Genomic DNA, 72,089 nt, shown 5'->3' on the forward strand with positions numbered 1-72,089 from the left:
CTGTTTTTTTGCATATGATGACCTTTTTGGTAATTTTCATGGACTGTAAGTGCCGATTGAAAAATATTAATTGTTTTATTTGCTCATCTCACAATATTTTACTTTTAAATACATTTCCAAAATTTTCATGAAAATTAGCATGAATCTTGAGGTGCGCTGCTTAAATAAAAAAAAACTTATTTAAACTCTCGGTGCAGGTTTAACTGTTACAACAACGTACTCAAAGTGATTATTGAAATCCTAAATTTGCTTCTTGTATAGTGGTTAACTTAAATATGTTATGTGTCACTATCAAAATATTTTTACCACGTCACTGCCCAGTATCAAATGCTTTGATCTGTGTGATTAAAATTTGTAAATTTTTTTTTTTTTTTTTTTTTTTTTTTTGATAATCGAGCGTCGTTTGATAAGCAGTGATATCTTATGATTTATATATAAAAATAAACAATTCATTTATTTCTTTCTATTATATCTTTTTTTCTTGTTGGTGTTCTATTATTTCTCATTGAATACATTAAAGTCATCCTTAGAAATATGTTTTCTGGGGGTTTTTTGTTGGTTTTTTTAATTTTTTACTTAAGTATTTCCTTTCAGAGTTCCATTGTATTTAGTTCCGCTCATTACTTCATCGATTAGGAAACACCTACTCGTATACTTTTTGACCATATGCTGCGAAAGATGAGCATCGCCAGATGAAAACGATCGTCCGACTGTTTTTAGATAAAAATCGCCATTTTAATATTAATAAAATTTGCTTAAAATGGTTTTACACTACCGTTCTTGAACAAACTGAACCAATCTGAGGCTGCAACATTTTAAATTTTTTGCGTTTCGGGTATTCCTTTGGAGTTACTTATTTGTTTATTCAAGCTTTGAAAAAAATGATTGCAACAAACAAATGAACACTCGGATATAATGGCTGCTTTATGTTCCATTATGATCGTTTCCCCTATCATTGTATCACTTCAAATGTGTTCTTGTTCTTTCAGTAAAGCTCTGAATTGTATATCGACAGTCAAAAAAAGCAGCACCCAAGGACCTTGAAAACTCCACAAAATACAACAAACTATATGGTATGCCTTGGACATTCATAAAGAGTCTTGTCTTGAGCGTTGAGTATTATAAATCTGCCGTTTTTCTAAAGTATGTGGAGAGCAAATTATGCTATCCTGGTAACAGTTTAAACAGTAGAATTATAACACTATAACGGTATGCCTCATGAATATATACATGTTAACTATAAGTACCAGGTCAACTTTCGGACAGTTGAACTGGTCAGGCAAATGCGCATATTTCATACATCTAAGTTATTTGTGACTTATTGTGGCCGGGAGGTTTGTTGTATTTCCGCCTCCTGCACAACTGTTGAACAAGAAGCAATCCAATCAGCATTATTCTGCACAAAAGTTCCGTCATTTCTAAATATGGGATACTTTATAGGTTTGGCCGGGGTTTGAGATCACGAGACGTGCGTAAATCTGTTAAACCGATCCGATTGGTCAAAATATGGATGCATGATCAATTAACTTGATGAACTGCATGATTAACTGAACTCCATAAAATAGGACCGCGCTTCTTCAAAGTGCGCTTCTAGGTGAAACGACTTAGTTCGCATTAAACCAAGATTGCCAATTTAGTGTCAGGGCGACTTTGATACTTTTTGACTAATTCATTTAAGCTACTACTTTTCTGTCCGCATTTTACTTTAAGAGACGGAGAGTTATTTTGTTTGTAAAACATTTATTTGTAATTGCGGTATAAGGGACTTATTTAACCGAAAATTAAAATACTGTTTAAAAGTTTATTTGAATTAGTGTTTTAACAAAACTTGTGCTGTTGTCAAACAATTGCACTAGACACAACGCAAAGTACACAGACAGCAGCTAACAAGCGACAGCAGCTAACAACAACAACAGCTCGATCAACGAAAACGTAAGTGGTTATTTTCTTTTTAAACCTTAGGTGCTTAAAAAGGCTCAAGCTAACCCGAATTTCCAAGGACTGGGAAACGAAAATGCTATTCTTAATTATAAATTGGTACGCAGGGGATTAATCAATCCATCCCACATTATGGGGGTGATCCGAAAAAGTTTAAAGAATGGCTTAAGGAAGTCGAGAAATACGCTGTCTTAGTTCAGGCAAATCAAGACAGGACTAAACTAATTGCTTATCAGAGTTGTAGGGGGCCTGTGCCCGATTTTATTCAAAGATATTTAACAGTACATCCGAATAATGCTTGGGCGCAGTTAAGAGTTGAATTTACTAACAGGTTAAGTGAGATAAGTGACCCTCAACATGCATTACGGTTATAAAGGGACATTAAACGGGGACGGCATGAGTCCGTCCACATTTATTCTGAACGTTTATTAACGTTAGCAGAGGACGCCTTTATCGGACAACAAGGGGGCTTAGCAGCTGTTGTTACGTACAGGTCGCAATCAAGGGACCGAGCGTTCTTCTGCACGTAATGAAACCTCTGAAAGTTGACCATCTGCGACCGGCACGAATTTGTCAGTTATGTAAGTTAAAGGGTCATACGACAGAATACTGTCGCGTAAATAGAGATAGGACAAAAAGCAAAAATGTCAATGCAATAGACCGCGGCAAATCTGAAGATTCGAACCGAATATGTTGGGCATGTGGTGAGCGAGGCCACATTCGCGTAATTTGCCGGGAAAAAACGCAGAAGCATTTATCACAACAAAACTGCATGTGTTCTTATGTTTGAGTGTGAATATTTTTTTGGGTACTAGTACTTTTAAATGTTGATTCACTGTTTTTAACAATTCATCTGATGAAACAAATTTAACCCTATAAATGAATTTTACACTGACTTTGTGCTAAAGAAGAGGATGACCCCCTCTTTGAAGATTTCAGAACATGCATGTGTTTTCCAAATTTGCTTTTTGTGTACAGTTTAAGACTTAATACCGTGTGTTTGACCTGTGACTGTCAATGACAACTTGGCAGTTCCTTCTCATACTCCCTATAGCTGTCATAGTTCTTCACTAGAATACAAAATAAGGTTGATAATCATCCATTCAGTTAAATAGTGATAGATTTAATCTATACCGAGTAGTTTATATCTTTTTAATGTAATTAAAGTTAATTATATGAACGCTGGGAGTATTTCAAACCAGAATATTATTCACATCTGACGATAAATGATAACACAGCACGCATTGTTTCTATTAAATATAATTATCTGTTTGATTTATCTTCATAACCTCAAAACGCTCCAATAAATTTTTTCCAACTTTAACCCTGTTTTTCCTCAGGCCGTTATGAGATTTTTGTAAAATGGTAGATCATTTTATTTCTCGTAGCAAAAGTAAATTTGAGTAAAATTTGTCATAAATTTACACGTTTTATTTAATGACAGTGAAAAGTAAAGTATTTACTTTAATTAAAACGTACCAATAACTATTTTAAGAGGTATATATATATATATGATTCAAGGGAGATAGATAAAATGACATCATAAATCTAATTAAAGTTTTGTATTTTGAATGCACACACAAACTAAGTGCAGCGATATTAACTTCATGTGAACATTTACAAAATGAATTAAAATATTAGAAATATGAAATATTTTCCCGTTACATATTTCTGTTTTGTTAACGTTAAACAGTAATATATTTCATAATGAAAATGAAAACTATCATCTATTGATTATTATTTTTCATTATGTACTTGAATGTAAAAATTTCATTGATGATAGAAAAAAGTTTGTTAAAGCATACTATTATAGACATCCAAATATACTGAAATACAATCAATTATTTAATAGTGAGAATAAAATTGAATTAATCAAATTTTGTCAGTTTCTAGAGATAATAATGAAAAATGTTAAAGTAAGCTATAATTAATAAATGCTTTTCTTTCTTTTTTTTCTTTTTTTTTTTTTTTTTTTTTGTTGTTGATAAAAATGTTTAAAACAATTATAAATGCATGAACATGTTTATATATTTATGTAAATATGGTGTATGCTTGTATATACATGTGTATGTGTGTAAGTATGTATTTATGTATATATTAAATACAAACATAGGTATATATATATATATGTATATATAAAATATGTATGCTAACTTGCAAGTTTATATGATATATATTTGTGTTAGGAATTTTTTGTGAGAATGAATCGTCAAGAACCTATTATATATACATACATATTTTACCTAACCTGTTAACTGTTTTTATGCTAAATGTACTGGCATGCATGCTATAAGTTTTCTTACATTTCGTTTCGGTAAGATTTCTTGCCAAAAGCATAAGCATGTCAATTATTAACAAACAAACAAAACACTCTTTCATTTTTGCCCTGGCTTTAAAATAAATAAACATCAGAAAATAGTCAGAAGAAACAATAATGAAGAAAAATATCAATAATAATAACATAAGTTCAATAGCAAATTACCTTTATATTTTGATCGGTTAATACTAAAACTCAAAATAAAAAGCATGTCTGCAAATACATTTGCTAACGCGTTAACCATCTATTGTACAAGACGACTAGTATCCTATTCATAATAATATCTACAAATGCATATATTTTTACTTACTTATTTTTTCTGTACAGTTGTGAATTAACGTTAAATTTAAATTAGAAATCAAATCGGTACCACAGAGATAAGAAAAAGCTCAAAAACTTCCAATTTAATGAAAACAAAACCAAGATTAACAATTAATTGTTAACACTTACGTTTCCCTTAATGACAACAGCACTGCAACACTAGCTTTCGGTATATCCAGCTACTGCATAATTTCCTAGTAAACTGTATCCAAAACTTTAGAACACTGCTTAATTCCAGTAGAAATAAATCCATAAACACTTTCTGTGAATAACTAAAACCCCACGTGAGACCGCGCAACTTAAGGCCCGTGAAATAAGGAAATAAATAAACCCCGCGAAAAATGTTTAAAATTCAGTCGACACAATTTCGATACATTAAACTTTACAATCAGTTTAAATCTCTTATAAAAACAAATACTGTCGTTTGCCCGATATTATGCACGACAGGTGTCAAAAGATGATTATGTGAAATAGACATCATTTTATGTTATTTTCAACACGTTGTCAAATCAGCTGTTTATACATATTAATTATGTTGCAGAATCATTACACTAAATACACTAAATAATTTACTTCCTCCTGAACGAAAGAAGAAAAAAATAAATAAACAATAGATGGTTCATCTTTTTTTATGTATTGTGATTGTTCTCTGTAAATGACTTGCCATGTATGTATTGCCGTTTTTACAAATGTTAATTGTTATATACCTTATCACGGGGGAGGAAGTGTTACACGAAGGATGGAGTTCTTATGATAACTTGTTTGGAGTTCTTATGATAACTGTCACGGAGTTCCTGGAAAACGTTACGGATTTCTGTGGAAAACTTTTCTATACACTTGGAGAACTCGCGTAAAAAATGGTTATTTTTAACTTTAAATGGGGAGTTTGAGCTGCTAAATTTAACTTTGATAATTAAGCTTGCACTACATATTGTATTTTGTTTCAGAAAAAATCTTTTAGTCCATATTTTGTCGCCTTTTAAAAAAAAAATCTGGTAGATTTGAGAAAAATTACCAAATTACTTGCTAATTCGTACATATTGACCTTTTCATTTGTGATCGTCTTCGTTGCTATACTTAATTACCTAATTATTATGGAGAGTTGCAAACATAAAGCCCGGGCTAATAAATTTATACCCGATTTTTCAAATGTTACGGAGTTCTTGCGATAACTCAAAATATGTCCTGGAGTTCTTATGATAACTTTTGTTACTGCCAGTGTGTTTTTGTGCTTAATCACGGCACGTTTAAGCGTATTTTATTAGTCAATAAGTGTGTAAATCATTATGAAGCATAGTACGCTTATCATTTGCACAAAAATTTGGTTATATAACGTTGGTTTTGATCGTGTTTTTCAGTTCAAGAGATATTTTTCTTACCTCCGTTTCTTGTGTTTGTTTTGGTCTTTTTGTGTGTTTGTTTTTTTTTATTATTTTATTGGAATGACTGTAAACATACTTGATGTAGAGCATTTACTTACAGGATAAAAATACGCTTTGAATTTAATACTCAAGCATGATTTCGTCATATATACATTATTCCTGGCAGTTTTAGAGAACATTAAGTAACTATGCTATCGGTATGCATGTAAATGGTTTTCAGCAAAATAGGAGGTAGTATGTACTACCTTTATCTAAATTTAATGAGGTGGGTGTCGTCTTTATGTATTCAACGGGTATTTCAATTTCTAAAAGGTACCAGTTTTTGTCATAGAAACGTATAAAGTTCTATGACAATGATATGACGATAGAAAGTAAGTCTTCAATAAGATATGTGAGTCACCGTAAGGTTCATGCCGTTTATCTACCTTGTTCCTTTCTCTATTAAATCCAATGTAGCATCATGTGACGTACAGCAATTTCCATATTTCGGAAAATTACTGCATACATTTTTCTTATCAAAGTTGGAGTCCTAGTGGAAATTTTGCAACAACTTTTGCTGTAATTGATTACAAAAATGTATTGTCGAACTTCTTTCGCTCGAACCCGTAGGGCACGTGCAAATCTGTCGAAGAGATCGGTAGTAATCGGTTGATTTTTTATGCATAAAAAGATCATACATTTCGGGTGCATGGGTGTGAAGGATATCCCGGTTGTATACGATACATGGTATATAATGATGCAATTTACTTAGCCGCTTCTTGAGGGAAGCCTAACTACTTATTGTCTGCTTTAGAAAGGCGGTTGCTTAAAACATGTAACTGAGAAAAAATGTGTAAGTTTTAAACAATTTTTCCTTGGCGGTTTAAGCCATGTTACTGCTGAATACAGGTGACCGCTAATTCAGGTTTTCCTGAAGATTTTTGTTTGTTTGTTTGTTTCATTTTACGCCTTTTCCCAACAGTATTTCAGTCATATGGGCGGGTAGTTTCCTAACCATCGTTCCTGGAGAGTTACACCAGTACTAGACTACCTTCCTCCGTGCTAAACTACCAAAGCATCTCCCGGGGATCGAACTCACGCCAGAGAGGTAACTAGATTAGAGGTCATCGACTCAAACCCCTCGACCACGGAGGCGGTCGTTCCTGAAGATAGCTTAGCACCTGTTTATCCTATGTAGACTGTACACCAAAGCAGTTTCATGATATTGAATGATCGTGTTTTAATTTTGCCACATGGCGTCAATGTTGCATTTGCGGAAACTTATGACATAAAACTTTTGTTGACGAACAGTATACGCAGAAACATTTAGTGTATTCGTTGGGTTTTATAATGTCAATATGATTTCGCACAAATTTAATTAGGAACAAAAACACGATCAAAACCAACGTTATATAACCAAATTTTTGTGCAAATGATAAGCGTACTATGCTTCTTAATGATTTACACACTTATTGACTAATAAAATACGCTTAAACGTGCCGTAATTAAGCACAAGAAACACACTGGCAGTAACAAAAGTTATCATAAGAACTCCAGGACATATTTTGAGTTATCACAAGAACTCCGTAACATTTGAACAATCGGGTATACATTTATTAGCCCGGGCTTTATGTTTGCAACTTTCCACTATAATTAGGTGATTATGTAGAGCAACGAAGACGATCACAAATGAAAAGGTCAATATGTACGAATTAGCTAGTAATTTGGTAATTTTTCTCAAAACTTCCAGATTTTTTTTAAACGGCGGCGAAATATGGACTTAAAGATTTATTCTGAAACATAATACAATATGTAGGGCAAGCTTAATTATCAAAGTTTAATTTAGCACCTCAAACTCCCCATTTAAAGTTAAAAATAACCATTTTTTATGCGAGTTCTCCAATTATATAGAAAAGTTTTCCACAGAAATCCGTAACGTTTTCCAGGAACTCCGTGCCAGTTATCATAAGAACTCCAAACAAGTTATCATAAGAACTCCATCCTTCGTGTAACACTTCCTCCCCCGTGCTTATGTTTGTATCATGTATGATGCACTGAAAGAAATAAAGAATTTGAATCTGAATTTGATTTTGAAATTCTTCTCAAAATTGTGTACAATAGTGGTAGATAGTTATATAAAAACAGCATAACATGATATTTTCAGTCCTTTGATACAACACTATTAAATCATCTTCTTCTTGTATTGTTGTGCTTTATGGCTGGCACAAAGACACTTTTCGGTTAAAAAAAACAAAACAGCTACTCATCTTTCATCAAAGTCTGTGTTCTCATGAAATTATTCTGATGTTTGTTCTTTATAATTATAAGAAATTGAGTTATTATCGTATTGTCTTTCTGTATGAACGTTTATCAAGAAAATCAGTCTATTATAAATTGATTAGTGAAGAAACAAATGCAGTTAGCTTGTCATTGTTCTAATAATTATCTTAATTATCGAAAATAGTTACTTTATATTAACGTTTTATTATTCTCATTGGTAAAAATATGCAAGTAACAAACATAATGTTTAATTTATTCGACTTTTTTGTGAGCTCAATTCTGGCATATTCTAGTGAAACATGGGGTCTGTCAAGTGCGGAGTGCATAGAACGGGTGCATAGAAAATTTATTAAATTGACACTATGTGTAAAAATGTCTACAAGTAATGTACGGGTTTATGGTGAGTTTGGTCGTTTCGATCCCTTTGATAATCGATCGGAAAGTAAAAACAGTTAAATATTTAAAAAAAAAACTGAACAGTAGAAAAAGTAATTGTATTTTAAAAACTTTGTTTGATAGATTGTTAAATTTGACTGAAAATGCTATTGACAATCGGTTATTAAATGTAAGAGATTTATTAAATGAAATTGGTTTTGGTGAAATATGGGTTTTCCCAACATTTGTATAGAAAGATTTACACCTGTTCTGAAATAACAGAGACTAAGAGACTTTTACATAGCAGAATGGTATATAAATATAAACACGTGTCCTTCATTATATTTACACAAGGAAATCAAACCAACTTTTGAAGTTCCCCTTATCTCATAGTATTGAATAACTTGAAGTACAGATGAGCAATTGAAAAGATACGTATGGGATCGCAGGATTTAATGATAGAAAAGGCAAGGCACTTTGAAAATGCAGTGCCGAGAGATCAACGAAAGTGTATGCTATGTGACATGAATGACATTAAAGACGAATTCCACTTCGTTTTAACATGTAAATTATATAGAGACACCAGAAAGAAGTATATAAGTGACTATTATTGTAAACATGCAAGTGTTTATAAGTTCATTGAACTTTTAAATTCGACCAATAAAAATATGCTTATCAAGCCAGCATTATATATTCCTAACGCTTTTAGAATCAGACAATCCTTTTTTAGAGAGTTTGATTAGTGTTCGAACAGTGAATGTGTACTTTTCAATATACAGTAATAATAATAGATGATGTATTTACCAAGCTTTCTGTTTTCGTAAAAGGTATATGAATTTTCGCTGTTTATTATTGTGTGTAGCTGTTGTCTTTTGTGTATAATATATGTGTTTTTCTGTATATACCTGTAAATATGATAATAATTATTATGCATACTACAAATACGTGTCATATTATATGTAAATGTCGATGAGCTGTTAATGTGCTTAAGACTAATAAAACAAGTACAAATGTTGCTGCAATGCAGCAATTGAGAAGCTCCGCGCAAAAAATTGCGCTCATTACAGATACCTTACCAAATTATTCCTACGAACAGGTTATGTTATATTCAGATTAAGTACTATTGTAGATTTTTTCCGAATGTTTTGTAAACCATTTTTTGCATAATTATACTTATCTTATGCACTGTCCATAATTAAAAAGAGGGGGAAAATATTTAATATAAAAAAATGCTTTCACTGATGCCTACCTGGTAAGGAAAGTAATTCCATTGAATACAAGCAAGACTTACTTATTTGGACTTTCTGTAGTGATTCTGTTTTTCTCTATTTTATTGTCACATCCGTGTTATTTGTGCCGTATGGCGGCTGTAAAAGTCTCCCCGTACATTTAATCAATGATGTTATATTTTCGATCCTTGAAGATCGTTCAGCACGACATTATTGTTGTGTATACATGATATGTGGTACTTTTAGTTTCTTCTATTCGACCATTTTCAACTTGGGTGGTTCCAGTATTCCTACTTGAATACTGTATAATCACCCTTAGGATATGTTGCTTGCTTTTTAAATTTGTCTTTTGACGTGTTATCTGTGATATACAGGCTTCATAACCTCAGATCCCCTTTCAAAATTCCATTTTATTTAGTTCCGCCCATTGTTTTCTCGTTTAGGGCAAAAGCATTCTTTTACTTGGGGACCATACGCCGCTTTTCATGGAATGGCACTACTGTGTCACATTGAAGGTTCCATGATAACCGTCGTATGAACACATCTGCGGATGTTTCTAAGTTCAAAATTTCGCCATTTTTGTGTTAAATGTTGAATTCTGTTTAAGCCGGTGCTAGGGGGCGTGGACGGTAACTTGTACTTTACAGTACCGTCCATGAACAGGCTCAATCAAACCGAGCCTGCAACATTTTCAATTTTGTTGTGTTGGACTTTCTGTAGGGATTCTGTTTTTCTCTATTTTATTGTCACATCCGTGTTATTTGTGCCGTGTGGCGGCTGTAAAAAGTCTCCCCGCACATTTAATCAATGATGTTATATTTTCGATCCTTGAAGATCGTTCAGCACGTCATTATTGTTGTGTATACATGATATGTGGTACTCTTAGTTTCTTCTATTCGGCCATTTTCAACTTGGGTGGTTCTAGTATTCCTACTTGAATATTGTATAATCACCCTTAGGATATGTTGCCTGCTTTTTAAATTTGTTATATTTTCGATCCTTGAAGATCGTTCAGCACGTCATTATTGTTGTGTATACATGATATGTGGTACTTGAGTTTCTTCTATTCGGCCATTTTCAACTTGAGTGGTTCATGTATTCCTACTTGAATACTGTATAATCACCCTTAGGATATGTTGCCTGCTTTTTAATTTTGTCTTTACGTGTCATCTGTGATGTACAGGCTTCATAACCTCAGATCCCCTTTCAAAGTTCCATTTTATTTAGTTCCGCCCATTGTTTTCTCGTTAAGGGCAAAAGCATTCTTTTACTTTGGGACCATATGCTCTTTTGAAATGAAATGAAATTTGTATTTCAAACAAACTGTTGAAATGGTATATTATGTAAAGGTTAGTTCATGTTTCCTTTACTGCGCGATTTAATCGCGATGATAACCAGTAAAACATGCGTTTTACATATAAAAATCAAATTTAAAAGCCGTGCTACTGTTTCTGCGGCATATATTGTTATTTTCACTATTAGTATGCTGCTGTTTCTACATGTCATTATTCATCCGTTTGTCGTTGGACAAAAGAGCTGACGTCGCATGCAGAAATAAGATTGGAACCGAGCCAAGTTCCATTAAATCATCTATCCGCCAAGGAGGCAGATCTTAATAACTGGTTTGGCAGATTTGTAATTTCTTATTGTCCTTTTTTCAGTATTTCAAGTATGTTTTGAATGTTCGGGTAACAAATAAAACTTTCAAAACAGCGAACTATAGTACTACAGTTATAAACTTTTCTTATAGTACCAGTTTATTTTTAGAACTGACGAACGTAATGAAATCTACATAACATAACCTTGAAGTGACATGTTTAGAAATTTTGTACAATAAATAAACAATCATCATAAATTTCGTCCAAGGCATTTAAAAATTATTCCTTTGATTGGATCCATAATTGAAATGACAAAAATGGACAGTTTTTCAACATTGATTTTCATAAAATGTAACTTCCACATCGGTTTCCCAAAAACCAAAGTCTAATAATAACTCTATCGATACAAATGTCCATTAATATTTGCACTGTCAATTACATTCAACCTAGTTGTGTTTTGCCCCTCTCGTGATTAACTGTTAGAAAAACAAAATATCCTGATATTGTCCAACAACATTGACCTGGCACTCTTGCATTTGACCCCATAGTCGGTAAATTCCGTAAACGTTATTATCTACTTGTAAATCGATATGAATGTATATAACAGTTGTAAAATGGTCTAAATTATAAATCCCTCTTAGCACAGTACAGTCGTTAAGGGCTTTCACATCAATTATATTGACGTACACTCGTAGGTTCGAATCCTGGTTCAGCTACTTTTATTTTTTTTTATTTTCTTATTTTTAAAATTGCTATTTCTCTCTTTGGAAACGTTGGATTTTTTTCTGTGTTCTATCTGTGTAGTGTAGTATTTTTAAGTTGTATTATGAACGCACTGTTCTTTTTATTAATTAAAGATAATGATGTAATGAAATAAAAAATAAAATTGTAAAAAAAATACTACTTAAAAGATATCTTAAAAACCAGATGTAGTAAAACGATTTCAAATTAATTCTTGCAAGTAAATCTCAAAATAAAATTTAAAAAAATGCATGTCCTCAAAACGTGGTGTTGGTAAGGTATCTAACCAGGGAACTTCAGATCAGTAGTCAGGCATCTATACCAATACACCACAACTCATTGACTTGTGAAGTTAACAAAATATCGATATATTTGTTAGATACCACTGTTTATCACCTGACCTTTACGGAAATTAATGAAGTGCCAGGTCAATATTGTTGGACAATACTGATAACAATGACAATAAACACAAATCACGCTTTTCATGGATTTTGCTACATCTTAAATAAATAAATTCATAACATTCTTGCACTGTATACAGACAATATAGTTTTAGCTTTTACTAAAAACCGTTTTCTGCCAATTATAAACTGATTTTCACTTTGTCATTTGTAGGTCGATGCTCATATGCAAATATCTTAGTTTCTAAGTAAAACATTGGAAAACAAACATTATTTCACTCTAAAAGAAACTAACCAATTAAATATATATCAGGTTAATATTTATAACATGGGGCTTTAACACAATTATTTTGTAACTATTCAAAATACCTATCGCATGTATTATCAATTTTAAACAAGTGGACTATTTAAATATGTTAAAAATATTTAAATAAGACGATAGCTTTTCCATTTTCTTTCGCTGTTAGTTTTCAATTCGATGCAATATTTTATTTGACATAAACATTTACAATTATCATCGCCAATACACAACCGTATGGCGGATATAATTTACAATTGAGAAAAGTAGGTTATTACAAAGTTACAGTTGGAGATAATAGTTACAAACATTTAATAATTGATTAGGACATTAATACGCATTAGTCATATATAATTCGTATATTATTTTACAGTATCAACACAATGAAGGAAGTAGTTAACAAGCTATTACAAAAAAATACAAACTCATCTAAAAACTGATAAAAATGCAATATGGTCATTACATATTTCTTTTATCATAAACAAAATATATAAATTTTGAAGTTTTGTTTAAAATGGTACTCTGAGTACACGATAATAATGTTTTAAATTTGTTCAAATTAGGCCAATGAAAAAAACATTTCGGCAAAAATGCTTTTCTTATTTCTCTATAAAAAGGGCAAAGTAGCAAAACAATGATATTCGTTTTTGATACTGCTAATATTATATTTAGTCATTTGTCGATATTTCAATGCCTTCACTCTTCTATAAGTAGATTATGAGCGGAACATCTTAACCTATATAATGCAATTCTGTGATTAACATTAGAGATACTTGATAAATATTTCTCTGTACAAAAATCTGTCTTTATCAAACAATATGTTTCCAGTTTTGGTGAGTTACGAAGCTCAGAATAAAAACGATGAAAATACTGATCATAATTTGATCTAGTAACAAATCGTATCTGTAAATGTGTTACAGATGAATTATTCCATAGGAAGGAAATCCTGTTACATCTGGAATGTTCTTGACATTTTTAAACAATTATTTACTGGATTACCATTAAAATCATGCTTCATATATAATACACAAGAGAATCTGTGTTTGACATTATTTTAAACCAATATTCAATCATTCTTATCTTACGCATAAAATAGTGGAAGTCTTCCAAATTCACCATATAATGTAACATTTGATGTTTGTGTTCGCACTTGTAAAGTTTGCTTTAAAAATTCATATGTACCTTTTCAATATCTGGTGCCTTATGAAAACCCAACACTTCACAACCATAATTCAAAATAGAGCAAACCATCGAATTAAAGAGTTTAATCTTTTCAGAAATATTAAAATATACAACATCGAATAATGAATTAAGAGAATACAATGCTCTTTGTGCTTGTTGTGATAATGAATGTAAAAGTATGTACAGTATTGAGCTTACAATCAAAACGATCTGGATAGGTTTCCTTTTTGAAAACCAAAGCAAGTGTTTTTTCAAACTGTTATACCCAAATTGTTACCATACACAAGTAAATTATCTTACATTCGTTGGAGCCCTTCAGAAGAATTTGACATAAACACAGTGTTGTCAGCAAAACGTAATAAGAAAACCTTCAGTTCCTCTAAACAAAACAAATCTATTGTGTCATCAAGAATACATTGATACATATCATTTATGAACAACATAAATAATAACGGCGATAAAAGCTCGCCTTGTTTAACACCTTTAAAGGATTTTGCAGTAAAACACCAATTAAAACTAAGATGTACAATCAAATCGTAAAGTGTGAATAACATTATTTCTTGAATTCATACAACTTAATACTAGATTTACAGGATATGACATGTTTTATATCTTAATACTTGTTGTACAGACCGCCCTTGATGACAAGTGACATATTTCCCAGGAAATCCTGTTTCATCTGGAATGTTCTTGACATTTTTATACAATTTATTTACTGGATTACCATTAAAATCATGCTTCATATATAATACACAAGAGAATCTGTGTTTGACATTATTTTAAACCAATATTCAATCATTCTTATCTTACGCATAAAATATAGTGGAAGTCTTCCAAATTCACCATATAATGTAACATTTGATGTTTGTGTTCGCACTTGTAAAGTTTGCTTTAAAAATTCATATGTACCTTTTCAATATCTGGTGCCTTATGAAAACCCAACACTTCACAACCATAATTCAAAATAGAGCAAACCATCGAATTAAAGAGTTTAATCTTTTCAGAAATATTAAAATATACAACATCGAATAATGAATTAAGAGAATACAATGCTCTTTGTGCTTGTTGTGATAATGAATGTAAAAGTATGAACAGTATTGAGCTTACAATCAAAACGGTCTGGATAGGTTTCCTTTTTGAAAACCAAAGCAAGTGTTTTTTCAAACTGTTATACCCAAATTGTTACCATACACAAGTAAATTATCTTACATTCGTTGGAGCCCTTCAGAAGAATTTGACATAAACACAGTGTTGTCAGCAAAAAGTAATAAGAAAACCTTCAGTTCCTCTAAACAAAACAAATCTATTGTGTCATCAAGAATACATTGATACATATCATTTATGAAAAACATAAATAATAACGGCGATAAAAGCTCGCCTTGTTTAACACCTTTAAAGGATTTTGCAGTAAAACACCAATTAAAACTAAGATGTACAAGCAAATCGTAAAGTGTGAAGGCCGTTATTTCTTGAATTCATACAACTTAATACTTGATTTACAGGATATGACATGTTTTATATCTTAATACTTGTTGTACAGACCTCCCTTGATGACAAGTGACATATTTCCATATCCCCTGATAATGTGCGTAATGAATGAAATTCCAGAACCATTTGGGCTAAAAGGTATACATAGTACTAAGATGAGGTAAAAAGGATGTTAAAAAACTCTTCAGGAGACACAAAGTTGTGGTATGTTCGAATCCAAAATTATTCAGAAAATGATTATATCACGGTATTGGACTATTCACTAATAAGGGAGGTATTTTGTAGGCGGCCGGATATCTCAGTCAGTAGATTCGCAGTACGGTATTCCGAGGGAGGTTCCCATGTTAGAGTCTCGTTCGGGCTGCACAATAATCTCGCCCTGTGAAAATTATAGACTTTTTTTAAATGAAGTTATTTCAATCATTACTCATGGAGAAAAAAAACAATATTTTAGTGAGTAAAGTATGTAAGGGATCAATTGGGAGGGAACTGTTGTTTTAGGGAAACCTGATGATTCCTACAATGCAAAATTACTGAACGCAAGTGTTGTATTTCTTTGAAAAGTGTACATCATATCTTTAATTAGTGTTGTACAACTTAATCCTTGGGGCCTTAAATCTATCAAAACATTCAGAACAAATATCATGAATACGTACACAAATTTTTACATTTTCATACATTTTTTGCAATATTTTAACAAATTTTGTCGAAGCACCTGATTGTAATAACATTAACCATAAATCATTGCTATATACAACATCGAAAGGGTTTTTTTTTATATTTAACGTTCCTTTTTGTGAACCTGTTTCTCATTGGTCTTTTAATTCTTCGTTTTATTCTGTGTGGCGTTAAGATTTTCGCGCTACTTCTTGATATTTTATTGTACGTGTTACAGTTCTGAGAAGATTATTGCCCGGTTTTGTGATTGGAGAATGTGTTCTTTGTTATATGCTCATTTGTAATTTTATTGACAGAATTGATAATTTATTCACATGAACCTGGAAATTTATGGTTGTACATTGAACTGTTTAATACGGGTATATTGTAGTATAAATTTGAATTGCCATTGATCCGCAGTTTATCCATTTGATTATGTGACACAGTCATTTCCATACATTTATGTTTATTACTACGTTTTTGTTTTGATTGATTTTTTTTAATCTTTAAAGATACAATTATAAATATACATGTACGTTTAAAATAAGATAAAACGTTTGATTGTTTCGATATTGAACAAATTTACTATTTTTGTTGACCATGTTTATCAATAAATTTTGCTGTTTTTTAATTCATCGTGAGTTGATATCGTTTTGCTATGTTAATAGCTTTTTATAGCTTTAATTTTTTTTTTTTTTTTTTTTTTTGGGGGGGGGGGGGGGGGGGGGGGGGGGGGGGTGAGATTGTATGCCAATTTGAACACATTTTGATCATATCTTGGCGGTCGATAAACAAAGCCGAATTCTCTTTGATAGCGTGAGACAAATTATCTTTAGCTTAGCTTTATTGTCTTTCAGATATTCATATTTTTGTCTGGACAATAACCTGAAGAGTACACGTATTAGCGTTGTCATCTTAAATAGATTCCGTTAAGTAGAAATACAATACATAAATATGATAATTCTACTTAATCTCGACTATTTTTGAGTTATTGCCATTTGCATATTTCAGTGGAGCGTAACTTGCTTTGTATTTGAGATCATCTTGATTATAACATTAAAGTTGAATAATGTAAAAGAGGGTGAGTGAGGTAGAACTTATTGCCACTCTTTTCTCGTATATTTTTGTCCGGATAGTAAGTAAAGGATTTTGTTTTCTTATTTAAACTAACAATTTTAAGAAGCATCAATTTGCAACTGCATTGAAGGATAGATCACAGTAATGATAAACTCTGTTAATTCGAAAGACAACTCTCAATTTCATAATTTTGAAGTCTTTTCGACTTTCCTAGTCTAATAACTAAATGAAACTGTTTTTATGTTTTTGTTGTATAAATCAACTAATCATTTTTACGATTCTTGTGATTTTACAACCCTGCACAAAGTTTCTTTTTGAATGATAATATTAGGTTTAACAATTTTGTGTTCATTGAGCGCCGCCTTTCCTTGGATCTAAATATCTACAACCAACATATCAGTAATGCCTGAACATATTTATCTTTTCCATTATAACATAAAACCCAACTTACTTTGCAAATATTCGTTTTCATGCGATATATATAATCTATAAAAGAGATGTTAGAAAATTTAGGTTTTAGTTATGAATGGTTGTTTCAAGGAGTAGGAAATGAAACTTTATTTTTGGAGTAGATTTCTATTTTAAAAGCAGACTTACTGATGGTTTTATGAAAAATTGGATAGTCAACTAGAGCAAGAACATAAAATTGATATGCAAAATTTGAATTTAACCCGTATTTGGATATTATCAAAAACACCAGATTAAGAATTACATTATCAAGACTTAGGGTTAAGGCGCATAAATTAGAAATAGAAACGGGCAGGTGGCACTAAAAATCCCATATTCAGACCGTAAATGTTTAATATGTAAAACATTAAAGGATTAATTTCACTTTTTACTAGAGTGTCCTCTGTATACTGTTTTACGCAAACGATATATAAAAGAATATTTTTGGAGAAATGCTAATGTATTAAAATTTACTGAGCTTTTAAACAATGATAACAATGTCGTTATTAAGAAGTTACCATTGTATGTCTTAAAAAAGTTTTGAACTGAGAACACAATATTTGAACTAAATTATCCCATTACTTCATATACACGCCTTTTAACGCCTTTTTCACCCCCCCCCTTTCTGTTGTCTCAAATGATGAAAAATGCCTTATTTAGGCCGCAAACACTTGTTTTTGTTTGAGAAATGTTGTTAAAAAGGGACCTATTTTTCGGCGCGGCCCCCCAACCAAAAGATACATCAGGGGGTTGCCAGAAGGGGGATGTGCCCCCTTCTGTTTGGGGGGGGGGTTGAAGGGGGGCCGGAGTCCCCCTCATCGCCAAGAAAATTTTGGACTTGTGAGAGGCTATAAATGACCCCAGATTGATCATACGGTAACATGTAACCAACGCTGAAAAGCATTTGACTCTATCTCAATCCATTGAGAAGTTGCAGCACTTTGAAATCAATTTTGATGGAAAAAATCAACGCAAAATAGTGATTTTTGGCAATTTTGAGATGTCCCCTCGTTACCATGGGAACATAAAATTTAAGCCTGAGCATGTTGTTACAAAGGCAATGGTCCAGTCAACATTTGTGCCAAGTTTGATTTGTGTTGAAGCAGTTTTTATAGTATTATAGCAATTTGAACTTGTAACGGGAGACTTTTCAATGAAAACAGCCATTTTTCACAAAATGCTCATGAAGTAATGGGTTATGTAAAATATATACAATGTATAGATATATACATGTGCATGTACAAGAATTGGTATATCTGGCATATACCGTATTATGTAATTTTTGAAATTGTTTTTCTTGATATTCTCGCCCTGTTAAAGTTAATATTAAGATCATTTAGTTATATATTTTTTAAGGTGAGTGCAGATTACATCAAATTAATGATTACAATTGTTATTTACTGTTTATAAACTGTTAAACTGTCATTGTGATGATATTTTATTATAAATTTAGATATTATTGCAATCTTTTGTGTATTGATATATTTAGCTATGTCAGATGATGGACATATCATGTCTTAGTTCTGAATAAAGTATATATATATATATATATATATATATATATATATATATATATATATATATATATATATAGGTTTGTGAAAAATATTTGCATCTACAAATACCTTTCAAAAACACTGGATCAAAGAAGGATACAAGAACGTGGAAAAAAAAACCAATAAATTTGGAGAAAATAAACGTTCATACAGTGCTAAAGTATAAATACCCAAGTACTTTCGGCGTATTATTTATTTATTTTCTCCAAATTTTATATATATATATATATATATATATATATATATATATAATATATATATATATATATATATATATATATATATATATATATATATATATATATATATATATATATATATATAGCTATAAATCACGTCTTTTAGTTTTTACAAACGTTAAGATTGCTTGAACCAAGTGTAATGCTAGTAATTCTGTAATTTGATTATATATCCTCATTGCGGAGATATATTTTGAAGATATTGAAAAGTTATAAATGTTATAAACATTCTTACCTATAATTATTTCTGATCAATTTTTCTAGACACCGTGAGCAAAAACTATGTTGACATGGAAGCTTTCTTGGTCTCTTGAGCCGTCCCAAGCAAATAGAACAGTCGAGAGATTGTTGTCGTCGCATAATTTACCCTGTTTTAGCTAAATCTTTATATTATCACAAATGAATATCAGCATGTATAGTTCCGAGGTTACTATTTTATTTAAAAACAAAAAGATTTGTCTTCTTAAATTCAACATTTAATCTATCTCATAAAAATTTATGTCTGATTAACTGTATCGGTAAGCTGATCAAATGTGACCTTTGCACTAAATATCGAATACTACAGTATTACTGATCAAATATAACTTCCTTGTATTCGTCAAAAAGGTAAAATATTTAGCAGATTGACAACAATCAAATTCAATGAATTAAAACTCCGTGTGATTTAAGGAGAATAGTATACTTACATATAGATCTATTTTAAAGATAATGAGCTATTTTTATGTGGTAAAAGTAGAAATGTTTAAAATATCATAAACAACATACATCTTATCGACAAGAGAATGTTAGTTATTATGTATCTATAAACCACTATGGATAAAAAGGGAGTTTCATTTAGCAATGTTATGTGGAGGTTACATATACGTTGCGATCGACATGAATTCTTGAAGCATGTACAGAAATCAATTATATCTTATTTTAATTTACTATATGGTACTCCAGGAATATCTTCGAATGTTATGTTTTCCACTAAGCCGCCTCAATTATTTGATAATATATTGGCAGTATTTCGCCATCATAATAAAACATGTATTAGTGATCATTTACGAAACTTCGATATGCCACAATTGCAAAAAAGTCATGCCACATATGACCATAAAACCTATGTATCAGAATTAAGAATATACAACGTATTTTTATTGAAGGTCATCACTACGTCGAATCTACAGACAATCATGTTAATTCAAACATAAATATTCTAGATGTTCAAATAAAATTATTATAATCAACGTTGAAACTTGTTCACTGGGAGATAGATCAATGGGACAAAAATAAAACGGAACATTGTGTTGAGATTAAATCCACCTTCAGAAGAACTATAATGTAGCGTATTATACTTGTTCACTGAGAGATAGATCTATGGGACAATAAAATATCACATGATCTATTGATTAAGTAAAACACACAATCAAAGTCTCTTTGTTATTATTACGAAGTCAAAATGTCACGCCAATATGTAACAAGAAAAGCTTTGATGCAAAGCATCAAAGGGCGACGCCGAAAGAATTTGATCCAGGTTTGCACCTAAATACTTAACAAAAGATGTGTACTTTATAGCAGTACCATTTCATGTGACCTTGAGGCTAGGCCCTGTTTAAGTTGAAACTTAAACCAAAAAGAATAGACTCTGTCTTGCCAAATTGAATAGACAATTTATAGTCAATTAACCAATCTTCAGATTTATTTTACCGGATACAAGGATACCTGAGTCATCATCATATAGTCACAGGCACGAGTATCGGACATGGGAAGAAAAAATATGACCAGATTGATAAAAAAGACAATGTTCATCTTAAAAGTGTCACCACCAAAAAAAATTGTAAATCATGACCCCTTTAAAAATATACTATTAACTTAAAGTATATTTTTAAAGGGGGTCATTATTTAAATTTTTTTTTGTTTATGACACTTATAAGATGAACACAGGTTTTATATCAATCAGGTCATATTTTTCTTCCCGGGTCTGATACTTTAATTAAAGTTTATTGCTTAGGGTTGCAGACATGTCATTGACATAATATATAAGAAATAAAAGAGGACCTAAAATGAACATCAGGCGGGCACCATAGGTACTCAGTATTACATATGGCAAATGCTTGAAGTTTCATGAAGAAGAAGAAAAACAAACTTCTTCATATGCAGTATAGTGTGATCAACTGTATCAAATGCTTTTTGTATCTCTAAAAGTATCATACAATACTGCCTTTGTCCATTTCAAATTAAATGAAATTTATTAAATGAATCAAGTATGTGTCAGTTGAAAAAAACCACTTCTAACCCTGACTGAAAATGCCTGACCATGACTCGAACCCATGACTTTCAGAAGACCAACTGAGCTATCGGCCGGCTACACATTTTCTCTTTAATAATGAAACGATTCTAAACCACAGCATATTTTCCCACTATATTGATTTATGTCCTTGAATTTCTGATGTTTATAGAGCATATAGTGAATTAAACTCAGGGTTATATGCAGTCACAGGATGAGAAAAAGTTTCAGCTTGACCAGAACTCAAACCTGTGACCCACAGAATAATGTACCTCGGCTGTAGCGATTGAGCTTTCTGGCCGCTTTCACATTTTCTCCCCTAAAAAGTGAACAGGTTTAAACCGTGACAGATACTTTTAGATTTTTAAATTAACAAATAATTAATTCATAATTAATAAATAAGAAAAAAACTGACATACTCATAGTCTTAATTAAAATAACAATTTATATATTATTGTATAATTATTTTTTACTAAAAAGGGCGTAGACAGTTATTGGTTGTGCCATTAATAATAACAGGTCAATTTGAAAGTGAACATAACTGTACTAATACATGTACAATATCTATTTTTTGTACAGATAAAAAACTAACCTTTTTTCTATGATAAGAAATTTTATGAAGGTTGATTTGTATTTTGCATCAAGGGCACCGGGCGAAAACATGAAAATGGAACAAACGAACCACTTTGTGGTAGATTGATTTTCATGTTTTCATCTGGCGCCCGGTTACTTTTTGTACTTTGTTGATTTTCATGTGGCACAAATCACCCACTATAAAATTCAGTGTACAAATTTATTCAAGGGCAAGTAACAATCTACTCTATGAAAAGTCTGTTGTCGGGTTGACTCAGGAGACCTGGAGATTGAGACCGGTGTCCCTCCATTACAAATTGATAAGGCAGAAGCTGTCCTTTTCAAACTATGCACATGTTAGAAAAAATTAGAATAGCTATTCAGAATATGATTTTTTGAGACTTTATTAATTATATTGCTTGATCCAAGTTTAAGGACATTTTCAATCAATACATGTATTATCAATGAAAGTCTCATCCCTTTAATGATAATGACATAACTGTCACTCTTTAAATTCAGAAATATCAGAAGTATCATCATATCAATATACTAAGATATACATGTATGCACATAACATAAATAATTCCCAGTTGCTATTAAATAAATATGAAATCCTAACATTAACATTAACATTGGTACTACTGGATGGAATTCAAAATCTAGTAGAAAGAAAACTATAATATATAAACTCTATTATAGATCATATTATTATTATTAACACTGGGTATAAACAGACTGATAAATACATGTATTACCATTTATAAATTTAAATGCAAGTCTCATCCATCATAACTGTAAGTCTTTAAATACAGAAATACACATTATATCCATATACTATGATAAACTTGTATGCACATAACATTAATAATTCCCAGTTTCCATTAGAAATAAATATAACATCCTATTAACATTGGTGTTTGGATGGAATTCATAATCTTGTAGAAAGAAAACTATATAATGTACATGATATTGTATAGAATAAAAGTAAAAATAAAATCTCAAATAGTCTATATCATATTATAAAGATTGAGTTGTGTGAGTTATTATATATTATTAATATAACATTAAATGCATATCTCTTACAGTAACAAATACGTACTGTCCCTGTTTTAACCTTCCATTAGACTTTACTATATAACTAACTGCATATTATATGTTACTTTGGTTTTGGAGTGATATATGTGGATATATTACCTGGTAAGATTTTATATCACCCGAGCCGTTTGTTTGGGGTCCTCCAGGACCCCTGGCCGCTGGTCCTTGTTGCTGCATAGGTTGTGTGGGGATGGCGTTTGTTGAAAATTGTTGATCTTGTTTACCATATTTCATACACATAATTCATCAAATATAAACCCCCTATAGATCTGTTATATTTAGTTCCGCCTTAATGGTACGTATCATCCCATTCTACCTTTGCAGCGACTCGAAGGTGTCACACCCAGCAAACACAAGACGTCATACTGACGTCAGATTTAAGTCAGGTTCTGACGTCGGATGACGGTCGGAAAAACGGTTGGATTTGAAAGTTTTTTTGACGTAATAATCTGACGTCAGGTAGACGTCAGAATCTAACCATTATTTAACCTTTTTATGACCAAAATCTGACCATTATCTAACCATTTTCCGACCTCAATCTGACCAATTTCCGACCTCAATCTGACCATTTTCCGACCTAAATCTAACCAGTTTCTAACCATTTTCCGACCTCAATCTGACCATTTTCCGACCTAAATATTAACCCTTTTCTGCCCTAAATCTGATCATTTTCTGACCTTCATCTTATCACTCCCCTAATCCTTTTTGTTTCACCACGTCATAAATATTTTCTGGCTAATCCTGATTTGATCTTATTTAATGTTACTCATTCTATTAAGTAACTTTCCCTCAAATGAAATGTATAACAGAAAACTAAAAGTAAAAATATGTTTCATGTTTTTTTAATTTAAGATAAAAGTTGCAATTTTAAGCTGATACATACAATTTTAGTAAATTCTGCAAGGTTAAATCATTTTCATAAATTAAACAAAATAAAACATAAAATAAGTTAATTACAAAACAAAAAGTATTACAAAAACAATGACATAAATGAAACTAAGAAAACATGTACACATATTTAAGAACAAAACAAGGTATGCACATTTCTATCAAAGTTTGCCTTATCAAATAAAACAATGAAAATATTATAATTTTAAGAAAAGTTAAAAGATTCTGATAATAATGTTTCAAGCAATTAATGACATATTTTCGGTACTTTAACTATATTTCTACAGCATTTCTAAAACATTTAGTGCCATTTCGCATATTTTGACCTCCTTTGATAATTGTCAGTAATGTATAAATTGCTGCCTTTTAGTTACTTCACAAAGTTATACTTTTAGATATCCATGAGAATTAGCACGAATTTTGAGGTGTGATGCTTTAAGATATGACCTTCTTTCAGCACCCCTCGTCTGTCCGGAGGATATGTAGCGCCCAATAGCGTGTGTGACATCATTTTCACTGAAAAAAAAAAGAAATTTATGAAACATGTAAAAATAACAAGCAAAAATGTTTTCATGGTTATATTAACTTAATGAACAATTTTGCCAACTTTTTATAAGAGAGCTTTAACAAAAATTAAAAGTAAACATAAATACTGAACATTTAAAAAGCCGCTTTTAAACTCCAGTTTAGTATGGATTAAAGTATGTAATAGAATTTACAAAAATCTTACTTTCATATGTTTCTTTTTACATATTCATGTGTTTCCGTCCCTCCGACCTTTGAGAGCATGTCCAACACTTTAACTACCTGAAAAGAAAATTATATTCTAACTTATGTATTTATTCTATGTTTGAAATAGAACAGTTACGCAAGTCTAAAATATTTCATAGTTTTAAATTAAAGATTTAATGCCGAAATGTCTGGAACCAAAACGTCTTGCGTTATTTGGGACCGGAACGTTTTGGGTTATTTTGGACCGAAACGTCTTGGTCCGAAATGCTCGAAATCGTACAAATTCATTCTCAGATCTCAGATTTTAACTGACAAAAACATCACAGTTTAAGAAAAATATGAAAACTAAGCATTCTCTTTGGTAGTACTGAAAGGCATATTATAAACTCTTCACAAGCAGAGTTAAAACATGTCAATTTTAAAAAGATTTATTATTAGACATTATCGCGAATTTGTGTGACATTTTACTTCAGCTGTTCAAATAATGATAATTAAATTTAAGAGTGCTTGCAATCATGCAATTATTTATCAAATACAAAGTAGAAATAAATCTAAATAAATTGAACTGACCTTTTAGTTCAAGAAAACCTATAATATCCACTTATCAATGCATCCCGATTCCTGACCGACAGCCAAAACGTAACGCCTACGAATTTGAATTTCTATCCACGTGACTTTAGATTCGAATTAAAGGTTAATTATGTTTTCTTTCCCTTTTCTGTCACTATGATTAAATGTTAAAGCACTATTAAAAACACGTCATTTTGATACATATAATGTACCACAAATGATAATATTACAACGTTAAATGATTGGAACTTGTAAACAGATCTGTAGCTATAAATAGATTCCATAACAATAACACATGTAACTTGCGTATATACAGCGCCACCTTTATGTTTTATTAGGTTGCAGCGCCGCGATCTTGGTCTGTATTTATATAAGAACACTTCATTTGTAATCCAAATAACATTTGAAAAAAAGTTTAAATGATTACAACAGCGAATAAGGATTATTTTTTGTATTTTTTTTACCTACCGTAAGGACACCGACCATAACCTGACGTTAGTACGACGTCAAAAAGAAACGTCTATTAGACATCGGTATTTTAACGTCAGATTTACGTCGTATTTTGGTCGCCGACGTCGTGACCAAAATCTAACATTAATCCGACGTTATTTTAACGTCATGTGTTTGCTGGGCATTGGAGGTTTCTCCATCACCGCCTAATGGACGGACAGATGGAACTAAAACATGCATTACAACGGTAACGGAAGCGCTGTGTAGATCTATAAAGTGTGGATTCTGTCTGTCTTCAATTTATTGAACGAGTATCGAGCGATATTTATGTAAGCAATATAACAAACTTCGTTGGAAAATAATATCTAGTTTCTTACTCAGGGATCACTTTATAATAGAACAGCTTCCGTAATAAATTTTAAATCCGGAATTCTCATAAAATCAGCTACCCTTTCTACAGTAATTAGAGAATAATTCACAAGATCAGTAAATAATGGATTTAGAGTTAAAAAAAACTGGCCTTCTTATTTCAAATATCTTTGAATGAGAGCTTGTGAGAATTCAAAGCTGTAGCTGTGTCTGTGTTTCTAAGTTTCACTATTTGTCTGTTTAGATGTGAAATTTTGCCTTAGGCTGTGCTAGAGGGGTGAGGTATCATACAATTTCCAGTACCATCCATGAACAGGCTCAAATCAAACCAAGCCTGCAACATTTTTCATTTTGCCGTTTTGGACGTGTTTAGGGATGCTGATTTTTTTTTTATTTTATCCTAACATCAGTGTTTACTTGTGTCGTGTTTCGACAGTAAAAGGTCGGACAAAGAATTAAAGATTTATCCTGAAAGATCGTTCAGAATGACATATTTTTTGTGAGTGCATGTTTAGTTGTAGTTTTCTCTATCTGATCATTTTTCATTTGGGTGTTTCCAGTAGTCTATACAGTTTATGCCAGTAATGCTACGGTAAATTATTTTCGGTACATGTTTCCACTTTACTTCTTATTGAAAGTTATGTATGGAGTTAAGTTATGTTAAGTTATGTACTGGCAGTTGTCTCCCCTTAAAACTGGTTTAATAAAATATATTTCAAGTCGTTATTTATTATATTCTACCGAATATTCTATACTTGCTATATCGAAGAACCCATACTATATATTTGTTACTATAGATTACAGTAAATATCATTAAATATTTAGCATTAAATAGCTGTCATAGTGTTCCACTAGACGACATACAAGAGGGTTAAAATCATCAATTTAGTTAAATAGTGATAGATTACCGAGTAATTTATATCTTTTTGAAGTTATTAAAGCTGATTACATGAACGCTTGGAGTATTTTATACTAGAATATTATTCACATCTGACGATTAATGATAACACAGCACGCATTGTTTCTATTAAACAGTAATTAGCTTACACCAATTTATCTAAATCACAATAATTATCTGTTTGATTCATGTTCATAAGCCCAAATACGCTCTCCAGAAACATTTAACAACTTTTAGCATGTTTTCCCCTGGCCGTTATGACATTTTGAGGAAAATTTGCCAATAATTTACACATTTTATTTAATTACACTGAAAAGTAAAGTATTTGTTTTTAGTTAAAACGTACTAATAACTATCTTTAAGAGGTAATATTAAGGCTTCAGCTGCTTTAATAATCCTCTTTGTGCTAGTCTATAGCACCTTAGATATATCATTAACTCTGGTACCAGCTATTTTTGTAAGCGCAATTACATCTTAAAACAGCTTTACAACAACTTGATTGACATATAATGCATTTGAGTACCTCGTCAATTACTTTAATTGGAACTAAATGCAGTTCTTCCTGTTTGATTCATGGGAGATAGATAAAATGTCATTATAAATCTAAAGTTTTGTATTTTGAATGCATACACAGCGATATTTACTTCATGTGAAAATTTAGGAGTTACAAAACAATTTGAAAGAAAAGAAATATAAAAGATTTTCCCGTTACATATTTCTGTTTTGGTAACATTAAACAGTAATAGATTTCATAAATAAAATGAATACTATCATTTATTGATTTTGAAATTTTATTAAAAAAAAAAGTGTGTACAATAGTGGTAGATAGTTATAGTAATACAGCATAACATGATACTTTTCAGTCCTTTGATACAACACTATAAAAGCACAAATCTAAGTTATTTAACAAAATATGATAATTTATCGTGGAGTAAAATTTACAGTAAAAGAAGCTTACTAGCATCTGTCACGGGCACCGTGTACTAAATCAAAACTTAATGGCATAGATTCAAAGGACAAAGACAATTTTTGGTCATAAAAAACAGCTACTCATCTGTCATCAAAGTCAGTGTTCTCATTAAAAGCAATTATTCTGATGTTTGTTCTTTGTAATTATAAGAAATAGAGTTATTATCGTATTGTCTTTCGTTTCGTATGAACATTTATCAAGAAAATCGGTCTATTATAAATTGATTTTTGAAGAAACAAGTGTAATTATCTTGTCATTGTTCTATTAATTATGTTAATTATCGAAAATAGCTACTTTATATGAACGTTATATCAACAGAGTCCTGGAGGCATCAGGTCAAAATTTTAAAGAAATAAAACATTACTGTAATTTTTCTTGGGTTTCACTGTTATTTACAGTCTCTAATTGCTTTTTTAAAGATATGTTTCCATTTTGGTTTTACATTTGCTATTCGATACAGTTTTTACCACAGTAAGTAAGTCAATCTTTTTATTTTGCTGACATTTGTTTTTACAATAACATAGATCACGTAATATATACATCCTTCCAAAAAGGTCTATTTATTACATACTTATAAATGAAATATTGTGAAATATTGATGAAATAAAATGCGTAATTTCATTTTCCGTATTTTTACTGTAATAATTTATTTTTCACTGCAGTGAAACATATTTTCCGTACTGATAAATAGTAAGCTGACTTATCAAGATAATGTTTTACGGTTCCTTTGAAATACTGCAATCCCTTAACAACGGAAATACGTCCGGTAAGTTCAATATGTAGAGCGTTGGACTGTGAATCGGGCCATCCGGGTTCGATTCCCGGACTGTGCATGTCACCTTTGTTTTGATTTATTATAAAATATTTTATACGGTCATTCGCACTGTACCTCTGCTCTGGTATGAAGTAGTATTTTAAAAAGAAACTGTCAAAATCGTATATTATGCGTAGGTTAGTTCATGTTTGCGTTTGACTACGCATACTGCTGTTATTTATCCGCTTGTCACACTATGCTGTGTTTATATTTCAGGACTGGCCAAAAGAGCGCATGTCACATGTAGAAATTATATTGGAACCGAGCCAAGTTCCATTAAAACTTCTATCCGTGGCAGATCTTAAAATGATAAAATATTGAATCTTATTGATAATCGGGCATAATTACGGAAGCGTCCTGATGCCAATTTAACATGTTCTATAAAAAAAGATAACTCCTACGTAGGACTTTGCAACTCCTACGTAGGACTTTATAACTCCTACGTAGGAGATAATAAAGCTAAATAGGAGTTTATAACTCCTACGTAGGACTTTGTAAGTCCTACGTAGGACTTTATTAGTCCTACGTAGGACTTTATAACTCCTACGTACCTAATTAGGAGTTTTAAAGTCCTACGTAGGACTTTATAACTCCTACGTAGGAGATAAAAAAGCCTAATTAGAAGTTTATAACTCGTACGTAGGACTTTTAAACTCCTACGTAGAGGAACACTTATAAAGTCCTACGTAGGACTTTAAAACTACTAATTAGGTTTTTTTATCTCCTACGTAGGAGTTATAATTAGTACTAGTTGGTCAGCCCGAGAAACGAACGCACAATGCCGAGACTACAGGTCTCGCGCTCTAATCAATTGAGCTATATGCGGGCTGGTTTTTGTAAGAACATTTAAGACAGAGTTACTTATGTGTTATTATTAAGACAGAGTTACTTATGTGTTATTATTAACATCCAATGAAAAGTGACGTTACGAACGTGCTGTATAATAAACCTACATCTACATTTTTGCAAACATTGTTAATTATTAAGATCAGAGAAAGACTAGGTGACTAGCAGCAGCTAGAGTACATATTTGGGATCGCCGTATGAAAGAAAAAAATATATATGTTAAGCTTAAACGTAAACATATTTGTAAATATACATGTATTAGCTTTTTTAAAGATTTTTTCTATGAATATATAACAACCACGATACAACATTTATATAGATCAACATCATTTATTTCCTATTTCAGACCATTTTTTTTTCAAAGTTTAAAATGTGAGTAATAATATGCATGAATTTTTACGTCTATCTTTGGTTTCACAAGATTTCTTTTAATTAATATCATATTTTGATATTAACTATATGCCTGTATTAAAGCAAAGACTACGAGACGAGCATGTACAAGGGTGGAGTAAAACCATTGCAAATCAACCAAAACTTAAATTTTACAGTTCGTTTAAGATAGAATTTTCTTTTGAAAAATGTTTGACTGTAGTAGAAAAAAGTTCCTATAGACAAACAATGTATCGATTTAGAATGTCGTCACATAATTTAGAAATTGAAAAGATTTGTTGGAGTTGATAGAAATGATCGTATCTGTAAATTGTGTAGTACTCAAGTTGAAAACGAGCATCATTTAACTCAGTTGTCCTATTTATAGAGATATTGTATAAACTATTCCTTCCCTACTCTAAATATATTTTATTTTCTTTTGTCAAGTAAAAATATGCGAAAATAAGTAATGTTTCAAAATTTACTTCATTTGCGTTGAAATTAAGAGAAATTGATTGCTGCTTCTTAGCTGTTTCTTAAAAATAGATATTAAAAACAGATATAAAATTCTCTGTTTAATTACTTTCAAATTATAGATCTGTAAATATTGTTGAGATGACCGTTTGGTGTATATATGTTTTGTGTGTTATATTTATATTTTATATCTTTTCGTTGACTTGGCCATCCATCATGAAAGTTATTGAAAGTGGCCAAAGGCATTTTTCATGCCGATTTAGCCAAATAAACTCTATAAACTGCATCATAGTGAATAGTTGAAACATTGAATGTCATCCATATCGAAACAAGCTCAATTAAAAGGCAATCATGGTGTAATGGAGAAAAAACGCATCAGTCCTTTGTTACTAAACTCCAAGACAAACCTCTTTTCCATGACGATTAATTTGAAAATATTGGGGAAAAAAAACAACAGAAAGCAAAATTATAAATTGTTTTGCTTTTTATTCCCCATTTCAAACCTTGAATTCGGTGGTATGCTCTGCTCTAAGAGAGTAAGAATTTTGTGAAACAAAACTTTAGTGTATAATGTTGAAATTATCCAAATAATACAATAGCTTTAAAGACTGTCTTTAAAATATCTATTCAACCTAAGACCTGTTTGATATTTTGTCGTTTTTACCCATTCATTTCTACTAATTGCAAATGCATTACTATGGCCATTAAAATAGTATTTTAATGTCATTCGCTTAAACGTAACGTAAAACAAAATGTCCCATAGGCTCCCATAAAAATTACATTCTTTCACAAGATTTGAGATAAAGGTTATGTGTAAGTAACGAGTGTTAAATTAATTACGATTTCTAATTTTGTAGCCAGTAATTTGTACATAATACATTTCTCTCTTAAGTTTTGTTGTGTATTTTTTAGCAACAATGTGTATAGACGTACACTGGATCTAACGTTCGCAGATATTTAACATGGAAAACAAGGTATGAATAAGGGACGCAACACATATAAAATAGGATAATGTATGGAAGTTTGTATTCTAAACACCATATTTCAGGCATGATATAGAGAGGTGCCCTTTGGTACCGCAATTTTAAATATTTCCGCGTGACTAAATTTGTAAGAATAAACAGGACTTCGTTCTACTGACTTATTTTACTAGTATTGACTCCTGTATCATTATTTACAACAACACGTATCCACCGAAATAAAGTCTAAGATCAAAGAAATAAACTTTAGATCATTCTTTTCCATGTTTATATAAAAATGGGCAACGTCTGCAAATTAGCTCATGATACCGGCGGTATAATCATTATCAGCGCACCTTGGTGCCAATGGACTATTTTCGCTATTCTGTAGTCTGTGTATAAACCGTTCAATTTGCAGTAAAACAGAGAATCGTAATTAATATATGACAAATTTGAAATACAAATACATTAGCAAGTTTCCAGGGTGTAGGAAAGGAAGAAGAACGAATAAGCTTGTTAAAAAAGGCTGCGAGTGGACTGGCTAAAACAGGCGCGGCTTCTCGTAGTAATTTAGGGCTTACAAGGTCTGGGCCACATGCTTTTGAGGGACCTATTAAGGATAATGAGTCAAGCACATCCTGCTGCGTTATGTTAATGTTTGATAGGCTAGGAATGTTTGTTTCAGTAAGGGGTGGAAGTGTTGAATCCTTATCATCTACCTTTGATTGCGAACTAAAGAAATCGTTTAGATCGGATGATGCAATGATATTGTTGTAATTTAGTGAAGGTATTGAACTTGAGGATTGCTTCTTTGTTAATTTTTTACTACATTTGTACCATTCTTTAGGGTTTACATTATTTGAGTTGATTTTTTCAATTAGTTTATTTTGATACATGAATTTAGATTTTCGTATTAGTGTAGTGACATCGTTTCTAATTTTTCTAAATTTTGACCAATGAAAATCGGTATTGTTTTGTTTGGCTTTTTTGTGAAGTTTGGCTCGTTTTCTAATTAATTTACGGATATCGTTATTCATCCAAGGGATGTCACCAGGTCTTATTGTTACTTCTTTGTTAGGAATAGTTTCGGATGCTACTTGGATAATTGTTTTAGATAAAATGTTCGCTGACGCATCTACGATGTCATTAGAAAAAAGAGAATGCAAGTCTGATGACCTTAGTTTATCTCTGCATGAAAGTGTCGTAATCCCCTTTATCGTATAGCCAAATACGTCTCTTAAAATTATTCTGCTTTGGTTTACTTAATTTTAGGACTGCTACAACAGGACAATGAAAACATGTGAGATCAGGAATAAAGGGAACGGCTACAAAGCTAGTGATAACATTTTGGTGGTACTTAATAAATATGAGGTCTATCAAGGAAGAAGAATGTTCAGTAAAGTGCATTGGAGAGGTTATAAGTTGTTCTGCATTATAGGATTCAATAAGTCTAGTCATTTTATTTTAGGATGATGTCTGAGTATTGATATTGAAATCACCTGCAACTATTGTGTCATATGTCTGTACAGAGAAAGCGCGGTCGACACTTTCTTCCAGGAGTTGCCAATATTCATTGTTTGAGTCAGGTGGTCGATAAATACCGCCGACAAGAAGTTTTTTGGAGTGAATAATAATTTCAACCCAAACTGCCTCAAGCCTGTTAATATGGAGATCATGTCGACTTTGATTTCTTACCAGTACATCTCTAGGTAGGTGGGAAACACTGAAAGCGTCTCTGAAAAATCCCAAGGGTATAACCCACGATCGAACCCAGGACCTCAGGAGTGATAATTAGTGGTCTAACCAACTGAGCTATCGCGCCACCCAATATAATACAAATATCGCATCGGTAGTTCCATAATTAGGTTTAAATCCGAATTGTTCGTCAGTTATTGTTTCGTGAATATTCGTCCAATTTTTAAGACGCGCATTTAACACTAAAGTGAATAATTTTGCGAAACACGTAATGTGTGTGATCCCGCGATAATTGTTTGGGTCATCACCAGGTTGTTTCTTTAAAAGAGGTATAATAACACCATTTGACCAAGTTGTAGGGAATTGTCCCGATTTAAATATAATGTTAAATAATGTTGTTAATGAAACAAGAATATTTAAATTACTTAGTGGTGATGAAACGAGGTCTTTCTCAATCTCATTAAAATCCCAATCATTCGGAACTGCCTTAGCCTAATTAATTTGGCGTGAACGGTTTGACCCATTTTACAGACTTTTTTTTCTTACTGTCAAACCGTTACGCCTAATTTTAACTGTCATTTTTACGCACGGAAAATCTACCGGTAACACTATCGATAGTTTGGACTGATTTTTACTGCTTAAACCTGAAAGTAACTTCAATTACCTCTAAAGATCAATAGAATATAAATTTTAGTACTAACTTCTCCTAGAAAAAATATTAGATTGTACCTGTCTTAACGCATACATGCGATTTATTTCAAATTTGTACTGTCTACTCTATCTTCGGCGGACATGTTATGACGTCATCGTAAAAAATCGATTCCGTGAAAGCTGGTAGTAGCTACCAGTGTGTCTAGCAGGTAAGTGTGGGTTACGCATGAAGATTAAATTAAACAAAATATCGGGGGAAATAAATCGATTCATTATTTTTAATAAATGTGTGCATTATTAAATACTATTGAAAAGTATCATTCTATTTAACCTAAAATGCAATGGTCGCAAATAGGCTCCGTACAAGTACTGTTGTTTCATATTTTTTAAATATTTTAATACATGTACTCAACATTTATCAATTGGTGGTTTGCCTTCTTGTTTACTGCTAATGACTGCCAAATGTCACTCTCGGATAAAATACTGACTTCATTTATACATGCATATTTATATGACAATTAAGAACGTAAAAGAAATATTGAAGGAAACTATTTGAAATACACTTCAAATTATTCAGTATTTGTACAAATAATATTTCAAGAGCTCTTTTTCACCGATTGCCGATATATAATACCATATTAAACCTATTGATAAAGTTAAATGTCTTCTTGACATACTTTATTAATTTACTAAAAGGGAACTTTATTGTGATCCAGCCATATGATGTGTAACTATAAAGGAAGGATCACATATTTTAATTGAAATAAATTTTAAGTAGAGGATATTAAAAAAAAGTCATTGAGAAGATCAGAATTTTCAAATGAACAGATTAAGAGACTTATAAATGTATAAGGTGTATGTCTTGTTGTTTCATACTGTTTTGGTGACACTTTTGTTTGTGTCCCTTGTTGTTTTCTCGTCTATGGTAAGTTTCTTCCCTTTGCCCCTAGTTTTATTTCTTTATTTCGCCCCACCCCCGAATTTCCTATCCCCTTCTCCTGTGCCCGTTAACTTAGTGGTCCTGTTTCATACTGTTTTGGTGACACTTTTGTTTGTGTCCCTTGTTGTTTTTTCGTCTTTGGTAAGTATCTACCCTTTGCCCCTAGTTTTATTTCTTTATTTCGCCCCCTCCCCGAATTTCCTATCCCCTTCCCCTGTGCTCGTTAACTTTGTGGTCCTATTAATCATTCATTTATTTATTTTCTTTGATTTCCTTCTCAGTTACATTTTAGTGATAAGCCTGATCGTGCTCTCCCTTGCGCCCTTTCCCGTTTTAATTTAGGATCCTCCTGGGCTCCTTGCCAATGGTTCATGTTGCTGGGTCATGTGGGGTTTGCGTTCATTGAACGCCGCCTTTCCTTGTTCATCTTGTTTATCATATTGTATACATGTATACCGAACCGTAACAAACAGATAATGATTATCAATACAAGGTTCGGCAAACAAGCAAAGAAATGTAAAGAAACAGAAAAAACTTATCCACATTCATGTATCCACCCTCCAAAAAAAACCCACCAAAAACGCCTGAAACTGCAAAATCGAAACATAAATACACAGGAGTGCCAAAGACGGCTCTGGTAGGTTCAAGTGCTCCCTTTCGCCGGTTTAAACAGAATTGATCACTTAAACATAATAATGTTGAAATTTTTAATCAACATCCATGCACAGATCGAGGGTTTAGAGCGAAACTAGTCTATCTGCTTCTATTTCTATATAAAGATAGGCTAGTTTCGCTCTAAGCCCTCGAGATGTGTACATAATACGGCGGTAATCATGGAACTTTCAATGTGACACATTCGAGGTGCCGTTCAACGGGAACTAGATAACATGGAATTTTTAATGGGTATCAGAGGTTTTGGTGCCTTTTGCGACAGTCGTTCCAACATTTCTCCCATCTGTCTTACATTGTTATGCTATTCAACATCTAAATAACGGTCACTAAATTTCCGCTTGCTGTGTTTTTATCATAAACCCCGTCAAATCTGTGCGACAATTATATTTTACTGAGGACTGTCTGAAATTCCATTTTATAGTTTAAAAAAAAAATAATTATTTTTTATAATTAAACCCTATAGGAAATATTCGTATTTATTAATCCGATATCTATTGTGTCGTTTTTATATTTTGATGCTTTGTTTGGTGCACTTATCTCTTTTATCATGAATTGGAATTGTTCGTATTTGTTCGTTTTTCCGCTAAAGTGGGCGTGACGTTAATTGTAAAATTACGACGTCACGTCCGTTGATATTATTATTATTTATTTACCTTGAAAAAGGCATACATTTGCCGAAACGTTGGAAAAATAAAAAATGATATTATACGTGTTATTGCTGTGACTTTATTATTTTAACATTTTATAGTTTGAAATTTTAAGATTTTTTTTCAGAGTTTTAAAGTTATTTTGGGTTGTTTTGAACTTCTTCCCATACACAACCGTCCTCAATTTCTTTTAAAGAAAATAAACTAGAAAATGATATGGAGTGTAATATAAATTGAAATTCTTCTTTGCTTCATCATGTATAGTATATAATTATAATTCATTAATTAAGATGTACCTACAATTACATTGTATTTTCGTATGTGGGAAATCATGGCAGGGTTATAAAATAAAAAGGTAGTTCAGAAATTTCACCTAATGATCACAGATGTTAAAAAATTCCAACTTAATAATATCTAATTTGACAATTTAAACGGACTTAAATGCAGTATGATCTGACATCGGACATCATAAACTATTTAATTTCTAAGTAAGGTTATCATAATTTCCTTTACACATTCTCTTTTTAATGCTGAAATATTTGTGTGTGAATAAAAGAGTTATTCCTGCAATAATTCATATAAATAACATAAACAAATTGTATAATAAAGCTTGGCAAATACAATCGATTGCCGCCGATACCTGTGTTACACCATGGATTTTACCAGTGTTTACAATTTTACCATGACACCGTTTTCCAATATGGCCGCTTTCAATAATTTTCAACGATTAAAAAAATTAAAGTGGAATATTTAGACTTCTGTTCGACTTTGAAGTATGATAATTTGGAACCTTGCATAAAAAACGGTTCTCTTTCAGGTAATGTAGACCGTTTCTTTGAAACTTTTCCAGTTTTCGCTCCCAACAACTTCTAATTGGGAAGCGTCCGTGCATAAAAATGCAGTTCGTGGTTGGACTTGGAAAAAGACAGCGCCCGTCCAAAATTATCTCGGTGTCTCTTTGACAAGTCTAATTAGTTGGACTAGAACTGCCTCGGCCATTATCTACAATATTGACCTCGGAAACAATACGGATTGAAAGTAGTTCTACCACGTGGTTTACTGATGTAAACAGAAACAGAGATAATGTAAAACGAATGTATATATTTGACATCTAATGTCTGTTCCGGTACTCTTATGCTTGAAAATATGTCCGACAACAATTTGTTATTTAAATATGCCCTCTGATGTTCAATTTTAAATAAATCCGACCAAATGTCAACAGGTTGGTATTTTGTACTTTCGGTTTCACAGCCATATTAGTAAATATATAAATAATGTATTGTTTGCTTTTGTACCTATGAATTCACTTATTTCAGGTGGACTTTTACTACATATATTGGAAATAAACGTGTCAACAACTCCCAGCATTAAATTACTGTTTGTTTACATGTTTAGTTTCTTAGCGTAGGTTAGACCGGAATACCGCATCCGTTCTGTGTATTCATACTATTGTGTTCGAGGTCCTTATCCGAAGACTGACGGAAAGGGCCGAGTAGTTGCGATTGAATCCCAATGTATCATTTCTTATGCGCACCGCAGATTACTGGTACCATCAATCAATCAATGGGACAGACGCTTTAAGTGAATGTGGCCAAGAACCATGTGATTTGTTTACAAATGGCGGCCAAGGAACAGGACCCAGTTATTTCTGAGTTAAATCAGCCTTATTTAGACGGCGGACATGAAACGTCTTATATTTTTGTCCGCGGTTTAGGCTCGGGGGCTTTTGCAGAAGCAAATCTTTACAGGAAGATTGAAGTATGAATAATTTGTATTTTTTCAATTGTGCCCAAGATTTTTGAACTTTTTTTGGTTATTTACTTAATGAATTTCTGACTGTTTACGCAAAATTTAAATAGTGAGCTTGAAGATGGAAGCTCTAAGCTGGGACACTCTAGAAGCCCGCCGTCAGCAAACCAAAGCAGTGATTGATGATGTACAGAGTCATTAACAGCCTGGTGGATATCCGAGCCCATCACATCAGCATGCCCATTCACGCACTACAGTGCGTAATTCACGCACAAAATTCTAGATGCACGCATAAAAATTGTAAGCAGGGGGTACATGCACGCAAAGTAAAATTGTCAGAATGAATGTTTGGGATAGCCTATGTACGCTTAATTTTGCCTGGGGACGCATTAAACGACCACAAATACACAAATACGTCAGCGCGTGTCAGTCTATAGGTAGGCGGCGGGTCCTATGGCCATCGACCCGTGAAGCGATTAGCCAATCAGCGATAACACTTTCAATCATTATCACGCAATAGAGATCAGACTAATGTATACACGCGCTGTACATGTAATTACCAGATATAACACGAGGTGATAATTTAACATCTTTGATCAACAGTTGATTGGAAATTAGCAAATTTTACCGACAAAAGGATAAGAATATTGACTATTTACGCCGCAAGTTTAAAGACTGTTTTCTCAAATTACAAATAAGTGTAATTTTGAATTATTCTCGAAATTTTCGGCACTTTCTAAGCAAAATTATGCTTTCGTTTCATTCTTGCAAAACATTCTATAAGAGTATTAATAATTTAACATATTGTGCCGAAATGCCAGGACAACTAACCAAAATACACGTACGCTTTTCTTTGATCCGAAAATTGATCCTGAACATCGGCGATTTCACGTTCGCCGAAATTTCAGAAACCCTAAAATTTCGCAAAAATTCTCAGTTTCCAAGCCAAACATGAGAATGAATTGTTCCTTTATTATTAAATCAGGATTAAATCTTTAAATATCGATCTTCAATTTGCCCCCATTTTGAAGATATTTGCTAAAATAATTGTCGATCGGATGAATCTCTAACACACTGTGTGAAGCTGTACACGATTTTCCTATTCATTCCGCTAAACGCTGCCTATATACATTTACTTTTTTTTTTTTTTACAAATATAAACTTTTTGTCTATAGAGTGGACTTATTTAACCAGAATAAAATTTGATATATTTGGTATAAAAGTGAAAAAAAAACAACAAAAAACAAAGAACGATTTCCATGTGTTGATGCATTAAAATGAAATAATTTCATGAAAAATATTAACAAAACAAAACAATAATTATACTATATTATACTACATTTATATAAAATGTTCTTACAAACAAAAACATGTTTAAACTTATGTGTACCCCCAGATTTTGAAATGTACCCCCAATTTTCAATGACAGGGGGTACATGTACCCCTACATTTAAAATTGAGTGGACATGCTGCACATACTGATCCCTGCTGGAGTACACACCCGAGGCCATGCCAACAAGTACCTACAACACTTTACCAGTGTCAACTCATACAAGTACTCGTTCTTTCCTTCTGGGATCCGACTTTGGAACAGCCTACCAGAAGTCGTGATGACAGCCCCGTCCCTAGAGGTCTTCAAGACGAGGATGGGTGCGCTGCACTCTGGAGCATGGTGTTTTTAACCTGTTTTTAGCTGCACTTGATGTTCCCTTCACTCATGTAAATATAGTCACAATTGTGCGACGATGCTCCAGAGGGGCCCAGCACATTATCCGGAAGAAGAAGAAGAAGAGTAGTCATGGGCCTGCTCGCAAAGTGGGCATTATGATAACATGATTATCTTCAAAAGTGATGGTTTGGAAAACTTTTGCCAAAAGTACATCAAAATCATTTGTAATATGAAATTTGGCAAAGCCTTTAAAGTGTTCTGCTTAACTTGAAACACTTTCCCTGTACAGATGACTATTTATATCTCTCAGATTCTTAGGATTTATCTTGCTGTTTTAAATTGCCTTCTTACAAGATGGCGGCTAGGTATTGTTCTCGTCTTGCCCGGACTAAATCTCGTACCTTCCGGGAGTGGTATATTCCGGATTACGGTTACACTACCATACCTCACCACACCTATAAACGAGGAAGTCGTTTAAGAAATTGTTCATTTTTCCGTTTTTAAGGTGTCATTCAGTATTTCATGCACCGCTTCTCAATCTGTTTTCACTGGGAATACTTGACGATTATTATTTATCTGAAAAGTTGCCATTGTTCATTATCGGAATACCCTGTCTGATAATTATCAAGTGACCAGTTACATTGAAAATGGTGGCGCCCGACTAGAACTAACACTGAAAATTTCATTGAAAGGTATATAGGTATAGAATTCTATATATTCTTTAATTGGTTTTTATTTGACTTTCTTTTAATTTAAATATACACTTGTGTGTAGTCTATAGCCGGGCAAGCCAAAGCTTTGTGGTCACGGCCTTTGACTTCCCTATGATAAGTTTGGAGGTTATTTTGGTTCCCTGTCGTATTTTTTTGGGGGACACACCGGGAATCATTACTGGCAGGTTACTTGCACTATACTTTTTTCCCGAAATAGAATTTATATGAAAGCCTCAAAGTGAACTCTTTGACAGAAATTATAGTACATTATACGGGGAAGTCAAAGACCGGGCCTGCGAAGCGGGTCGGGGCTTTGGCTTGCCCGGCTATAGACTACATGTGTATATTTAAAAGAAAATCAAATAAAAAACAATTAAAAAATATATAGAATTCTATACCTATCAATGAAATTTCAGTGTCAGTTCTAGTCGGGCGCCGCCATTTACAATGTAACTCAATGATAAAAGGCGGGGTATTCCGATAACGGAACAAATCTCAACTTTTTGGATAAATGATAATCGTCGAGTGTTCTGAGTGAAAACGAAAGCGGTGCATGTAATACCGAATGACACCTTTAAAATGGAAAGAATGAAAGGAATTTTTAACAACTTCCCCGTTCATAGGCTTTGCCTAATTTCATATTAATTTAAACCTATTGGCAGCTACACATTTAATGTTTCAATACACATAGAACTGCATACTTTCGACTGCACAATTCACTCAACACATCCACACACTTTATAATATACAGCCATTTCATGTTTCATGTCATTTTATATGATATCTAAAATGACTCCACCCGTCAGAGAACATAGATGGGAACAATAATAAGTACGGGGAACCAGATTATAGTTCAGATAATAATTATGAAATTAGGCAAAGTCTATGAACGGGGAAGTCAGTTAAAATAACCGTTCATTTACATTTGCCATTTTAAAAGTGCCATTTGGTATTTTATACACTGCTTCCGTTTATTCTGGTCACCTGTCCTGTAATGGTTCCCATAGAAGTGCACAGGAGACCAGAATACACATTCGTTTTCAATCAGTATTCCTCCGATTTTGTCATTATTTTGTAAGTCTAAAGGTTGCGGTTGGTCTATTACCCATAATTTTGCAGTACTTCCGGCAAAAGTTTTCAAAACCATTACTATCTAGCACAGGTACTTGCGTTACCCTAAAGTTTCCTTTGCGAGTAGGCCCTTGGGGCCTGCTTAATGAGCTCACTATTGAGCCTGAAATTTGATTTCAAGTGAATTTGTGTACTCCAATGGATGGATTCAATTAAGATATCATATGAAACATAAAATGGCCTTGTTTTGAAAGTAAAAATAAGTGTGTAGTAGTGGTGAGTGAATTGTGCAGCCAAAAGGGTTCATGTCACAGTCAGGCTTTCACATTTTTTTCATACCCTTGCACATTCCTGAAATCTCAGTGTCAAATTGAGGAGTTGTAGTAAATTTCAAGGTAGGGTACCACAGTATGGTGTCCCTTGGTAGTACTTATTTTATTAAACAAATTGTGATGATAAACACGCAGCTACCGTTTACATTTTACAATCAATTTTGCTAATAATATGAAAGTATGCTGGGGAATCAGAGCTGAAAATGAAAGACTGTGTAAACTGATCTTCAGTCTGCACGACTCAGAAAAGAAATGCCCATTTAAAAATGTTTTAGGAATGTGATAGAAATTTTTCTTGTGTCATAAAAGAATACTAGATTAGAAATGTTTTTTGAAATTTTAAAAGTAGCTGTGCCTAAAAAACAAGAAGGTGGCAGAAACTATTAATATTTTTATAGGTATTACACTAATTAATATTCTTAAATTTTTTTAAATTTGAATTTGAAGGGGAGCGGTAGCCTATTGGTTAAGGTGTCTGCCTCTCAACCCAGAGATCATGGGTTCGAGCTATACTCCAGTCATAACCATGTTTCTTCATAATTATGACATCGGTACTGGTTGGTTCCAGGAAGTTGACTCGAAAGTGATTATAATAAGTTGCAAGAACTTGTTTCACAATCTAGCTTAAATAAATATGTTTAAACAATTTGAATTCTGTTCTTTGCAAATATATATAAACATGTAGTTGAAAGCATGATGCACCGTAAAGCTGTTTGACTTCCCAGTTTTAAATGTCTGTATGACTGTCATTTAAGTTAGCAAGAAAAGGCATTAAAATCTTGGGCATTTTTTTATAATTGGGTTTAATGTCGCATCAACACTGTAATGGTTATATGGAGACTTTCCAGCTTCACTGGTGGAGGAAGACCTCAGGTTTCTTTAATGTATTATATCAGGCAAAACCAGGCACAATTTGACATTCCCTAAGCTAGCTGGATAGCTTCCTAACATAAAAGAATCCAGAGTCCCTGAAGGGATTTAAACCATAGCGTTGAGTGGCAAGTGGTTTGAAGTCATCAACTTTAACAACACTCAGCCACAGACACACCCATCTGGGCATAAATATTTATACTGAGTCCCAGGTAACATGTTAAATATAGGTGATGCTATGTTTTTTGTGTACATTGTGTATATGTGTATGTTTTTTTTTTTTATAGGACAACAGCCTGGTGGTATGGAAGGAAATCAACATGGCAAGACTAGGAGAGAAGGAGAAAAGAGATGCTGTTAACGAGATAGATATTCTCTCCCTTCTCAATCATGCAAATGTTATAACTTATTATAATCACTTCCTTGATGGTGAAACATTACTCATTGAACTTGAGTATGCAAATGGTAAAGTATTCTTTATTTCAATTAGGTATCTTACCTTTCTATGAACTCAAGAACATTGTGTTAAATTATTTGTTTATTTCTTATAATATTCAGACTTCTTATAATATTACTACAGCAAAGAGTCATGTATGTATTTATTTAGTGCTATTTCATTCTCTTTTTTAAGCTAATAATATTTTATGTAAAGAACTCTGATGCATTTTCTGAAAATTATATATGTTGTACATTTGTTATTTTTTAATTTTCATCATATGCAATATGTATATTTCAGGTGGTACATTGGCTCAAAAAATTGATAAACAGAATGAACTTTTTCAAGAAGATGTGAGTTGATTTTGCTTTCACATTGATGTTTATTAGAAATGTATCTTGAATCCCCAACTACAGTATCATGTTTTGTCCTAAAAGATTCAACATTTTAGATGAGATTTTAGATTCCAGACCAATTTTTTCAAGCATTCTAGGGATGTGCTTGGACCTGTTTATAATTATGCACAACAACAAGGGGGTTCAATTGTCATGCTTCCTGAAAACACAAAAACCTTGAAACTTGCTTCCCACATGGAAAGAATACCCTTGGAATGTCATAGATATATTTTGTAGGGGTTTTAGTGTAAAAGAATAAACGTGTAAGAGATAGTTCAAATGATAACAAACCCCAAGAATTGTCTTTGTCTTGGGTAAGGAGAAAATATATTTGAAATGTATTTAATATATCATGTGTTAAGTGTTTTTATCTTCTGTCTTTTCAAATCAATTGCACACAGGATTGAATATGCATGTAAGTCTTTCACTCCCTTCCTAGCTTGTGAACTAGTGTATGTCTGAAAAATTTGGGAATATAGGTTGCTGTTTGGTTACTTCAGATTACATCAGGTACGCACACTCTAGGATGCTTCCTTTCTTCTGGAATACTGAATGATGTAAATTTCACAAGTTCAATATAAATTGTCTTGTAACTGAAGTATTTAAATTGAAAGTACATCAGAGTGCAAAAAAAACACTTGAACAAATTTTATCAATTGTCCTACATTTATTTACTATAAGTAAGATTTTTGTATGAATATTTCAGGTTGTGAAATGGTACTTGTTCCAGCTGACATCTGCTTTAGCTCATTGTCATGAACATGGTATCATTCACAGGTAGGCTAAAATAGAAAACAGCCTATAAAACTAATGATATTTCCAATATGATTTTGTTTGGTTTGTGTCACAACCATGTTTCTTCATATGACACCTGTACTATTGGTTCCAGGAAGCAGAATCGAAAGTGATTAATATAAGTTGCAAGAAATTATTTCAGTATCTAGATTAAATAAATATGTTTAAACCAAATCACAGTGATGTTAAATACACCACAACTACAATACCTTGTCCTACCCTTAAAAGTTTTAACAACATTCTGAATGAGAATTTAGATTCTAGAACAAAGCTGTTTCAAGAATTCCTTGGGTGTGCCTGGATCTGATTACAATTTATGCAAGATACTTTTTTAAATGACATCAGGTTTATGCTTTATCATGAACATATAATTATAGTAGCTTAATCCCGTTTATCTTGTGTAAGTCATTTTCACTTGCTTATTTACATGACTGTGTTTTCCTGTTGTAATACTCATAATTGCTAGAAGTAGTAGAAGATATTACATATTATATTGTATACTTGTATTTCAGAGATGTAAAGTGTTTAAACATCTTCATGACGAAGACAGACCTTTTAAAGTTAGGAGATTTTGGTATATCAAAAGTTCTCGAATCAACATCAGAAATGGCCCAGACTGTAGGTATTTTCTGTACAGTGTGTAGATTTTAAACTTACACGGAATGGTTAATATAAACTTACATTCTTAAAGTGATTTAATGTATTTGTTTCAGCAAGTTTTTATATTCTCAGTATTTTGAGAGGTTGAAGAGATAGACATATTAAAAGCTTAATAGAAAAACAACAGATGAAAATAAAAACAAAAAATATATTTTTCATTAAAAAGCACATTCATAAGAAACTTTAGTCACTTGGTATCAAATTTTCTCCTGAGTTTTCTTAGTGGATGAAGTCACTTTGTTCTAAATTTCCTGCCCACTTTAGTCTCTTTTAATAGTAGTTTAACTAAAAGTATAACCCACCTCTCTAAAAATAACAACAACTAAATAATGCCTGTGTAGATATATATGTATAATGAAATTATAATTTGATAATTTACAGTAAGAATAATCCTAATGCAAAACAGTTTGGGCATATTATTGATCTACATGTACATAACATAAGATTGATTTATTTCAGGTGCTTGGTACACCTTTGTATATGTCACCTGAAATAATGAAGGGAGCAAAGTAAGTCACTTATAACAATCATCATTTTTTCTTAACTTTAGCAATATCATGCACATGTATGAAATGTCATAATACAATTTGTATCACATTTTTGAACAATGAGATAGCCAAAGCATATATTTCTTTTATTATCCCTTAACTTGCTGAGTTTGTGTAAAACTGAAACCGCCAATATTTCAATATTAGAATACAAAATTAGAGCTACCAACAATATGGAGTCAGGTTGTATAGTGGTGGCAAAGGCTAGTCTCTTAATGGTAAAGTATTGATACACACTTCTAAATTGCCCTTTTTTAATGTTTTTTGAATGTTTAACTCTAGTTGTGTCTACATTTCATAACAAAAAATATATTCATAAATTGAGCCAAGGAAAGTACTACAATGTATGTAATAAACCATTAGTTTTAAATGATATATATCTTCAGAAGAAAAAAATCTTTAAACAGCAAGTGTTAAGAACTATAATGATGAAATTTGATTTACAGGTATGACTATAAAACAGATATGTGGGCGCTTGGATGTGTATTATATGAACTTCTAACGCTGACTAGAACTTTCCAAGGAACTGTAAGTCTAACTTTTGACTGCAGATGTTCAGTTTTACACGACAGCTGTAAAAACTTATCCAGTATTGCATCCCAGTGTTCATATATTTTTCTGGCCTCAGATTTCTCATTTTATTGCAAAATTTAAATGTTTTACTCAATTTTTAGTTATATTTAATGTTACAGATATTTGAAAAAATAGGTCTAGAGTAGTTGCCATTTATAAGTTTTCAAATAAAATTCAGTTTGTGTGTTAATATATTAAGATAATTATGCATTTATTTGTTTTACTATAGAATCATCTACGGCTGGCATATGAGATAGTATGTGGTGAACATGGCAGTGTGGATGGCAGATATTCTAAGGCTATTAGGGATCTAGTTGATAAATTACTGCAGAAGGTTAGACAACTTTCCTATCTTAAAGTGTCAGCAATCCAAAAAAAATCTAAATATTGTTATTTAAAAAATAACTTATGTCACTCCTATAATTTAAAATCATTAAAAAATCTGTAGTTTATCGTAAAAAAACATTGTAAAGCACATTTTTATAGTTCTAATATTAAACCCCCTCAGTTATTGAAATCATGCAAACCCTCAAGTTGTGTTGAATGGAAACAATAAGGTATATGATTTAAATATTGACAGATATATGTTATTAATTGAGAATTAGAAATTTTGAAATTCTGTATTAAATTAATAATAATAGTTGGCTAGTTACACTTACATTATTATCACGCCCACTACACACAATATGTATTGTTTCTTATTAAATGTTCTAAAAATCTTTCATTTAGTTGCTTTTTTTGTTCTTAGAAAAATCTTTTCAAGGAATTCTCTTTAAAGTTTATGTTTTCCTATCTAAGCATGTTTTATAAGCTTATATATTTAGCTTATGTTAACAAAGTTGCATGTTTATATGCCTATGCTTCTTATTGGAGCGTAAAAAAATCATTAAACATGATTCATATCAATTATATAGGTACTAAACCAAAAAGTACAAGTCATTGGTTTTGAATATCTTGTGTCACTCTCCACTGATGATTCTAATTACACCTGCAGGAGTACAAGCTTGTATACCTAAAGTCAGTGATTCTACTCATGCTTGACAGAAATAAAACATAGTGAACCTTCCTTCAAAATTAAAAGCTGATCATTTCCAATACAATTGAAACAGTGTTAGTTTTGCAAAAAATAGAACAAGAACTAATATATAATACATCAAATATAATAGATTACATATAATACAATAATATATTACATATAATACATCACATATAAAACATCCCGTATAATACAATAATACATTACATATAATACAATAATATATTACATATAATATATCACATATAAAACATCTTGTATAAACAGTAATACATTACATATAATACAGTGTAATATATTACATATAATACATCACATATAACATATCCCATATAATACAGTAATACATTACATATAATACAGTAATATATTACATATGATACATCACATATAAAACATCTCGTGTAATACATGACATATAATACAGTAATATATTACATATGATACATCACATATAAAACATCTCGTGTAATACATGACATATAATACAGTAATATATTACATATAATACATCACATATAAAACATCTTGTATAATACAGTACATATAATACAGTAATAGAGTCATTACATATAATACAATAATACATTACATGTAATACATTACATATAATACAGTAAATACATTACATATAATACAGTAATACATTACATATAATCTGACACATATAATATAGTAATACATTACATGTCATACATCACATATAATAAATCACATATAATACATTACAGGATCCTGCAGACAGACCTTCTGCACTAGAAGTTATAGAAAGTGAAGTCCTCAGTAATAGAAGGTATTCCTTGATAATTATATATACGACATGATTTACACAATAATATTGAAACATATATCAGAGTATTTATAAATTATAGCAGTGTAATGGAAAAACATTTTTTATTATGTAAAATTGTAATGATAGCTTAAAAAAATATGTTGTTTTTAACCAATTTTTTTTCCATGTATTTCAATATAAAAATAAAACTTTTAAAGCTATATAAGATATATGCTCATGATTTGAAAAAAAATAATATTTTGATCCTGTCTTTGTGTACTAATTAGTATTATTTATTTTAGTGTTTTAGAAAAGCGTGTGTATGAGTTAAACACAGGAGCTAGGAGAGCCAGGATCCAGACATCTGTATCTGTAACAGAACAAACAGTGGTACCAGTAGTCAAATCAAAGGTCACTGAGGTCAGTCAGTACAACAACACTTTTCTAAATGTTAACATAATTTTTTGTTTATATGTTCAATAAATTTAATTAGAACTTTAGATTTTCCCAATTTTGAAGACAAAGAAAACCCGTTGGTTTGTTTCAGTGAAAGTTCAAATTATATTTGATTAAAGATCAGAAATTGGTAAGTATTAATTCAAGTTCATGTGTAACAAGTCAAGTGTAAATATGTTATGATATTGATAAAATGTTATTATTTCAATTTTTGTAAATTCTCAGGTGTTCCAGTGGGGTGGGGGTAAGGTGGTACCACAGAAACAGGACATGTTTATAAAGGGCAGGAGTGCAGCACAGGTATCAGCTGGTCACAGTCATTTTGCTGTGGTTACCATGGAGAAAGAAGTGTACACATGGGCGGTAAGTGAATCTATTAAAACATAAAAAAACATGAACTTCTTATTTTAAATAAAAATATACTATTAAGGATGCCTGTTGAATTATTTCAATACTCTTATTATGCAAGATGTATTGCAAGACATATTGTGAGATAATTTGCAAATAATTATCCATTATCTAGTAATATTTCACAAGACACATTGTAGCAAAGTGGTATTTTATATTTATATTTTATTCCTTTGATATGTAAACTTTTAAGTTCTCTATTACTTAAAGAACTGTGATACATTTTAACAATATCTATTCTCAACAAATTTTATTTTAGAAATAGAGATTAAGCACAGATGTTTCTAGTAGTTTCATTGCTATTCATGTATGAATTATTTTTTATTAGCAAATTACCTTGATGTGTTATTTTTTATCATGATTAATAATTTAGCTTCACATAATAGCATAAATTAATAATAAAAAGGAAGGCAAACATGTATTTTTAGCTCACCTGTCTCAAAGTGGCAAGGTGAGCTTTTGTGATCACTTTTCGTCTGTCGTCCGTCCGTCATCCCTCCGTAAACTTTTACTTTAAATGACATCTCCTCATAAACCACTAAGCCAATTTCATCCAAACTTCACAGGAATGTTCCTTTGGTGGTCACCTTTAAAAATTGTTCAAAGAATTTAATTCCATGCAGAACTTTAAATATCTTCTTTTAAAAAACCCAAAGAGCTAGAGTTTAGATATTAAACATGAAACATCTTTTAGTAAGTGTCTACAAAGTTTGTTCAAGTAAAAGCCCTGGGGTCAAAACTGGCCCCGCCCCAGGGGTGTCATTGTTTTTAACTATAAAAACTTCTTTTAAAAAACCCAATGAGCTAGAGCTTAGATGTTTAGCATGAAACATCTTCTTATGAGTGTCTACCAAGTTTGTTCAAATAAAAGCCCTTTGGTTAAAATTGGCCCTGCCCAGGGGGGGGGGGGGAGATCATTTTTTTTCATTATATGTGTGTAGTAAAAACTTAAAATCATGAAACATCTTCTAATGGGTGTCTTCCAAGTTTGTTCAAATAAAAGCCCTGGGGTTTAAATTGGCCCCGCTCCGTGGGCCTATATACAGGTGAGCGACCTCAGGGCCATCATGGCCCTCTTGTTTAATATAATCTCTTACATTAAGTCATATAGTCATCTGTCCCTTTATCACTGATCTGAAATCATTGGGATTAGACCAGGCAGCCACTTGCAGAAAAATAAGTAAATTCCTGGTGAGTAATCTACAAAGCCAACAAGGTGGTCTGACTGCCCAGATAAAACAAAAAAAATGTGTAAAAGTCTGGGTAAAACCAATCAGACAAGAATGTCATATTAGGACAAAGGTGCAAAAATGTTATATTTTATGTAGAATTTACAAGGAGGTGATAAGATAGTTGGTCAGCTAGGACATGGTAACACAGCAGCATATAAAACACCAAAGAAGGTTGATGCGTTTGAGGGAGTGGGAATTATACAGGCTGAATGTGGCGAGGATTTTACTATCTGTGTCTCAGGTAAATATTGTCATGAAAACATGTATTCAAGCATAGCAAAAAGGAAAACTGAAAATGTCAACTTGTGGCTGACTCCTTTATTCTTTAATGCATCAAAGCATGAAATTTTTTTATTGATTTTATTCTTAAAATGAATTGATAAAAATACTAGAAGAATGTTGAACTATTTTTTACTATGTATATGCTATACCTGATGCATTATGACTGTTACTATTGTACAGATGAAGGTCAAGTATACAGTTTTGGTTCGGATTTCTATGGTTGTCTTGGTTGTGATAACGAGGAAGGTGACGAGGTTACCTCCCCTGTCTGTGTTAATGTGTTCATGAGTTGTCCGGTACAAGAGGTGTCATGTGGAGATAATCATGTTGTAGCTCTAACTAAAGATGGTGATGTCTACACATGGGGATGTGGAGAATTTGGTAAACTTTTTGTTAAAAATATTATTTTAAATATAATACTTATACATGTACAACAGTGAATACATGTACATTATTTTGTTCTTAATCATATTAGTTTATTTAATACTTTCAGAGATAAAAGAAATTTCAAAAACATGGAAATGGCTAAAAAAATTATAAACTCTTACTCTTCTTTTACATGCATTGTACATATTTTAATATGATAATGTTCTTTGTAAATTTGTTCAATTTATGATGTTATAAAAAATAACTATGTCAAACCACCATAAAAGTGAGCATTGCTGTCAATAGTGTATATAATCTAATGTAATTCTGCTGTTTTAGAATTGAAATAACATTTCTGAAATGCAGTAACATATACAGTAGAACTTCTATGAGTCGAACTTCGATTAGTCGATTTTCTCGATGTGTCGAAGAATAATGAAAGTCCCGACTTTCCCCCTTTATATATTCCTTATAAAAACCTATTTATGAGTCGAAATTTTATGTGTCGAATTTTTTGATGTGTCAAGTTTTTTTCGTGGTCCGTATAAATTAAATCTAGTGCAATTTACCACAAATAAGTCGAAGTCGTTGGATTGTTTTGACACCTTCGATCTCGAGACATTTTCACACCTTATCTGACTGCGAAGACGATTTCCAAACAATTTGTGTGATAGGTGTTTATAACACAGCTGTGTGTTCAAACAGCCTTTGTTTGCGATAAAATGTGTGATAAAATGCTTTAAGCGTAACTATTTTAATTGCCGTAGTGGTATTTGAAAGTAAACAGTAAGAACTACTTTCATTTGAAAACGGGGATCTTTGACCCGGTGTCGCGTGAGAATAACACGCGAAATATTTACTATAAGCTGGTTTAGCTATCGCCCTTTCGTATTCATACGCCTTTTGTAACTCTTTGACAGTCCAAATAATTAGCCGTGAAAAACGTTTTTTAACATGCTATATTTATCATTGTAAAATGTAAATATCAGAATAATGATGGACAAACCTGAAATAGGTTTCGTATTAGGACTAGTCACGGGTCGAAATTTTGTCATGGAATTGAGAGCGATTCATGAGTCGAAGTCCCGATGTGTCGAAGTTTTACGCAAGTCCCTTCAACTTCGACTTACCGAAGTTCTACTGTAAATAAAAATTAGAAATTGCACAACATAGGAAAAAAATTTTGGCATTGAATTTACTTTATGCAAAATTAAATTGTAGATATATGAAAATATTGCACTTGAGGTATAAAAATGAATTGTTTACAAAAATGTGATTTCTGTTATCTTTAAATGGCTATGAACACATTTATAGTGAATTTTATTTGATTGAATATTTCAGGTAGATTAGGGCTTGGATCTGAAGATGATTTTGCCAGTCCTCAGAAGGTATTACATACACAATCTTAAAATTTGATAAAAATTAATATTGTTTGTAAGACAGAAAAAAGGGGAAAAAGATGTCAGTTTAGGGAATGGTGTTTTATGATATAAACACAATATTTTCAGTAAGTCTCATACTTTTATATTGACAGAAGTAAAAAAGTGAGAATATCACTTGTAAAATATAAAGAAAAAAACAAGGGTAAGGATTTTTTTTTTATGATCAAAATTAATGTTTGTCACTGGAGACTTTAAACTTAACACACCACAAATATGAAGAAAGGCTTAGGGGATTGTGTGTAACTTATCATATATTATTAGCTCGACTTTTCTATGAAAAGGGGAGCTATCCTACTCGCCCCGGCGTCGGCGTTAGTGTTAGCGTTGGCGTCACACCTTGGTTAAGTTTTTCGTACCACCCCACTTTATTTCAGAAGTATTACAAGTATGGCTTTGAAACTTACCATACTTGTTCACCATCATAACCTCCATCTACAGACAAGAGTACATAACTCTGTCAAGGTTTTTGACAGAATTATGGCCCTTTTTTGACTTAGAAAGTGTATTGAGCTTGGTTAAGTTTTTTGTACCACCTCACTTTATTTCAAAACCTTTGGAGGTATTGCTTTGAAACTGACCATACTTGTTTACCATCACGACCTTCATCAACAGACAAGAGGACATAACTCTGTCAAGGTTTTTGACAGAATTATGCCCCTTTTTGACTTAGAAAATACATTGAATATGGGTAAAATCCACTTATTGCCTTAACCCTTTGAGATATTGCTTTGAAACTTTTAATGCTATTTCACATCATTACCCCCATCTGTACGCAAGAGAAGGTAACTCTGTCAGGGATTTGTTTTAAAAATTAAGGCCTTTTATCGACTTAGAATCTTGGTTAAGTTTTTTGTACCAGTCAACTTTTTGACTGAACTGGTTGAGATATTAAATTGAAAGTTGGAATACTTGTTTACCATCATGGTCCCAAACATGGGCAGGAGAAGGTAATTCTGTTAAGGATTTTATTTGAATTATGGCCCTTTTTGACTTAGAAACTCAGTTAAAATTTTTTTTTTTTTTTTTTTTTTTTTTTTGAGGCCCCAACTGGGTAACCCCGTTTATTTTCCTCGTAATAGGTCTGAAGGGGTCGAGGGCATCCCCATCATACCTTACATGTATTGCAAATATAATTCAATCATAATGTATATATCAATCAAGTCATAAAATTATACAAACATCTCAACATATATATCAAACAAATCATATACATTATGTCATTATATCACATTGCATAATGATTAAACAGTTAACACATATACATGTAATTAATAAGATTAATATCTATATCATTTATTTAGTTTATAAAACGAAGAAAAAAAAGAAAAATTAACATCTGAAAAAAATATCTTGTATGCATTGAAGTTGTTTTCTTTTATATTAGTGGAATAACCAAATTTTGATGTAGTTATTTCAGTTACACAATAAGAGATTTAACAATTGCCCATCTATTGATTTCTTCTGTTGTCAAATTTATATTTTTATAAATATTCCAAGCTAATTTCAAACTATTTTTAAAACCAGTACAAGTAGGTAACAATTTTTTTCGCTTAGACAAATATATATATCTTTTTAATTCTAAAAATAAAATATCATATCTATAGTCATTTATTTCACAGCCAAGAATAAATGATTTACAATTAAAAAAGGTATCAAAATTATGTATATTTTCTTTCAGAAACTGAAATATTGGCTGAATCTTTTTTGCATTCCCAAAATAAATGTATCAGTGTTTTCTTCTTGACATTCACAAAAAGTGCACATTTTAGAATTAACTATTTTCATTTTAAATAAAGAGAGTTTGTTGCCAATATTCTGTGAATAATTCTTGTCTGAAACCATTGTAGGTATGAATCTTTGGTACATTTAAATACATAACCATATATAAACTGCCAATTTAGGGAAATGTCTCCAAAGTAAGATATCCATTTTTCTTGGCACGTTGGTACCTCTATATTTTTTACTATGGTTTCATAAACATATTTATGATTGCTATTGACAACTATAATAGGTTTGATGTAACAACTTATAATAGGATACTGAACATACAGTAAGTCATTTTGAATACAAATATTAAGGTTTTGTGTGTATCTTTTTATTGCCAATTTCAAAACTATGATACTGTATAAAATTAATTGGTTTACATGTAATTTGTTCTATGTAACTTAAGTCTAAAAATTCTCCATCTTGATTTAAAAATATCCTTTACAAATCTAAATCCATGATCATATAAAGATTTAACGAAAAAAATATTACTTCCTGTTAACAATTTATGGTTATAAAATAGTGGCATATGTAGCACTTGTTCAATATCATCTATATTAAGCTTATCAATAAGTACAATATAGGCTTTCAAAACATCGATCCAGAATTTATTCTTAATCTTATTAATAATCAAATCACAGAACAATTTTCCAGTATCAAAAATTTTATCAATATTAAACAGTGATTTTACAAGGTTAAAGCATTTTCCATCACTATTACTAACATACCTTTTAAGCCATTTTATCTTTAAACAGTGTATATAACTATAAATATCAACCATGTTAAGACCACCTTCTTTGTATGTCTTTGTCATAACTGATTGCTTTATTTTTGCCTTGCCTCCCCATATAAAGTCATAAATATATCATTGAGGGTCTTTAAAAATACTGCACTAGGAGTTGGCCAAACTTGTAAAACAATGTGTAAATAATGGAAGTAAATAGACCTTAACAACAGTGACTTTACCTATTGGTGTCAACATTCTTTTTTTTCCAATGACTTATACTATTTTTTACCTTTTGTAGTTTTTTCATAAAAATTCAAATCAATCATTTTGTCTAAATCTACAATCAAAATATCAAACCTAGCAATTTAAAACTGTGTATCACCCCATGTAAGTTTCCATTTTGTCTTGATTGATCTAGTACTTTACTTAAGAGAACCTATCCAAAATGACTTTGGTTTTATTCAAAAATTTACTTTTTAGTCCAGAAATCTCTGAAAATTTATGTCAAACAATTTTAGAGCATTTTTTAATGAATTTTTTCAGTACCATCTAACAATAGTGATGTATCATCATGCAAATTGTGTAATTTTTATATTCTTCACCATCTGATATGTATACCTTTAATATCGTTACATTTGTTTTATTTTAATAGCAAAATATTCTGCACATAAAATGAAAAATAATACGGTGAAATTGGATCACCTTGCCTACAGCCTCGTTTAACTTTGAAGAACGTAGATAAAAAACCATTTAGGGGAAATAACACAAGTTTCATTATTATATAAAATAATGATATCCATTTCCTTAACATAGGAACCAAAGTTAAACAGTATAAAAGACATTTTTCTATAAATTTAAAAAGATTAATGTTACCAAAGTTGCTCTCTTCGATAATCGATCATCATAATTAAACCAGGTTATATTATTATCTTTCAGTATATTTCATTATATCATACAATGAATCTAGTATTTTTCTCCAATATATCTATTTTTAACAAATCCAGTTTGATCTTTTGACACTAAAATTATCTAAAAACACCTTTAATTCTATTTGCCGATGACTACCAGATGCCAATTTATAAACAACATATTAATAAAGTTATTGGTCTCCAGTTTTTCAAAATTGTTTGGCTTTTATTTTCCCTTTTGGAATTACATGTGATTGTCCCTAAACCCTGTATAGTTTTTGATTTCTTGAAAAAAGTATTTACGAATTATAAGCATTTTAATTTTATAAGCCCCCTAACTACAAAATTAACCACAATTCTGTTCAAAACGTTTAAAAACGACAAAAAAGAAAAAAAAAATTTTGTTATGTATTGGTTTTTTTAAAAAAAAAAAAAGCCCATCACCCCAAAACCCGGGCTTTTATCATTTTTTTATAAATTTTTAAAAGTTTAAAGAAAATTCCATCATATGAGAGTTTAAAAAACCTTTAAGATTAAGTTATTCATTTAATTTTCAAAATTAGTAAAATTTCACCAATTTTTTAGTTCGCTATTTAAAAGTTTGATTTTTTAAATTAAATTTACCTTATTTAAAAAAAAATTTTCCCTTTAAATTAACAAGTTTTTTCTAAAAAATACCTTTTGGTTTATAAATAAAAAAGTTCCAAAAACCAAATTTTTTTTAAAAAAATTTTTAAAAAAAAAGGGTTTTTTGACTTTTTCATTTGCAATGTTAAATTTTTTTCTTAAAATTTAAAAAAAAAAATTAGAAGGGGGTTTTTTTTTCCACATTTTATCCATTTTTACCTTTACCTAATCATAGCTCCCCCTTATTTTTTTTGGATCTTAACTCAAATTTAAACCAATTTTGAAAAGTTAAAAATTTTTCTTTATTGTCATAAAGAAATTTTTATTCTTGGCCACTTGTTTACCTAAACCATTTGAATATTACTTTGGGGTTAAGTTGGAGTTTCTTTGGGGCCCTTTATTAGACCTTAAACTGTAAAACAAAAGGGGAACATAAAAATCTGTTTAAAATTTTCCCTTCCCTTTTGTACTTAGAAATTCCCAGGGTTAAATTTGGGGTGCCCCTTAAAGGGCAAAGTTTCTTTTTTTAAAGGCCCAAACACAAAAAATCGAGCGCGCTGTCCTTTCCCGACAGTTTTTGGTAAGAACTTTCCCTTTTGATTTTTTTCACTATAAAACAAAAAAAGAAAAAATCTGGCCTTCCCTGGTTCCAAATTTTTGGGAAAAACCCGTATAAAAAAAGGTGAAGGGAAAATTATAATTCTCAGCTATAAAAATTTAAAATTATTAATTTTTTTTCTTTAAAAAGTAACAAAAAGGGTTTATTTGAAGGGAAGAGAAAATCTACCCAAACACGTGTTTTCGGGAAACAGACCCCGGGACCAAAAAAACTGGGCTTTCAAAAAACCCAAAGGGGAGAGTACTTTTCGGGCCCTTTTGGGAGTATCGAAGAATTTTAAAAAACTTGGGTTTAATCAGAAAAATCGGGAAATTGAAAAAAATAAAGCCAAAAGGTAAGAAATGAATATGGTTTGAAAACTAAATTGATTTGCATTTTTTTAAAAAGTAAAATAAAAAGTTTTTGGGAAAAATTAAAAGTGATAAAATTTTTTTTAAAACTGAAAAATTTTCAAGCAAGGCCTTTTAAAATACAAAAATTTTTTCTTTTTCTGTTCATTCTAAGTCTTTAATCCTATACAAGTCAGTTTGTTACAGAGAAACATAGATTTAGTTCAAGTAGAGTCTCAACCTGCAATGAAAGCCCTTAAACCTTTAAACCCTCAGTGATTGGTGGTTTTTAGATCGACTATTCGAAGAATATGAGAGCTATTGTAGTCGCCCCGGCGTCGGCGTCGGCGTCTGCGTTGGTTAAAGTTTTTTGTAAAGTCAAATATCTTAATTATTACTTGAGATATTCAATTGAAACTTACAATTCTTATTTATAGTAACAAGGTACATCAGATTGACAAGTTGGATAACTCTGCCTACAATATTGACAGAATTATGCCCCTTTTTAACTTAGAAATTTTGGTTAAAGTTTTTTGTAAAGTCAAATATCTCAATTATTGCTTGAGATATTCAATTGAAACTTACAATACTTATTTATAGTAACAAGGTACATTAGATTGAACAAGTTGGATAACTCTGCCTACAATACTGACAGAACTTTATGCCCCTTTGGAACTTAGAAAATTTTGGTTAAAGTTTTTTTGTGAAGTCAAATATCTCAATTATTGCTTGAGATATTCAATTGAAATTTAAAATACTTTTTTACAGTACATAATGTTCATCAGTTTGCCAAAATTGATTGCATTTAACTCTGCCTGCAATATTTGCAGAATTATTTGCCCTTTGAAAACTTAGAAATTTTGGTTAAAGATTTAAAAGGATCTTCAAAAGATGTTTACTTGAAACTTTAACACATTGCCACTAAGGGTCATAATTGGAGGGGTCATAATTGTATGTCACTGACCAACTTCCATAACTCCATCTTGTATTAAGGCTGATTCAGTATCTCCCTTTTCTACTTAGTTCTTGGTTAATGTTTACATGCAAGGTTTTACATATCTCAATAAGCTCAATTAAAGATATTTATTTTAAAACTTGACATATGCATTTAAGGGTCATAATTGTAGGTCACTGACAAAGATCCATAATTCTATCTTGCATTTAGGCTGATTTTTCTCCCCTTTTTCAACTTAGAAATTCATGGTAAAGTTTTGCTTGTAAGCTGTTATCTCAATAACTACTGAAGGGTTTGTGCCTTTTTTTGGGACAATTTTATGCATTCATAATAATGAAGCAGTGATTTACTTGATAAAACATCTTAATAACAAGCCTTTGTACCTTTTCTGTCAAATTTATGTATTCATAGGTAATTAGTATTATTATACTCAATAAAACACCCTTGTGACATTACCTTCCGAAAAGTCAAGCCAATACTGTATAATTAGACTCTCTCTAAGGCCTATAACATGAATTTTTAAAAAGAAATGAGCCCTTTTGTGAACTTAAAAAATTTAACATTATCAAGGCTCTTTTACTATCAAGCACTTAGAATAGTCGAGCGTGCTGTCCTACCGACAGCTCTTGTTAATAATAGCGATATATGTATAATATTTTTAAATTTTAAAGATATTAAGATGATATATGTATCCATAGAATACTTGAATAAATGTAAAAAATTTCTGTTTTTTTAGGTGTATGACATACCATGTAAATTGAACTTTACTCTAGTCAGACCTTTAATGAGACTTAATGTTGTCTCCATAGCAACAGGGGCAAGTCACTCTGCTGTCATAGATGGTGAGTAGTGAGACACTTGTGTATGAAAATAGAGAGAAATAAGATAATTACATGTATGATCATTTCAAAATAATGGTAAAATTTCAAGTATAATCGTAACAGGAAATAACTTTCTATTACTAGAAGTATCAAGACAAGTGGTGACTTCAATCGTCTTGTCTATCAACACTGTGGGTTCGATTCCCAACAGGGACTTTCGAGGTCTTCCTCCACCAGTAAAGCTGGAATGTTGCCATATGACCTATACTGTGCTGGTGTGACATAAAACCCAATCAAACAAACAAACAAAATTAGAAGTATTAAGTATTAGTTCTGACTATGAGAATGGCATAGTAGTTTCAATAACATTCTACAGGTCAGTAGTATTGTTACACTAGTGGCTAAATGTGAGCCAACCTAATGCTTCAGATATTACATATTTTAGTTTACATGTACATATATGTTTTTATTAGGCATCTTACAATGTTCAGCTTTATGTAAATATGATGAAATTAATATCACTTGTAATAGATAAAAAAATTAATAATGCAAACTTTTGTGAATATCCATATTAAAAGAATATGCATTATTTTGTCTGAATTTAGTATGTGGTCACTTATATACATTCGGCTGTAACAAGTATGGTCAGCTAGGTGTTGGTGATTTCAAGGTGCATTCTAGGATATGTCGTGTTCCCGGAGTGATAATCAATCACAGGGTAGAGAAGGTTACATGTGGTGATGGTTTTACAGTAGCCTCTACAAGTGGTAAGACAAAACAGGTTTATTTTATTGTTTATATTGTTAATCAAAAGTTTAAAATTTGACACTCTCTAGTAATATGTCATACTTTGCCATGTATTTGGTACAAAAATACAATATTGATATGCTATTTAAGTGATATGTAAGTTAGTAAGCGCCTTATGTTTTGTTTTTTCTTCTTTTATAATGAGATAATAATATTTAAGGTAAAAATTAGAATCGTACTAGATACAATATCTGTCTGTGGAGACCACAAAAAAATAAATTGTCACTAATTAGATGCATTTCATTTAAAGCAATTGAAGATTCATACATGGAAAGTTACCTGTTTTAATAAGCCACTTGTCATTATAAAGCATGATCTCCGGAAGTCTTACAAGTCTGGTCAGTAAAAATTTTGAAATGTTCAAATGATTCTGTTGTAGATAATCAAATTTTTATGCCCTGGGGTAATGGAGAGAAGGGACTAGGAACTGGCAATGGAAACCCGGGAAAAGGGCTAATAACAAATCTTTTATCATGCCCAGAAAATATTTGGTCCTTTCATATTTTTACCCCCACCCGTCTGCTAGACACTGGGATAACCCATAACTGATTGTGGATTTTTTTAATTTTTTTTTACATCTTAAAAAACATATTAAAAAAAAACTACCCTGCCTTAAAAAAAATATGGGTTTTAATTAAAATATGGGGATTTCTTTGTTTAAATTGGGGAAATCATTTTTAATGTAATTGAAAGATTATCCCCTTTTATGTTTTTTTCGTAGAGTGTAGGGGTAAATTTTTAAAAAAATTTCAATATTACTCTTAAGCAAAACTCTGATGGGTAGTTGATTCCCTTAAATTTTTCGGTTTTTTTTAATTAGCCTCGACCTATTTTCTGGAGGTAACTGCCAACCTAATTACACAGTATCCTTGCATGATGACCTACTCTTATCATTTTCAAACATTTGTAAACTTTGTAAAAATATATCTTGGGGCAATTACTTTTAGAAAAATTTCTCATACTTTTTAACCCCAAACTAAACAAAATTACCCCCTTGGGTTTATTTTTTTTTTTTATAGAGAAAAGGGGTTGAACCAGAAAAATCTAAAGGGCAGTGGAATCCCAAGGCCCAAAAAAGTTTTAAAATCTTTAATTTTTAAAATAAAAGAAAAATTTAATAGGGAAATTTGGGAAAAATAAATTACTAAACCCAACTTTGTAAAATGGCATTATAAACAATTTCAAAATCTTTCACAAGGCGTTTGGTATATCAAAAAAAAAATTTTTGGGTTCCATTTTTTTATGTTTTTTTGCCAAGTTCAAAAATACACATTTGATTCTTTTTAGTACATTATTAGACAATAAATGACTTCTTATGTAATACGCATTGGGTGAATTTATGAAAATAATCATTTTAAGAATAATAAATTGTTTTTAGATCAATATATATCAGCATATTTGTACCTGAAATTAACAGTTATGCAATGTATATAAAAATGAATTTGATTTTTGATAAAAAAAAACCAAACACTTTTGTGATATAGTAAGATTAACAACAGCTATAACCTGTTGATAATGAAATGGTTTTGATAATGCAGATACATTTTTGTGGGTTATGTTTATTTTTTTACAATCACTCCCAAACAATAATTCTTAACCCTAACCAACCCTATTTGACTTATAGTTACCCGAAAGTACCTTAAACAATACCCAAGAGAGCATAAGTAGTGTTTATTTCTGTTTACAAAACTGTAGTGCTGTCTCAAAATTAAAGGTTACTAAGTGATTCTGTGAAGCCTTTTTTTTAGCTCGTAGTAATTTTTGTCAATCTTTTTCATGAATAAGCACCTAAAAGGAACAATTATAAATTTATTTTCATAAAATATTTCATTTCATATTCTTTGATTAAATTATATTAAAATTATGTAAAACTTTTTTTCGGACTGTTTTTTTGAGTATTTATACTTTTAAATGATTATAAATGTGAATTTTAAATTTTTACACTGAATTTTCTTTTTTAGTTTTTTAAAAACAAAACAGTTTCAAACAGGGGAAAATTTAATTTTATTTTTTCAAAGATAATTTTTAAAGGGAAGGGGGTTTAAAATGGGTTTTTAATGTTAATTTTGTAGATTTTTTGACACCTTTTTTATATTTTCATTTTTAGATAATTTTACACTTGTTTTTTATTTCATTTAGAATTTTTTTAAAGTCTCTCCCAAACTTTTTAACTGTGGGCGGAAATAAAATACTTTACCAAAATTTTTAAATTTTTACAAGGATTGTTTTTGTATATTTAATTTTCTTTTGCCATTTTTTTTTTGGTTTTTCAAATTTTTTTTTGATTTTTTTCAAATTTTTTACATTTTTTTAAAAACCCGCTTTTTAAAGGCTTTTTTTGTTTAAATTTTTTTGCGCAAATTTTAAAAAATTTCCCCCTTTTCTGTGTTTTTGTAAAAATTTTTTTTTGCATATCAACAGATTTTCTTTTCCTTTAATGGTTCGAGTAAATAACTTGTCCTTTACACTCCCCTTTTAAGAAAAAGGGAGCGTTTTTTTTAAATGACACATTGGCCACGGGAACATTTTTATTTTAATTTAATTGCGTTTTTTTTTTAGGTGACGGGGCAATTTTTACCAATGAATGAAGTTGTAAAGTTTTATATGACTTGTTTTAAAAAAAAATGCCCAATGAGGATATCAGGGTTTTTTTGTTTAAATTTTTCCTGAAAATTTATTGATATGTAAAAATTTATTGAAAAAGAATAAACACCGGGTTTTTCGGTTTGAAGCAAAAAATTCCGCTCTTTGGGGAAAGTTTAAAAGGGGGCTTTTCCAGAGCCCGTTCGTTTTTTTTTCCGCCGGGAAAAAACAGGGGTTTCCCCGAGCTAGACTTCTGGGCGGTTTTCCGGGGAGCCCCGTGGAAGGATCTTTTTTAGTTTAATTTTTTATTTTTTTTAAAAATTTTTTTTTTTTCAACATGTTTTAATTTTTTTTTAAACAATTTTTTAAATAAAAAAGTGCCAAAACACAGAGGCAAACAGTTAGGCAAGCACATTCTTTTTTAAAAAAGGGAACATTCGTTTTTTTGCAAAAAATTTTTGGGAATTTTTTAAAAAGGCAACACAGTTTAAGGCAAGCCCCCGTAAAAATTTTTTTGAAAGGGAACACAGTTTAAACAACCAAGGGCTTTACTTTGAACCTTATCAAAATTTTTCATAATTTTCAATTTTTTTTAAAATTAAATTACATAAAAGGGAAAATTTTAAATTAAAAAAAAGTTTTTGAAAAAGTTATTAAGCAATTTTTAAAACCTTTTAAAAAATAGAATATAGGCCAAAAGAAAAAAGAATATTAAAAATTATTTTCTACTTTTTTTAAACCAAAAATTTTAGTGAGTGTGATTTTATAAAAAGTAAAGGGGATTTTATGAGGTTTAAAAAAATTTTTTTATTTTTTGGGGTTTTAAGAACTTTCCAAATCAAAAAATTTTAAAGTAAAAATTTTAGAGAATTTATTTTTTAGATGGGGTAGGGGAAATTTTTTTTGAAAGCACTTTTTTTTCAAAGCAAACCCAAACCCCAAAATTTTTTTGATTTTCCCTTTTTAAAAAATTTCTTTTAAATTTTAGTAGATTGTCAGCATGAATTGGGGTTTTATTTTGAAATCTTTATAAAGTTTAAAAAGATGAAAGAAAAATTAAATTTTTGAAATTTTTCCAAAAGTCCCTTCACATATTTTTTTATTTTTTGGAGACTTATGGTTTTAAAATTTATTTTTGGGGCCATATTTTAGGGGGAGGATTTCTACTTTTTTACAGGCGGGTACTTTAAAAATAAAGGATTTTCACCAGGGGTTTGGTTTCAGACTGGAAAATTATTTAAGGGGTTTAATTTTTTTACCGGGAGTAACTTAGATTTTTTTTTTTTTGACTAGTTTTTGCTAAACATTTACCCGAGAGGGTTAAAGGTTTTAAAATTCCCCGGTTTTGTTTTCGGGGAAGGTGGTTTTTTTTTTTTTTCTTGCTTATTTGATATTAATTTTATATTTTGGGAAATTTAAATTTACAAAAAAAATATTTTTATTTTTTTTAATATTTCTTTTAGTAATTTTTTTAATTTACCCAACTTTTTAAACGGGAAAATGAATCATTTTTAATTTAACGGGGAATTCATTTTTAATTTTTAGAAAGGCGCTACAGAAATGGATTGTTTAAAGCACAGACCCTTTCCTAACGTGTTTGGGGGTAAAAACAGGTTTTTTTTTACTCCCCGGTGTAAAAACGGGGAATAACCCCTTTTGATAGGGGAAGAAAAAAACCCCGTATTTATTCCTGGGGTAAACAAGTTGCAGGGCTTGAAAAAATGTTTTTTCCCCTTCCTTTTATGAAAAATCCCAAAGCCTAGGATATCTGTATTTTACCCGTTAGGGGGAAAGAATTGCAAATTCCCTACCTTAAAAAAAGGGAAAAGAAGCTTTTTCTTGTTTTTTGGGGGCCGGGGGTAACAATTTTTCTCCTTTGGTGTACTTTTAACCAACCAAATGGAACAGTTTAAAGTCTATGTATTTTTGAAAGTTTAATTTTGGGGGGGTTGGGAAACAAAGCTATGGGAAATTGTTTTTAAAGATTTTTTTCTAAGGGGTTTATTCTTTCATTTTAAAGTGGGTTTTCAAATTTAAACCCTTTACTCAGGTTTTTTTTTTACTCACTTTTTGCTTTTTTCTTCTGTTTGTGGTTTTTAATTTTTTTCAAAAGGGGGAATGTGGGGGGCATGTTTCCATTTTTTATTTATTTTTAAAAAAATGTTTTTTTAAAAATGGATAATTTTGTTTTGCTGAAATTTTATTTTTTTTTATTTTATATTTTTTTTTGTCAAAGGCATTTTTCTGAAAAAAGGTTTTAAAGGGGTTTAAAAACAAATTTAAAGGGGGCTTCATTAACTTTGAAAATCCCAACCCTTTGTTTTTATCAAAACTTTTTTTATAGAAAGGCAAAGTTCTATTGAAAAACTGCTTAAATAAGGGGAGGGAAAAAAAATTTTCCAAAATTAAAAATTTAATGTAGTTTATATATTTAACTGCTTTTTTAAAGTTTTTAAATATTATGTAAAAACTTAGATGTCATGCTAAATTTTTAGATATACCACATCCCGTTCCATCAAGGTATTTCCCCCCTTTTCCTTTAAAACCCCTTTTTACCCAATTTCCCTTTTATATATTAAAAAAATTGGGGTTTTTTTTACCCAAAAATTATAATTGAATTTTATATTTTTCAAAACTTATTTTCAATTAGGGAAAAAGGGGGATTAGAGAAGGTTAAAGGTGAAATTTAAAATTTTTTTGCCATGAATTTTTTATACAAAGGTTAACTTTTTTTATATTCTATAGGGGTTTGGGCAAAAACGTTTACCCCGGAAATGCCAAAAATGGTAAAAAACGTCCCCTTTAATTTAATTTTAGATTTTTTTTTTAAAAATTTAAGCTTTTATTTTTCCCTTTAGAAGCATTATTATTTTTTTTCACTTGGTATTTTGAAAAAGCTTGGGGCCAAAAATTGTTATGAAACTTTTTTTTTTCAAATTTTCCTTTAAAGAGGGGTTTTAATTGAAAAATTCGGTTTTTCTTTTGAGAATGAAATTTAAATATTTTTTCTTAAACCCGAATTGTCCCCCTTTAAAGTTTTTGGAAATTCATTCCCGGGGGATTTTAAGTAATTCTTTTTTTACCTCACACATTCTGAAAAGGGTTTTTTAATTGTAGGTCACTGATAAAAATCATAAGGGTCTTGAAAAGGATTGTTTCCCCTGAAATATCCCTTTTTTTTGATTTTGAAAAAAAAATGGCTAGGAAATTTTTAAATTTTTTTCATTCAGGAAAGTCCAAAATTTCATGACAAAGAACCAGGGCTGCTTTAAAAATTCCCCCTTTAATAATTTTGGTTTTTTTTTTTGGGGGAACTATGTTTTCATATTGTACTATTTTTTTAACAAATTATTTAAAATTTTTCCTCGCATGGATTAAAAGAAAATGGGTTTTTTAAAACGGAGTATCTGGGGGAAAAATTTAAAATTTTAAACTTTTAATTGTGAACTTTTTAAAAATTAAATTTTAGCATTAGGAAAGGTTTTACTGAGGGCTATAAATTGGGGATTCCTTTTTTAAACCTTAAATCGCTGGGAACCAACAGTTTAATTTTTTCATTACTACCAATTTAACTCGCCAGGTCATCCCGTACCTTTTTGTACAAGGCTTGATCATTTTTCCAGGGCTGGTTGGGTTTTTTGGGGGGGGTAATTTTTATATTTTTTGATTTTTCAAAATCCTTTAACTTTGAATGGAATTTTTTCAAAAATTTAAAACCCGGTTTAATTTAATTTCAGGGATTTTTTTGGGTTAACTTTTTATATGGGTTTTTTGCACATTTTTAGTACTTCTTTTCACCTTTTTAAAAAAAATTTTTTGTATCATTTAAAAAAAATTTTTAGATAAGGTAGGAATATAAACAAACCCGGAAAAGGGAAAAGGTAAAATTTTCCCGTGTAAACGCCCTGAACCCGTTTCCAAAATTTTTTATGCTTATTTTGGGCCCGAGTATTAGGGGTTGTTAGGGGGGCCCATTTTTAAAAATTTCCCAAAATCGTGATATGTTTTTTTTGTTTTTAGCTGTTTGGGCCTTGAAAAATTTTATTTTAAATTATTTTCTTTTTTGAGGGGTTTTTTCCCTTCTTGTTTTGGTTTTTTTTTTATTTTTCCCATAGGGAGGGGGGGATTTTTTAAAATTTATTTTGGGGTTAGAGTTTTGTATATGGTTTTTTTAAATTTCATACTTTTTTCAGGGGGTTTTTTCCAAATTTTTTTCCTGAAAATTAAAAACCAGCATTGGGCCCAAAATTTGGGGTGAAAAAATTTCATACTCAGGCATTGGGGCCAAAAATTTGGCCCCCTTTTTTATTTTTGTTATTTTTTGTTACAAAATTTTTGTTTGTTTCCCAAAAGAGATTTGATGAAACCCTGGTTTGTTTTGTTTTTAAAAGTTCACCCTTTATTTTTAACTTTTGCTTTTTATGAAAAGGGGGGCTTTTTCTAACTTCCCTGGCCCTCGGGGTTGGCGTCCAACCTTTGGGTTAAATTTTTTTTTACCACCCATTATTCAGAAAATATTTTCAATAGGGGGGGAAACTTCCCCTCCTTTTTTACCATCATAAATCCATCTACAGACAAGAGTACATAAATCTGTCAAGGTTTTTTACAAATTTTGGCCCTTTTTTGGGTTAGAAAAGTGTTTTTTGGGGGTTGGGTTTTAAAAATTTTTTTTACCCCCTTTAAATTTTTTCCAAAACCCTTGGAGGGGATTTTCTTTGGGGAAACTGACCAAAGCTTGTTTTCCATCACGGAAAATTCATCAAAGACAAGAAGGGGCAAAAACTTTTGTCAAGTTTTTGAAAAATTTCCCTTTTTTACTTAAAAAAAATAAATTGAAAAATGGGTAAATCCACTTATTTCCCCTTTAAACCTTTTAATATTTTTTTGAAAATTTTAATTTCTATTTTCCCCATCATTTTCCCCCCTTTGAAAGCAAGAGAAGGTAACCCCTTCCAAGGGATTTGGTTTTTTAAAAAAAAGGGGCCTATTTTATACTTAGAATCTTTGGTTAAATTTTAGTACCAGTCCACTTTTTGAACTGTTTGAGATATTAAAAATTTTAAAGTTGGGAAAACTTGTTTAAAATCCTAAATTCCCAAAAATTCCCGGAAAGGTTTTTTTCTTCAAAGATTTTAATTTTATTAAAGGCCCCTTAAATGTCCCCTGTTTTTGGTTTTTATAGGGAAAGCACTAATAAAATTAAAAAATCAAAAAATTTATTTCCCATCCACTTTTTTTCATTTTCCATAAAATTTTTCATATTTAAAATTTTCTGATATAATTTAAAGGGGACCAAAAAAACGAGTGCCCCCAAATTGGGGAAAAAAATAAATTTAACCCGGGCAGGGTTTTATGAAAAAATTTTTTGCTGGGCATTAATAAATGGGAATTGGGAAATTCCTTTATGTAAATTTAAATATAGTTTTAAAAACGATTATCCAAGTGGGAGGCCCATAAAAATAACCCGGGGCCCCACGCCCCGTTTTGAAAGAAAATCCACTTTGTGACCAAAATGACCAAAATTAAAAAAACTTTATAAAAATTTTTTATTATTTTATTAAAAAAGGGAAATAAATACTTTCCCAAAACAAAATCCCCAAATTTTTATAATTTTTGCTGATTTTAAAAAAAATTAACCCGGGTTCCTTGGCATTTGAAATTTTTGGAAAAATTATGTTTTTTATTTATTTACCAAGGTTTGAGTGAGTAAAAAAACCTTTTCTCCCCAAAGTGGGTTTAATACTATTTAAAATTTTTTAAGGGTCAACCAGTTTTTTTTTCTTTCTTACCAGCCTCTTTTGACTTAAAAATTTAAACTTGTGCATGTTCAAGGGTATAAAAAATTCAGTAAAATAATTCTTTTACTTTAAAAATTTTTAATGCTCCCCTTTTTCCCTTGTTATTTTTAAAAAAACAGGACTTGATTGCCTTTTTTGCAAAAAACCTTTTTTTTTTTGGCAAGGGGGAAAAAAAAGTCGAGGGCGTGTCTTAGGGCCCGCTCTGTTTAAAACCCTACTGATTTAAAATTTTTTTTAAATTTTTCCTTTGCTTTTAACTTGAACCTTTAACCAAATTTTCAGGGCCCTTGCCCCTTTTCAATGTTTTTAGATCAAAAACCTGAAATTCCCGCCGCTTACAGTTAATAAAATAACAATTAAATTTAAAGTTTTTAGAACCCCGTTTTCAAATTTAATTTCCCCAACTTGTTTGTAAATATTTAACCAAAACTTGGGAGAGGGGGTTTTTAAACAATGTTTTTTGGGTTTCGTATTTCTGCAGAGTATCTGACAGGGGTCTTAAAACTTCTGTAAAATGCAATGACATCAAAACTCTCCCCAAAATCCTTTGGGAAAAAAAAATAAAAAAAAAATTCTGAATTAAAAGGTTTCCCCAAAAAGTTTAAAATTGGGGGTTTTTGTTTCCCCTTTTTTGGGGGTTGTTTTTTTTGTTATTCTTCACTTCAGTCTTTTGTCCATCCATTTTTCCCGGGTGTTTTAAGAAATAAACAGTTATGAATATCACATCTTTAGAAATCTTTAAAGTTAGTTTTAACCACTTTTTTTTGATAACAACATAATTGTCTTTTTAGATCAAGGGGCCAATATTTTCATATTTCACATTAAAGTAAATATTGATGAGTTTGATTTGTACTTTGGGAAAGTTTATACCTTTTTGTTTTGTTTTTGTTTTGATTTTGGCTTACCATTTTATAATAAAAGCATGGGCTACCCAGTTTTTTCCCCGATTGGAAAACAATGATAGTTTATATAACTTTTAATGTCAAGGAATTTTCTTTAAAATACATTTAAATGCATTCAATTTCTAATAAATAGAATTTGGGCAAATTTTTAAATTTTGTGATTTCTAGAATAACTAAATTTTTTAACTTATATTTTTAATTTTAATTTTTTAAAAGGAAAATTAAACATTAAACAAGTTTTTTTTTGGGGAAGTTTTAAACTTTAATTTTTTTTATCTTATCAAAAACATCCCTTAACCTATTGCAAAAATTATCATTAAAAATTAAAAAAAACCTTAGGGGGTTATGTTATAAACCCTTTCTTTATCATTCTGCTGCCCGTCAAACATTTAGGGGGAAATCAAAATGAGATGTCAGCAGACGACAGTGCCTTTTCAAATGATGCTCAGACTGGGAACCAGACTGGTAATGATGTCACTTCCTCTCTTTTGAGTGGGGATTCTGGGAAACCAAACTCACCAGATGGGTCTATGCCTTTCTCATTGGTTCCTAAAAATAGTTCACCAGCAGTGTTAGAGGATACAGCAGAAGACAAACTTCCTCCATGGCTTGAAGCTGTAGGTCTTTAGTTAGATTATTATTGAAGAAGCTATATAAACCTTCTTAATATTATTTTTAATGCTTATGTAACTATGGTGCAAACATGTTTTACCTATTTTTTTATCAAAGTTTAATTGTTTTTGCAATTAAAGATATTTCTTTACAGGAGAATAGTTGTAAGTACTCTTGCATACTTCTGTTTACTCGCTGATGATTTGTGTAATACATAATATTTCATTTTGGAAAAAAAATAAAAATTTTTAAACAAAACGTTTTGAGGGTAATGAAATAATATGTTTATGTCAGGAAAATTGAAGATGAGTGATACCGTAAACCCCCAAAAGGTTTTGGGTTTTCCAGTCCCCCCGGGTGGGTTTGGAAACCCCTTTTCCGCTTCCCAAAGGGCACTCCCCAAAGGTTTCCCCAAAGGCCAAAAAGCACCCGTAAACCCGCTCCTCTAACCCAAACCTTGACGTCCCCCATCTAGCCCTGTGGGTTGGGCTTGGTACCCCCCTGTTACAACAAATTTATCATCGTCTGGGAAAGTTTTTCCCCCAGCGCAGTAACCAAGGGTTTTGGAGAGAAAAACCCCAACAGTTTTTTCAACAAGGGGTTTTTTAAAAAAATAGTGTCTCTAAAATATTTTTCCAAAGGTTAAGAAGTTTTTTGCTGTTTGTTTTGTAATTTCAATTACAAGTTCAAAGTTAAAGAGGTTTTATAAAGAGAATGTTTCAAATCTTTTGGTATTGATTAATTTAATATGAGACTTCAAAAGAATAATGACATGAATATGAATATACTGTTATTGCATGAAATTTAAGCACTTTCATTTGAATATTTATTCTATAATAAAAATGTACTAGTAAGGAAAGTGTTTCACATTCCACAAATCTGCTCTATAAAAATGTGTGTCACAGTTCTGGGGCCAAAAAACATGAAATCCACAATATACAGTGACTATACACTAATAATTTTTCAATCTGTAGTAAATTTTAACTTTGATTATGTACAGGTGGAGGATGATAAAGACAAGATTATTGATCAGTTACAGGAAAGAGTTATAGAACTTGAATTGGAAAATAAAAAGGTATTTTAAAAAAAAAAATAAAAAAAATATTGGGTTGTTGTCTTGAGTTTATGATTATTATTATTGTTATGAATTCTAAAACATTTGAACTAAGTGAAATATTTTTAACTATAGAATATTTCACTTCCTTTAAAAACTTCTGTTTTATTTGATAGTAAGATAAAATCTTGAAATTTAATTATTTTAGAAGCATTTAGAAACATTTTATTCCAATAAATTCATTATAATTCATTTTATTCATTATAATTGCAACATTCATTCTAAAGATTTGATTACCAGTACCTATTTGCATGCTATGACAAGATTTTCAATATTTTGTCATGTTTTTCTTTATTTCTCCCTCACGAATAATATTGTTATTACTACAGTGTCATGTATACTTTGTTACTTACAGATGATAGCTGACAAGGATGTTATCATTGAACAATTACAACAGACAATTGCAGAAACTGAAATAAAATATGAAAATGTATGTACCCAATATTTTATGACCCTATTGTACACAAATGTGTAAATATGTAAAATGAATACATGTATTTTGTATTTTTACATGTATATAAATTGTTGTTTAAATCTTGTTTGCATATTTATTTTTATGCCCCCACAATGTGGGAGCATATAGCGTTGCACTTGTCCGTCCGTCCGTCAGTCCGTCCGTACGTCCCGAAATCTTGTGAACGCAACTCCTCTTAAACCGGATGGCAGATTTTGCTTAAACTTACAGGGATGAACAACCTTAATGTGTAGATGGTAGTAAAGGAAGGAATTTTTGCTGCGACCAAATTTAACAGAATTATGGCCCTTTGTTGATTTTTTCACTAGATACTATGTAGAAATTTTGTGAACGCAACTCCTCTTAAACCGGATGGCAGATTTTGCTTAAACTTACACGGATGAACAACCTTAATGTGTAGATGGTAGTAAAGGAAGGAATTTTTGCTGCGACCAAATTTAACAGAATTATGTCCCTTTGTTGATTTTTTCCCTATATACTATGTAGAAATTTTGTGAACGCAATTCCTCTTAAACCGGATAGCAGATTTTGCTTAAACTTACAGGGATGAACAACCTTAATGTGTAGATGGTAGTAAAGGAAGGAATTTTTGCTGCGACCAAATTTAAAAGAATTATGGCCCTTTGTTGATTTTTTCACTATATACTATGTAGAAATTTTGTGAACGCAACTCCTCTTAAACCGGATGGCAGATTTTGCTTAAATTTACAGGGAAGAACAACCTTTAAGTGTAGATGGTAGTAAAGGAAGGAATTTTTGCTGCAACCAAATTTTACAGAATTATGGCCCTTTGTTGATTTTTTCACTATATACTATGTAGAAATTTTGTGAATGCAACTCCTCTTAAACCGGATGGC

At 31.1% G+C, this 72,089-nt stretch overlaps 1 protein-coding gene and 1 long non-coding RNA gene across 2 annotated transcripts in view; both read left to right on the forward strand.

The window, feature by feature from the left end:
- Positions 1-37,988: 37,988 nt before the first annotated feature.
- On the forward strand, positions 37,989-52,242 carry LOC132719339 (serine/threonine-protein kinase Nek9-like). Its single transcript, XM_060703103.1, is given in 14 exon segments — positions 37,989-38,144; positions 43,078-43,255; positions 43,527-43,579; positions 44,328-44,398; positions 44,929-45,034; positions 45,536-45,585; positions 46,071-46,152; positions 46,427-46,531; positions 47,965-48,026; positions 48,308-48,425; positions 48,687-48,824; positions 50,198-50,342; positions 50,564-50,764; positions 52,091-52,242. Coding segments are annotated over 14 exon segments (1,602 nt in total). The 5' UTR covers positions 37,989-38,003.
- Positions 52,243-70,606: 18,364 nt separating this feature from the next.
- LOC132719340 (uncharacterized) overlaps positions 70,607-72,089 on the forward strand; it is a 5,161-nt gene continuing 3,678 nt past the window's right edge. The window contains exons 1-2 of the long non-coding RNA XR_009624211.1: positions 70,607-70,718; positions 71,113-71,187. This is a non-coding gene — a long non-coding RNA (uncharacterized LOC132719340). The remainder of the gene's footprint in view (positions 70,719-71,112; positions 71,188-72,089) is intronic.

Source organism: Ruditapes philippinarum, unplaced genomic scaffold (genome assembly GCF_026571515.1).
Source record: "Ruditapes philippinarum isolate M1 unplaced genomic scaffold, ASM2657151v2 ctg3987_1_1_1_1, whole genome shotgun sequence".
Taxonomy (NCBI): Eukaryota; Metazoa; Mollusca; class Bivalvia; order Venerida; family Veneridae; genus Ruditapes; species Ruditapes philippinarum.